This window comes from Oreochromis niloticus, linkage group LG7, assembly GCF_001858045.2.
Source record: "Oreochromis niloticus isolate F11D_XX linkage group LG7, O_niloticus_UMD_NMBU, whole genome shotgun sequence".
Lineage (NCBI taxonomy): Eukaryota > Metazoa > Chordata > Actinopteri > Cichliformes > Cichlidae > Oreochromis > Oreochromis niloticus.
Genome location: NC_031972.2, coordinates 63,456,765 through 63,528,853, shown reverse-complemented (window position 1 = coordinate 63,528,853; position 72,089 = coordinate 63,456,765). Strand labels below are relative to the sequence as shown.

Sequence of the window (72,089 nt, the reverse complement as noted above, 5' to 3'; positions counted from 1 at the left end):
TGCCAGGCTTGATCTCGGAGCTGTCGAAGCATCCTGTTCCACGAATACACACATTTTCATTACATATCTGTTTAGTACAGCGGCTGGAGTGAGTTCCTTCTGATACTGAAGTTACTGTGTGTTTTCCTGGTGTTGTTAGTGAGGTGGGGCCTTTTTAAATTAACATTGATCCAATTACACAACAGACACCCAGCAGTAGAAACACTAGTTTTAAGTACCTGGAGTATTCCTCTTTAATAGATCAGCTATTTAGGTCTGTAAGTTTTTGCACTGACATATTATTACTAAAGCATGGTCCAGTCATCTTTCAGTTGTTTCTCATGAGCACTTTACCAACCTCTTTTATTCTGACATACACCTAAAATCACCTTAAAACATTAAATTAGTACTGAGCAGTGTATTTTAAGGCACTTTGTGGAATGTATAAGGTCTTCTTCACATGTTGTGTATCTGTCACGGTCCTGGGTTGGATCGACCCAGCATTTGAGTTCCTTATGTTTTGGTTTTGAATGATTGTTCTTTATGTTTCTCTGGTGCTTTGTTGATTTTTATTATGGATCTGTGTTTCAGTTATTCTGGTATGTTTCTGCATTATGACTAAGGTTTGGGTTGTATTTTGTTATTATTGCCGGTGTAGTGCAGCGTCAAGTCTGCCTCTCTCTGTCTAGTCCGTGTCTTAGTTAAGTGTGTTCTGTTTCCTGTTTTACTTTGAAGGTTCATGTTCCTGTCTGATGTCAGTGTTCCAGCTTTGCTCTCCCTGTCTCGTTAGGTCTTATTCCTCCCAGCTGTGTTCCCCTTCTGTCTCTAATTCCTTGATGACTCCCTCTGTGTATTTAAGCCCTGTGTTTTCCTGTGCTCACTGTCGCGTGGTTAATGTCTGTTCACCCTCATGTTATCTGTGTGTTCCGTCTGCCTGTCTGCTTGCTTGGTTTATTTCTGTATCTTTAGTTTAGTTTCGGCTTCTCCAGCAATAAAGCTGTGTATTCTGAGTTCACGTCTGCCTCCGAGTCTCGCATTTGGATCCTCCTCTCCATCCGCCTGCACACAGACCCTTGACAGTATCACAGGGTTCTGAGCTTCATCAGCAGCTGTGGTCCCCGCTTTTCTTAAGTAATGTTTTTATGTAGATGACACCTCAGTCGCAGGTATGTGTTTATTTATGAAATCATTTTGGGTATTGTTTCTTCTTATTTTTGTGTCTGTTAACATCAAAGTCATTCTCTCAGATCTATGGATGATGAGCCATTTGTAGCCCCCAGTATACAAATTAAGCAAACAAGCAGTAAGATTTTTGGCTTCACATCATTGGAATAAATTACAATGTGAACATCACGCTTGTTACATTAAAGTGTAAAGTTATGGGGAGATCATTACGGTTTACCTTGTCTGTGTTTTGGTGAGTAAGTTTCAATGTTGCTAAATTAATCTGATGTTTGAGCTAAGTTCGAATGGTTAAATAAAGCTTAAATACAATAATACATAATGCATAAGATAGCTAAGTCACATGCTTTCTGTCATAATCTTGGATCCAGATGATCTCTTGCATTTTAGTCCTTACAGTTTTTGTGTGGCATCTCTCAGAAGCTGTGATCTACGCTGCTTTCATACAATACTGTGTGCATCTGAAGATTTAACAAAACCACTTCAACTCCCTCATTCAAGTTCCCCACTGTTACACTGTCAGTCACACATGCACACACACACAGTGGTGGGCTCGCAGTGTGTGAGTGACCCAGACATTTGGCATCTTTCACATCAGGGTGCAATCTCTTTCTTTCCTCTCATTTTCCTCATCAAACAGAGAGGACGGTGGGGAGAGGGAAAGAAGAGGGAGGCAGAAGGTCAACAGAAGCGGAAGAGACGGATAGGGCGTAATGATGATCCACCAAAAAAAAAAAGAAAAGCAAAATAACAAAGACAGAGGACGAGCACTGAGGGAGGTGGAAGAAGGTGGTAGAGCAATGGAGAAGAATGGGAGGAAAAGCATTCGGGCTCAGGAAGGGAAAAATATGGTTACGCATTGAAGCAGGTGACAAGAACGATATTATAAAAGACAGGAGAAATGTGGAGACGAAGACCAAGTGGGAGGTTCTTTTCCTTTATCTTTATCAAGTGCAGAAACAAAAAAAGGCATTCTGCCCAAGTGAAGTGATGCCGTGGTTTCAAATCTGGACAATCATCTTCTGCTCATGTTATGCCCTACTTTCTCCCATCAGTCCTTCTTATTGTTATCATTCATACAGTCACAAGGAAACTAAATTAGTAAATCAATAAATATAATACTCATTTCATTTTGCCAGGTAGACAGTCTCTGTGGAAATAGTCTAGTTAAAATAAGAAAAAGAGTGTGGATACTCAAATATTTCACACGCGGTGATTAGGAAAATTAATGGAAATGAATGAAATATTCCTCGTCTACCCTACTTGTTAGCATTTTGTGATAATAAACCGGTTTGGAAGTTCTAACTAATCAGCATTAGACAGTGTGGGAGCGTCAGTACAGAGCGAGAGTGCACAAAGAATCATGCTATTGTGTCAGACCCAGCATGCATCTCACTGTGGCAACCAAGGTACCCTCTGGTAGCAGTTCCAACAACAGTGACTGCTGAGAGACAAAAATCTTGGATTAGAGACCAAGAGATTAGAGGCTGGATTAGATTAAGAAAAAGGAAGTGTGCCAGCGGCACAAGTTGCATTGGAAGAAAACACAAGACTTCTGGAATAATGTCTTTTGGACAGACACAACAAAAGTGGAAATGTTTAGTCAGAATAAAAAGAGTCAGATTTGGTGAAAACCAAATAGCATATCAGCACCTCACATCAACTATACAGCACGGTAGTAGAGGGGTGATGATTTGGGCTTTGGAGAGATAGGACCTGGGTACCTTGCAGTCATCCATGAACTCATCTGTATACAAAAATATTTAAGAATCAAATATGAAGCCACTTACCCAACAACTAAAGCTGTAATTAGTAATGCAATGACTCCAAGCACAGTAGAAAATTTAAAATAAACTGAAAAAGAAAAGAATTAAGGTGGCCCAGCCAAAGTTCAGACCTCAACCTAATTAACCTGAAATAAATGGACTGGCAGAACCTTAAGAGAGTCACTGCTAATCTAGAAATTCACCTACCTGAAGTTGCTATGCAGTGAAAAATTAGAAACTCATTTCTACCAGTCATCTATATCTTCATGCCCTGAGATTGTAGACCTAGTTTATGTTATTCTTGCTCCAGCATATCAGCGGTTTACCATTTTGATCTTCCAGTTCTGCCTGCCCAGCCCCAGCCCCTGATTCACTCCTGCCCACACTGAGGTCCCCTCTACTCCCTGCATTACCAGTCTTTACCGGTTTGGTCCATCTCAGCTCACACTTCCTAATTTCTGCAGGTAATCTTCAAAGTATTTTTCCTTACTCTATTCCTGGCATTCCTTTCCTAATACAAAAAAACCCTCTTGCTTCCAGTTCTCTTCCCTCAGATAAACTTCCAGCTTAATTTTGGCAAATTCTTCTCTGTGTTCTACATCTGAGTTCTACTTCAGTCATGACACATAACTACCAGAGTGTAAACCAGACTTTTTCTGCGCTAATGCCAGCTTTAAGAAACCATTTGAGGAACTGCATTTTTGGCACTTCCTTGAGGGCTTATTCTTTTCAAGGCCAGAAGTTGAAAAATCTGTATAGATCAGGGAGAAGTATCTTGTTAATGATAGTATAATTAACGCAACATAAAAATGCTCAGCTCAGTTAAAGGAACTGGATAACACCTAATATGTAAATTCCACGCTGGTTTCCACAATGCAATGTGTTTTCTTTTGGCTGTGGAGGTGTAAATTTCTCAAATGAACACAAACACAGAAACACACAAACGGCGTTTAAGAGGACAACAATTCCCAGCTTTGAAAAGAGTTTTTTTTTTTTTTTTTTTTTTTTCACAGCTTTCTGAAGAGGCAGCCAGTATATTTGAGCTTCTTTAGTGTGGGAGATGAAATCTGGACATTCATTAACGCTGCTTCAAAGATACTGCAACAGTCACATACTCATTTTTAGAATCCTGCTTCTGCTCCGCGTACATCAGAATGTGATTATGATGCCTCGTGGCTGTAAACAGCGCACTGAACAGGGAATCAATGATGAGAAGATGAAGAGGCTGAGTTAGAGACAGACAGACAGATAGATGATAGAAGTACTGACTATAAAATACTGACTATAATCAAGCTCACTTTAACACTGTGCTCTGGAACCAGTCTTCTGCAAAAGGGCTGGACTCTGTTAAACTTGCAGAACTGCGTATCCCCAACATACAGGCACCCTGCTCGCTGCATGTACATTGGGGTTTTTCCCAGTGGAGGAAAGGATTAACCACGGTTTGTCTATAACTAACACCATGTTCAACCATAAGTTGCACCAGGCCACCCTAGGTCGCAGGTCAATTTTTGGCTTTGTGTTCAGGAGCTGAGCTGTCATGACCTAACTGTGAGTTGGATCAGATAACAGGGAATGGTGCTGGATAGGCCTGAACTTCAACAACACGGACACTGGAGGTGGAGTGAGCCATCAAGCTGAAGGAGGAGTCCTGGGATTAGTTAGCCTGTGGGACTCTGGAGACAGCTGACAGGTACTGGCAGTCCAATCACAGTGCAGCTCTAGCAGTGGCCTAAATAAAATTGGACGTGGGAAGAGTTTGCTGATGCTTTTGAACAAGACTTTTAGTAAGCTCTTTTAGTGACTGTTTCCTCAGTCGGTCACCTGACAGTTTGCCAGAGTCTGTGGATGAGTGGGATGATTCACCCATCAATAGGGGCGAGGTCAGTAAGGTAGTTAAACAACTCGTTGGTGGTCCCCGAGGCTAACGATATTTACTCTGAGTTCCTTGTTGTAGTTGCTAGGTTGTTTATGTCAGCCTTGTTAGACAACACAGCAATGCAATTTTCATCCTGGTCATGGAATGCTGGATCAAGTCTTTATCCTCTCAAGAATACCTGCATGTGTGTGGAAGTTTGCCCAATCAGTCTTCATGTGCTTTGTGGACTTGGAGAAGGTCTTTGACTGTGACCCTGGGGGATGCTTTGCAAGGATGGGATTTCTGGCCTGCTGCTATGAGCCATATAACCCCTTTACAACTGCAGTAAGGGCTTTGTCTGCATTTAAAGCAATTAATTTGATTAATTCCCAGTGAGAATCAGCAGGAAAAACAGACTCGTCTGAGCCAGCCACATTTTTCCAATCTTTTATTGTCCAATTTTCGTGAGCCCATGGGAATTGTAGCCTCAGTTTCCTGCTCTTAGCTGACAGAAGTGGCACCTGATGTGGTCTTCTGCTGCTGTAGCCCATCTGTTTTGAGTTTAAATGTGTTATGCATTTAGAGATGCTTTCCTGCGTAATTTGGCTGTAACAGCGGATTATTTGGGTTACTGTCCTGTCAGCTTGAAGCTCTCCTCTGACCTCTGGCATCAACAACATTGTGCCATTCTCAGTGAACCCCAGAGAATTTAGTGTAGGACAATCATCGTCAATCAGCAGTTTCCAAAATACCCAGATCAGCCTGTCTGGCAGCAACAATCATGCCACCTTCAAATTCACTTCAGTCATCTGTTCTTCCTCTATGTGATGCTTGGTTTGAACTTCAGCAGGTCATCTTGACCCTGTCTGCCTTGGATGATTATATGTTTGAGTTAACAAGCAGTTGAACAAGTGTACCTAATGAAGTTGCTTGTGAGTGTATATTGTCTTCCCAAAACAACAATGTGGAAGTTAATCTAAGGTGATGTGCTGACTAAATCACTCCGCACCTTTGGCAAGCTGCCGATCGTCTAGGTCAAGATGGATATGCACACTCTGCTTGCTTCTATTCTCACACATTTGCACACACATGTGCACAGCTTCAGGTGACAGAGATTAATAGCCTTACAGAGTGACAGAGTAACTTCCACTTCCTTTGTGTCACTGTCAGTCCCCAGCTGCATGCATGTCACAGTATGTGTATCTGTGTGAAGCCATTATTAGACGTATAATTGCAGAGACATTTAAAGTGTTTCCCCTCAAGGACTGCGCCAGCATCCAATAAAGTTTCCATACCACAGGAGAGATGGCAAGAGAGTGGAGAGAGTGACAGAGCAGACAGGAAGGAGAGAGAGTCTCAAACAACAAGACTCTGCTGCAGGTCTGTTGCAAGGTGCAGTTAGCTGCAGGCTGGTACTCTGCCATTGTGTTGTCTTTTTGTCTTCATATTTATATTTTTATTCTATCCCTTTTTATTTTTTTAAAAAAAATGTGGGTCCTTGAATTATGCTGTACAAGGAGAGGAGCATTGCAGTTGCATGTTATTTGTAGCAGTCCCCTGGACCAAGGAAGAAATAGAGAGAGCCTCGATGGGTGCAGTAATTTTTACTTTGAGATTCATTCAGAATCTAACAGTGCTGAGGTGCGCCAATGCACCGTGAAAACTCGCTTCGCATTCCAAGGGCTGCAAATTCTTAATTTCGCTAGAGTCCGGTATCACGCTGCTTCACGCTTCATCGAGAGCTGCCTACTGGCACATGTGCACCACAAAACCGGTCTGAGCTGGAAGTGAAGCTTGCTGCTAACTAAGCGACAGAGCCCTCTACTGGACACTACGCGTAGCTGTTCAGTCTTAGATCAATAAACAAAACTGGACCTTTACACTCCCACCAAATCATGTATAACAAACAATATTCTATACATGATTTCCAGACTTAACATATGGACATTACTACAAGAACAAACACAATTTCAAGTACATCATCAATAAACCTTCGCAAAAATACGCCTGATGTGACAGTATTGATTGAAACATCAATTAGTTATTTTCTAATAGAACTACAAGCTTTTGATCAGGTCGCTCAACTATGTGAGGTTTGTGTGCTGTTCCCTGCTTCTTTGTTAAGCTTCGATCACCAACTTGAAGCTTGACTCTGCGGACCAAACCGTCATCTTCTTCTGGTGCTTCAACCACTCGAGCCAGTTGCCACTGATTTCTGGGAAGCATGTCGTCTTTGATAATGACTATGTCATTGACCTTAAGATTTCGACGTGGTACGTGCCATTTCTGTCTCGTAGATATGTTCAGAAGGTACTCTTTTCCATCTACTCCAAAACTGCTCAGTGAGATACTGGACTCTGCGCCAACGTTTCCTTGCATATAAGTCCTCTTTCACGAACTTTCCTGGTGGAGGCAGTGCAACCTTTGATTTCATCAATATAAGGTGAGTTAGAGGTTCAGGAGACTTAGGATCATTGATTCCATCGACGCTCAGTGGTCGGCCATTAACGATAAACATCGCCTCATAGAATAGAGTTCTTAGAGAGCTGTCATCCAGCCTGCCTTGGCATTGAGCAATGGTGGCATTGAGAACATTGCGGATGGTTCGAATCTGTCGTTCCCACACACCTCCGGCATGGCTAGCAGATGGGGCATTGAAGACGAACTAACACTGTTTATTGGCAAGGAATGCTTCTAAGGCATCTGTGTCACATTGTTTAAGAGACTCCCTTAACTCATTTTTGGCTCCAATAAAGTTTGTACCCTGGTCACTGTACAACTTACAAACAGCTCCTCTTAAGCTGATGAAACATCTCAGAGCGTTGATGAAAGAGTCAGTAGAAAGATCCTCAAGCATCTCAATGTGGACTGCACGTGAGGAAAGACATGTAAAGAGGAGTCCGTATCTTTTATGCTCTTTGCGACCTTGTTTTGTGACAAATGGTCCGAAACAGTCCATTCCACAATACATGAAAGGATCTGAGATTTCAACTCGTTCCTTTGGAAGTTCAGACATGCGTTGTTCTTCTGGTGAACGTCTTAGTTTTCGACAGTGAACACATTTGCTTATTGGTTTTGCAACTCCCTTGACCCCACCAATCACCCAAAATCCGTTTGATCTGATTTCCATGAGATTTTGGCTTCTACCTTGATGACAAATCTGCATGAAAATGAGCAATGATCAACTTTGTAATGTGATGGTCTTTTGGGAGGATGATGGGGTGCTTAAGTCCCCTGACAGAGTGTTGACTTCTTCAGTCTTCCTCCAACATGGAGAAGCCCTTGATCTAGTACTGGATCTACTCTAAAGAGGGGACTTGAACTCGGAAGGTTATCTCCCACCTTCAACACTTCCATCTCTTGAGAAAAGGCCTGCTGCTGAATTAGCTTTATTATTGTGTCAGCAGCTGTTTTCCGTTCGTCTACTGTTACAAAGTTTTCATACTGAGCTTTGCTGGATCTCAATCTTTTTATCCTTGCAACCACTTTAAGGAGCATTGACCAGCTTGAAAACCTTGACAAACGGCTGAGGATATTGTCTTGTTCACTTGTTTGAGTTGTGAGAGCTTTGACTGCTTTGACTTCTGGATCCCCTACAAACAACACAGCTGAGGGGCTGGGTGCATATGAAATATCATGTTCCCACAGAAACTTTGGACCAGACAACCAACATGTTGACATGATCTCTGATGCACTGAGCCCTCTAGAGGCGTAATCTGCAGGATTCTGAGCTGTGTCAATGTAGTGCCACTGTTTGGGAACTGTAGTTTGCCTAATTAACTGAACACGGTTAGCAACAAAGACGTGGAACCATTGTGCCTCATTGTTAATATAGGCTAAGACTACTTGGGAGTCAGTCCAAAAGAACTCTTCATTAATGCACATCTGAAGCTCTGCTTTTAGCATGCTGCTCATTCTGGCTGATGTGACTGCGGCTGAGAGTTCTAATCGTGGGATACTTGTGACCTTGGTAGGTGCAACTCTTGCCTTAGCCATAACAAGACTACAGTGGACCTTCTCGTTGCTGAGGTACCTAATATAGGAGCATGCACCATATCCTAAATCACTAGCATCACAAAAGTGGTGCAGTTTCACCTTTACAATGTCTGTTAGTTCTGGTGGTGCAACCAATTTTAGTCTTTCCAAACCATCTTTCCAGTCCTCCCACCGTGAACGTAAGTTGTCAGGAAGGGGGTCATCCCATTCAGTGCCTCTGCGACACAGTTCCTGTAAGATACTTTTGCCTCTTAAGGTGAAGGGAGCTACGAACCCTAGTGGGTCGTACAGGGATGAGATCACTGACAGTATGCTCCGGCGAGTAGGAGGCTGATCCTTAGTGTTTATTTTGAAACTGAAAGTGTCATTTTTGATTGACCACTGGATGCCGAGCACATGGCCTTCAGCTGTTGTGTCAGGTTTGAGATAGAGCGGTTCTGTGGTGTCTGCTCTGTCTGAGGGTTCCAGCTGTGAAAGCGCATCGCTTTGGTTTGAGTTGAACTTGTGCAGATGTAGACCGCCAAGTCTACAAAGCGCTTGCGTTTCGGTGATGAGTTCTTGTGCCTCTTTAACTGATGGGACACTAGTTAACAGTTCATTTCAACAAACTCTATGTATTTTTTATGTATTGTCCATCCTGCCACCACAGAAATCTCAGATAGTTGCGCATGTCTGGACAAACAGAGAACTGGTGGAACATTCTCTCGATATTATTATTATGATGATGATGATAATAATAATAATAATAATAATAATAATAATAATAAACTTTATTTATAAAGCACACTTAAAAACCAAGGGTATGCCAAGGTGCTTAACAAGTAACATAAGGAAGATAATAGAAATAGGACCAAAGCAAGTACTAAGTATGCGAGCAGGTAGCTGTCACTGATACATAGGAAAGCAACAGGTACAGAGCAAACAAGAAATTAAATGAGCATAAAAGTGCATAGTATAAAATCATACAAGAAATATTAACTAGAGGGAAAGGCAAGATTGAATAAGTGGGTTTTTAGTCTTGATTTGAACAGTGCAATGGAATCGGATGCACGGAGGTCGAGAGGAAGGGTATTCCACAGTACTGGGGCAGCCAGAGCAAACGCACGGTCACCCCGGGACTTCAGCCGAGATCTGGGTTGGATCAGAAGTTGTTGAGTGGCAGATCTAAGTGTTCTAGCAGGAGTATGTGGTTTGAGAAGTTCACTAAGATAACTTTGCGCCAATTTATTAATAGTTTTGAATGTAAGGAGTAGTATTTTAAATTGAATACGGTACCTTATGGGCAGCCAATGCAAGCTAGCTAGAACAGGAGTAATAGGGCAAAATTTCCTGGTACCAGTCAAGAGGCAGGCTGCTGCATTTTGGACTGTTTGCAGTCTAAGAAGAGAAGAGGGAAGACCGTAGTACAAGGAGTTACAATAATCCAGCCTGGAGGTCACAAAAGCATGAATAAGCTTCTCCAGGTCCTCATGTGGAACATAATGCCTAGCCTTAGAAATAAGGCGCAGTTGGTGGAAGCTAGATCTCACTACAGCAGATACTTGCTTATCGAGTTTGAGCGAGCTATCCAGCAGTACACCCAAGTTACTGACATAGTCACAAGAAAAATTAGCAAAGGAACCCAGGGCAGCACAGAGTCGGGCACGAGGGATTTTACTATTGAACACCACAATCTCAGTTTTCTTATCATTTAACACAAGAGAATTACTCAGGAACCATTCTTTGACCTCCCGCATGCATTCTTGAAAGTAGTGTAGGGACACAGCAAGGTCGTCAGTAAGTTCAAAATAGATCTGTATGTCATCGGCGTAACAGTGGAAGGCGATATTGTATTTTTCAAAGATTGCGCCTAGGGGGAGCAAATACAATGAAAATAGAATAGGGCCTAAAACTGATCCTTGAGGCACTCCACAACAGACCGGAGCGGAGGAAGAGGAGAAGGTGCCTAAGTTAACTGAAAAGGATCTGTCAACGAGGTATGATTTAAACCAGTCGAGGGCAGTGCCTCTAATACCCACAGTGTGCTCAAGTCTTAGCAATAAAATGTTATGGTCCACCATATCAAAGGCCGAAGAGAGGTCGAGTAAAACTAGGACCATAGAGCGTCCAGTATCAGTGATTACAAGAATGTCATTAAGAACTCTAACCAACGCCGTTTCAGTGCTATGTAATGGCTTAAAGGCAGATTGAAATTTCTCAGCGATATGGTTCGTGTCCAAGTACACCTGGAGTTGGGAGAGAACTAGTCTCTCCAGGATCTTGGACAAGAACGAAAGCTTAGAGATCGGTCTGTAGTTTGAAAGGTCATAACAGTCAGTTTCTTTTTTTAAGAATTGGGTGGACTACAGCATGCTTAAAAGCCAAAGGAACACAGCCTGAGAGCAAGGAAAAGTTCATAAGAAATAGGATACTAGGTCCAATTACATCAAAACAGTCCTTAGCTATGCGAGATGGAAGAATGTCAAGCACAGTATTGGTGTTATTCATTTGAACAACTAGCCGCTTAAGAGACAAAAGTGACACAGGCACAGACACAGATTATGGCTACATTTTCCTTTATGAAACGACAGAGTACCCCCACCAATGAGTTGATCATATCTGGACCTGTGAGAAGAGTGTCATTTAATGAGACAACGAGAAATTTTGCTGAACAGTCAAAGACGACTCTTAGCTTGCCTGGTTTTTTCGGGTGATATACCCCATGGTGTGGGATGTACCATGCAGTCTCGCCATCAGACAAAGGAGGGGCTAATTCTGCATCACCACTGATGATAATGTCTCTCATAAAGGAACAGTAATGTTCATGATACTGTTTATCAGCCTTTAGCCTTTTCTTCAGGTGTTGCAGTCGGACTGTGGCTAGCTTCTTGTTGTTGGGAAGAGTTGGCGGATCATTGCCCTTGAAGGGAAGCGGCATCTCATAGTGCCCATCTGGTCTTTGTTTTATTGCATCACTGAGGATTTGTATGAAGCGAACATCATCCTGAGATACATACTTATCATCATAGTTTCTCTCATTAAAGTCAGTCTCTAGGACTTTGAGCACATCTGTGGCTGATGGTATGGGCATTTGTTTGACTGTGATCCTGTGCACATAATTCTGGTTACCTTCTCTGTCTAGGTGGGGACTACCAGAACCAATAATACTCCATCCTAGTAGGGTTCTTTGTGCAAAAGGTTCGTTTATTTTGCCTGTGACGATCTCTAGGGGGGCTAGTGCTGATGGGCAGTCATAACCAATCAATAAACCTACTTCACAGTTCTGCAATGGCTGTAACTTGTCAGCTAAGCCTTCAAGGTGTGGCCACTGAAGTGCAGTTTTCTTGGTAGGAATATGAGACTTGTCAACTGGGATAAAGTCACAAGAGTAGGCTTGTTCTATTCGGACCCGAGTCTCAGAGTCAAACCCACGCACCTGTAAGTTGTTGGCAAGTTTACTTGCAACAACTGTGTCGACAAAAGTCATGGTGCTAAGCTTTAACTGCACTGGTTGGGCGTCTACATTTAGTTCTGAGGCCAAATCCTCTAAAATAAAGGATGAGTCACTCTGGGTGTCAAGCAGGGCATATGTAAGTATTTCTTTCTCAGGCTCAGATGCAACTGACTGTACTATGCTGGATGTGGAAGATGTTTTCCTTGTTAGTACATGAGTCATAACATTATGCACTTCCTTGTTTGCACCTTCATCTGGGGATTTAGAATCCTCAGTTTTCCTTTCCTTAGGTTCATTCACTCTTTCTGTGTGTAGACAGGTGGGGTTACGCCGACCACACTTACTACAGGAATGACGTCCTCTGCATTCTTTGGTTACATGACCCCTTCTCAAACACCCAAAGCAGAGATGATTTTCCTGAATGAAAACTTTCTTGTCATCACTAGTTTTCGCTGCAAAAGCAGGACACTTAGCTATGCTGTGCGATTCTTCTTTGCAAAACAAACATGGGGGTTTAGGTCTAGAAGTAGATACTGGGATTGGTGGAGACTTTGGTTGGATGGTAGTACCGAGTGCCTTCGCTCTTTTAACGTGCCGCTCTTCTGATGCCCTTTCGCTCATTAGGAATGGTGAGGCAACAGGATTGCAAACTACTTTAGCTTCGTTTTGTATGAACTTTGTAAAGCGAGCGAAGTTGGGGTAGTCTTGGCTTTTGTCTAGCTCCTCCACTACAATGCGGTTCCATCTCTGTACTGTCCACTCAGGCAGTTTTCTTAGAAGCTTGTGATTTTCCTCACAATCATTAAGGATATCTAGGCCCTTGACTTGAGGGATAGCCTCTGCACAGCTTTGGAGAAAATCTGCAAACTCCCTCAGTGCTATGGGATCATTGGCAGCTATTTTAGGCCATTTTGTGAGTTTAGCCCTAAAGGCTCTTTGGATAACAAATGGGCTGCCATACCTCTTCTCTAGAACGCTCCAAATGCCTGCGTATGCCTGCTCACTGTTGCGGAAGAAATATCCCTCTACTGCCTTTCGTGCTTCACCTGCAAGATAGCTCTTTAGATATAACATTTTCTCACACACAGGTGAAGGTTTGCCACCAATTAGTGCCATAAAGGATACCTTCCAATCCATAAACTTTAGGGGGTCACCACAAAAGATGGTGGGCTCAGGTACAGGAAGCCTGTTTAGGGTAAGAGAGCTGGCAAGGGCTTGAACTAAGCTAAGTTCTTCTCGTTCTGGAGTAGTATTGTGAGGTCTAAATATCGGTGCTCGTGGATTTAAAGAGAGCTGTGGTGCGCTGTTGAGGAGATTTGCGGAATTTTCTAAGTTGTAGCAGGACACTTGATCATGGCTTTCAATGTCATTTTGAGCCCTAAGGGCTCTTACTCGTGCAGCTGCTACTTTCACTTCACTGTCTGCCTTTAACTGTTGAAGTTTAGTCTTCTCCTCCTCCAACTTTGCCTTTGTTTCCACTTCCTTTATTTTCCACTCATTTTCCATTTGGCTGATCTTGGTTTCCTGTGCCAATATTTCTTGTGTGGCCTTTGCTTGTTCCACTTTGGCTGCAAGTTCAGCTTCTGCTTCCACCTCACGACTGCCAGTAGAATCTGCCTTTGAGCGTGCGACTGAACCCTCTGGTGATACAAAAACTGAAACGTCATTCCCAAACACAGAACCATAGTGCCTCTTGTTTAACATCACTCGAACTCTTTCCTTTTCAAGGCGATCGTTAAAGAGCTGATCGATATTTTTCTGTCATTTAGCAATAACTTCACAAATGTCAGTTGTAAGCACTGCACAAGCATCCATTCGTTTAACAATGTCTGGCGTCATGGATTGGCTGCGGCGAATGGGTTCATAATGCTGTTGTACTACAGCGTGCTTGTCTCTTATGTCATGACTGGCATTATTTAGTTCTTCAGGTGAGCAGAAAGTTTTCAGCTTTGTTCTGATTTCTTTAGCTGCTTTCTTCCAAGTGTCATAAGCTTTGTTAAATGCCTTCTCATTTTTCTTTGCCTCATATTCCTGCATTTCTTTACCTTTTTCAGTTAAATGCCTTTCACGATTGCTGGTTCTCACCCCTTGTTGCTCTGAGTCGTCGGCTTCTTCAGCAGGGTTCAACATTTTGTTACTGTAATGTGTATGTTTCTCTATGCGATAACGTCTGGACTTAAACTTACGTGAGTGTTACTTTAACTTTCTGGAAACAATGCTCACATCAGACGTTTACATCACATAAATAAACAGATTAGCACCCACATATTTGACAAAATGTAACTGTAAATACTGCTGATATACCATAACGTTACTTTGAAAAAGAATAAACCCATACAATTTAAAGGTTGTGATTACTTAGTGCAATGCAGTATACCTTTAAGGCTGTAAACCACAAAAATATTTAAGGCAAGTAACTCTGAATTAGTGTGCAGACATTTTAACTTTGTTATCAACAAAGTCCTTAATTGGCATAATACCTGCACCTTTATAAAATGACCATCAGAGTTCAAAGTGGAGGTAGGCGACGAAGCAATGATGATCTTGACTGGTGTAGAAATCTCTCACAGCTGACACATGGACCCAGCTTGGCAGGCACGGGCTGCACTCATCTGGCATGGGAGCTAGCAAGTAGCCTTCACTCAGCGATCGAGTTTTCACTGTAGCAGTCCCCCGGACCAAGGAAGAAATAGAGAGAGCCTCGACGGGTGCAGTAATTTTTACTTTGAGATTCATTCAGAATCTAACAGTGCTGAGGTGCGCCAATGCACCGTGAAAACTCGCTCCGCATTCCAAGGGCTGCAAATTCTTAATTTCACTAGAGTCCGGTATCACGCTGCTTCACGCTTCATCGAGAGCTGCCTACTGGCACATGTGCGCCACAAAACCGGTCTGAGCTGGAAGTGAAGCTTGCCGCTAACTAAGCGACAGAGCCCTCTACTGGACACTACGCGTAGCTGTTCAGGCTTAGATCAATAAACAAAACTGGACCTTTACATTATTGTAGCTCCCTAAAAAATCTGAACACATCAGCAGAAAGATTAAAAAGATGAAGTCTATAGAATCTATATCATATTTTCAATTAAATTGAATTTTAAGTAAAAGAAGTACATTTATTTTAACCAAAATTACATTTCAAGAAGTTAAATCTGTTGGTAAACCAGCTAAATACTGTAAATGTAAACAGAACTGATAAGAGGAATGGGATCACACAGGACATACAACAAGCAGGCAAGCAGAAGAAACTGCAGTCTGTAACAACCCTTATTATTGTGGTATAGCACCACTAGGGGGTGTTGTCCTGCTATTGTAGTAGCTGGGTAGCTGGGGAGACTCCGTGTGTGTGTGTGTGTGTGTGTGTGTGTGTGTGTGTGTGTGTGTGTGTGTGTGTGTGTGTGTGTGTGTGTGTGTGTGTGTGTGTGAGTGAGAGAGAGAGAGAGTGCAGCAGCAGCCGTTACATGCTGCTTGTGTAGCTGTTCCAAGAGAAACCGTATCATTGTAACGACTACCTAACCCCACACATGTATGTAGCGACAGAGCAGAGCCGTGGAGACTTGGCTTGTATGGTCTTGTGTTAATTCAATTCAATTTAATTCAATTTCAATTCAATTTTATTTATATAGCGCCAAATCACAACAGCCGTCGCCTCAAGGCGCTTTATATTGTACAGTAGATCGTACAATAATAGATACAGAAAAACCCAACAATCATATAACCCCCTATGAGCAAGCACTTTGGCGACAATGGGAAGGAAAAACTCCTTTAAACAGGAAGAAACCTCCGGCAGAACCAGGCTCAGGGAGGGGCGGGGCCATCTGCTGCGACCGGTTGGGGCGAGAGAAGAAAAACAGGATAAAGACATGCTGTGGAAGAGAGACAGAGATTAATAACAGATATGATTCAATGCAGAGAGGTCTGTTAACACATAGTGAGTGAGGAAGGTGACTGGAAAGGAAAAACTCAATGCATCATGGGAGTCCCCGGCAGATCTATTGCAGCATAACTAAGGGAGGATTCAGGGTCACCTGGTCCAGCCCTAACTATATGCTTTAGCAAAAAGGAAAGTTTGAAGCCTAATCTTGAAAGTAGAGATAGTGTCTGTCTCCTGAATCCAAACTGGAAGCTGGTTCCACAGAAGAGGGGCCTGAAAACTGAAGGCTCTCCCTCCCATTCTACTTTTAAATACTCTAGGAACAACAAGTAGGCCTGCAGTGTGAGAGCGAAGTGCTCTAATAGGGTGATATGGTACTACAAGGTCATTAAGATAAGATGGGGCCTGATTATTTAAGACCTTGTATCTGAGGAGCAGGATTTTGAATTCAATTCTGGATTTAACAGGAAGCCAATGAAGGGAAGCCAATACAGGAGAAATGTGCTCTCTCTTTCTAGTCCCTGTCAGGACTCTTGCTGCAGCATTTTGGATTAACTGGAGGCTTTTCAGGGAGTTTTTAGGACTTCCTGATAATAATGAATTACAGTAGTCCAGCCTGGAAGTAATGAATGCATGAACTAGTTTTTCAGCGTCACTCTGAGACAGGATATTTCTAATTTTAGAGATGTTGCGCAAATGGAAGAAAGCAGTCTTACATATTTGTTTAATATGTGCGTTGAAGGACATGTCCTGGTCAAAAATGACTCCAAGGTTCCTCACAGTGTTACTGGAGGCCAAGGTAATGCCATCCAGAGTAAGAATCTGGTTAGATACCATATTTCTAAGATTTTCAGGGCCGAGTACAATAACCTCAGTTTGATCTGAATTAAGAAGGAGAAAGTTAGCGGCCATCCAGGTCTTTATGTCTGTAAGACATTCCTGCAGTTTAACTTATTGGTGTGTGTTACCTGGCTTCATGGATAGAGAGAGCTGCGTGTCATCTGCATAGCAGTGAAAATGTATACTACAGGGAGTGCAGAATTATTAGGCAAGTTGTATTTTTGAGGAATAATTTTATTATTGAACAACAACCATGTTCTCAATGAACCCAAAAGACACATTAATATCAAAGCTGAATGTTTTTGGAAGTAGTTTTTAGTTTGTTTTTAGTTTTAGCTATTTTAGGGGGATATCTGTGTGTGCAGGTGACTATTACTGTGCATAATTATTAGGCAACTTAACAAAAAACAAATATATACCCATTTCAATTATTTATTTTTACCAGTGAAACCAATATAACATCTCCACATTCACAAATATACATTTCTGACATTCAAAAACAAAACAAAAACAAATCAGCGACCAATATAGCCACCTTTCTTTGCAAGGACACTCAAAAGCCTGCCATCCATGGATTCTGTCAGTGTTTTGATCTGTTCACCATCAACATTGCGTGCAGCAGCAACCACAGCCTCCCAGACACTGTTCAGAGAGGTGTACTGTTTTCCCTCCTTGTAAATCTCACATTTGATGATTGACCACAGGTTCTCAATGGGGTTCAGATCAGGTGAACAAGGAGGCCATGTCATTAGTTTTTCTTCTTTTATACCCTTTCTTGCCAGCCACGCTGTGGAGTACTTGGACGCGTGTGATGGAGCATTGTCCTGCATGAAAATCATGTTTTTCTTGAAGGATGCAGACTTCTTCCTGTACCACTGCTTGAAGAAGGTGTCTTCCAGAAACTGGCAGTAGGACTGGGAGTTGAGCTTGACTCCATCCTCAACCCGAAAAGGCCCCACAAGCTCATCTTTGATGATACCAGCCCAAACCAGTACTCCACCTCCACCTTGCTGGCGTCTGAGTCGGACTGGAGCTCTCTGCCCTTTACCAATCCAGCCACGGGCCCATCCATCTGGCCCATCAAGACTCACTCTCATTTCATCAGTCCATAAAACCTTAGAAAAATCAGTCTTGAGATATTTCTTGGCCCAGTCTTGACGTTTCAGCTTGCGTGTCTTGTTCAGTGGTGGTCGTCTTTCAGCCTTTCTTACCTTGGCCATGTCTCTGAGTATTGCACACCTTGTGCTTTTGGGCACTCCAGTGATGTTGCAGCTCTAAAATATGGCCAAACTGGTGGCAAGTGGCATCTTGGCAGCTGCACGCTTGACTTTTCTCAGTTCATGGGCAGTTATTTTGCACCTTGGTTTTTCCACACGCTTCTTGCGACCCTGTTGACTATTTTGAATGAAACGCTTGATTGTTCGATGATCACGCTTCAGAAGCTTTGCAATTTTAAGACTGCTGCAGCCCTCTGCAAGATATCTCACTATTTTTGACTTTTCTGAGCCTGTCAAGTCCTTCTTTTGACCCATTTTGCCAAAGGAAAGGAAGTTGCCTAATAATTATGCACACCTGAAATAGGGTGTTGATGTCATTAGACCACACCCCTTCTCATTACAGAGATGCACAACACCTAATATGCTTAATTGGTAGTGGGCTTTCGAGCCTATACAGCTTGGAGTAAGACAACATGCATGAAGAGGATGATGTGGACAAAATACTCATTTGCCTAATAATTCTGCACTCCCTGTATGTCTTCTAATGATACTGCCTAAGGGAAGCATGTATAATGTAAACAGAATTGGTCCTAGCACTGAACCCTGTGGAACTCCATAATTGACCTTAGTGTGTGAAGAGGACTCTCCATTTACATGTACAAATCACTGCAGCGCAGTACCTGTAATACCTACAGCGTGCTCTAATCGCTCTAATAGAATATTATGTTCGACAGTATCGAACGCTGCATTAAGGTCTAGCAGGACAAGCACAGAGATGAGTCCAATGTCAGAGGCCATTAGAAGATCATTTGTAACCTTCACTAAAGCTGTTTCTGTGCTGTGATGAGCTCTGAAACCTGACTGAAACTCTTCAAATAAGCCATTCCTCTGCAGATGATGTTTGATATGAAAGGAAGGTTGGAGATTGGCCTATAATTAGCTAAGACTGCTGGGCCTAGAGATGGCTTTTTAAGTAAAGGTTTAACTACAGCCAGCTTGAAGGCCTGTGGTACATAGCCGATTATTAAAGATAGGTTGATCATATTTAAGATTGGAGCATTAATTAATGGCAGGACTTCTTTGAGCAGTTTTGTAGGAATGGGGTCTAAAAGACACAATGTCTTGGAGGAAGTAATTATTGAAGTTAACTCAGAAAGATCAATTGGAGAAAAAGAGTCTAATAGAATAGAATAGAATTCAACTTTATTGTCATTGCACATGTCACAGGTACAGGGCAACGAAATGCAGTTTGCATCCATCCAGAAGTGCTTTAGCCATGATATAGATATTACAATAAATATATATATATATATATATATATATATATATATATATATATTAGCGAAAATATAGATATGTAAGTATATTACAGAAATGGGTCTATTATGGTATGTTATAATGTACACGGTATGAAGTATGTTATGAATATGCTATAACTATAAGTATGTACAGGCTATGAACAGGATATAAATATGAAAAAAACTATACAGAATATGAAATAAAAAAACTATACAGAAATATGAGATATACATCCATCCATCCATCCATCCGCTTCCGCTTATCCTTTTCAGGGTCGCGGGGGGCGCTGGAGCCTATCCCAGCTGTCATAGGGCGAGAGGCGGGGTACACCCTGGACAGGCCGCCAGTCTGTCGCAGGGCCAACACACAGGGACAAACAACCATTCACTCGCACATTCACACCTAGTGGCAATTTGGATTTTCCAATTAACCTATCCCCACAAGTTGCATGTCTTTGGACGGTGGGAGGAAGCCGGAGTACCCGGAGAGAACCCACGCAAACACGGGGAGAACATGCAAACTCCACACAGAAAGACCCCGGCCTGATGTCGGAATTGAACTCAGGACCTTCTTGCTGTGCGGCAACAGTGCTAACCACCGTGCCACCGTGCTGCCCTTGAGGCCTATGAGATATACAGTTATACAGAAATGTGAACTATGCAAGTTATAAACAGTTGTAGGATTAAAAATTATTGTATGTACAGAATGATTATTTACACAGAACTATACAGTAGTGCAGTTAAGATAAGTGAGATATGTGGATAATTTCTACAGAGGCTATATAAAGTGCTAGTGGTTGTGAGTGGTGGTTCAGTCCATGTTATTATTGTGTGTTTGAGGGTACAGTTGTCCATTTTTTTGTGTGTGTGTGTGTGTGTGTGTGTGTGTGTGTGTGGTTGTGGGTGTGTGTATGTTCAGTCCATGAGTTTAACGTGGGTCAGATGTGAGGAGGCAGAGTTCAGGAGTCCGACAGCTGTGGGGAAGAAGCTGTTCCGGTACCTGGTGGTCTTAGTCCGGAGGCTCCTGTAGCGCCTCCCAGAGGGCAGGAGGGTGAAGAATCCATGTGATGGGTGACTGGGATCTCTGATGATTTTCCCAGCCCTTTTCAGACACCGCTTCCTGTAGATGTCCTTTATGGCAGGAAGTGGTGCTCCGGCGATGCGCTGGGCAGTTTTCACGACCCTCTGCAACGCCTTCCGGTCCGAGGCAGAGCAGTTCCCGTACCAGACTGTTATACAGTTGGTCAGGATGCTCTCGATGGTGCAGCGATAGAAGTTCACCAGGATGTCTGAGGACAGGTGGTTCTTCCTCAGAGTCCTCAAGAAGAAGAGGCGCTGGTGAGCCTTCTTGACCAGCTTGGAGCAGTTGGTCATCCAGATGAGATCCTCGGAGATGTGGACTCCCAGGAACTTGAAGCTGTTCACACGCTCCACAGCCGACCCCTTAATGTGGATGGGTGGATGTGGGTCAGCATTCCTCCTGTAGTCCACGATGAGCTCCTTGGTCTTCTCGGTGTTAAGCAGCAGGTTGTTTGTGTCGCACCACTCAGCCAGACGATCCACCTCCTCCCCTGCAGGCGGTCTCATCGTTGTCACTGATGAGGCCAATCACCGTGGTGTCATCTGCAAACTTAATGATGGTGTTGGAACCATCAGCAGGTCTGCAGTCATGGGTGAAGAGGGAGTAGAGGAAAGGGCTCATCACACAGCCTTGTGGTACACCGGTGTTCATTGTGATTGTAGATGAGCAGCGGTTATCCAGCCGGACATGTTGGGGGCGGTTGGTCAGGAAGTCCAGTAACCATTTGCAGATGAGGGAACTGATGCCCAGGTCTGTCAGTTTCCTGATGAGTTGTGAGGGGTGGATTGTATTGAATGCTGAACTGAAGTCTATAAACAGCATTCTGGCGTAGGTGTTGTTGTTGTCCAGGTGTGAGAGGACAGAGTGCAGTGCGATGGAGACTGCCTCCTCTGTGCTCCTGTTCTGGCGGTATGCGAATTGGTGGGGGTCCAGGGTGGGGGGGAGACAGGATTTGAAGTGTGCTAAGACCAGCTGCTCTAAGCACTTAATTCAATTCAATTTTATTTATATAGCGCCAAATCACAACAAAAGTCACCTCAAGGCGCTTTATATTGTACAGTAGATAGCACAATAATAAATACAGAGAAAACCCAACAATCATATGACCCCCTATGAGCAAGCACTTTGGCGACAGAGGGAAGGAAAAACTCCCTTTTAACAGGAAGAAACCTCCGGCAGAACCAGGCTCAGGGAGGGGCGGGGCCATCTGCTGCGACCAGTTGGGGTGAGAGAAGGAAAACAGGATAAAGACATGCTGTGGAAGAGAGACAGATTAATAACAGATACTTAGTGATGATGGGGGTGAGTGCTACTGGGCGGTAGTCATTGAGGCTAGATGGGTTGGAGTTTTTGGGTATCGGGACGATGGAGGTGGATTTGAAGCAGGCCGGTACCACAGCGTGGGCCAAGGACAGATTGAATATGTCTGTGAGCACTCCTGCAAGCTACCCAGAACACGCTCTGAGAGCACGCCCGGGGATGCCATCAGGACCTGCAGCCTTGTGGACATTGATCCTGCTCAGCACCGCTCCTACATCGGTGGGGGAGAGAGTCAGAGGTTGGTGGTCTGGCGTCATGTCTGTTTTGATTGTGGTTGTGGGGTTCCCTCGCTCAAAACGAGCATAAAAGTTGTTGAGCTCGTTGAGGAAGGAGACATCAGAGGATGCGGGGGAGGGTTTGGTGGTCCTGTAGTCTGTAATGGTCTGGAGTCCTTGCCACATGCGTCGGGGGTTGGAGTTGGAGAAGTGTTCTTCAACCTTCTTTTTGTAATGGTGTTTGGCTTTTTTGATGCCCTTCTTTAGATTAGCCCTGGCTGTACTGTAGGCATGTGCATCTCCTGGCCTAAAGGCGGTGTTGCGGGCCTTCAGGAGGAGACGAACATCCCGGTTCATCCAAGGCTTCTGGTTGGGGTACATGGTGATCCGTTTCTGGGTGGTGACACTGTCTGTGGTTTTGGAGATGTAATCCAGTACAGATGAGGCATACTGGTCCAGGTCTGTGTGGGTGAACATATTCCAGTCTGTTTTAAAATCTGTCCTGGAGCACTGCGTCTGTCCCCTCTGGCCACACTTTAATTGTCCTCACAGCAGGTTTCACACGTTGGATGAGTGGTGAATACCTAGGTGTGAGGAACAGGGAGAGATGGTCCGATTGTCCAATGTGGGGGAGGGGTGTTGCTTTGTAGGCTCCAGCCAAGTTGGAATACACATGGTCTAAAGTCTTGTCTCCTCTGGTGTGGCAGGAGACATGTTGGTGGAATCTGGGGAGGACTGTCTTTAAGTTGGTGTGGTTGAAGTCGCCAGCAACAATAAAAGCAGCCTCGGGGTGTTTATTCTGGTGTTTGTTAATGGCTGCAGAAAGTTTTTTTCATGGCCAACCTAGCATTAGCGTCAGGGGGGATATACACTGCAGTGAGTATGATAGAAGTGAGTTCTCTGGGGAGATAATAAGGTCTGCATTTGACCATTAAAAACTCCGCATTAGGTGAGCAGTGACTCTCAGTAGTAGTGGAGTTCATGTGTCACACAGTGGAAATTTGTATTTATCTTGTATATTGTTTTTATTCTGATTTTTAGTGGTTAATTATGAGTGTCATTTTATTTGCATGGTTTTATTCTATTTCTATTGCATGGTTTTTAGTGTTTTATGTGACATGGTTTTTATCCACTGTGGACTGGCTACACCTGGGACAAATTAGCTGATAGGTACCACCTGCTGAGGCATGGGTGTGTCCAGAGGTGGCCTATCAGCTGTGTAAAGACCTTTTAAAAGCAGGGCTAGCTGAGCACTGAGAGAGGCCTCAGACTGGAAGGTTAGTGCTAGATGGCCAGCGTGACACAGCGACCCGGTGACCCAGTCCTGACCTCATTGAACGGCAACAGTAGGAGACAATGCGTGTGACTGGCAGCAGGGCAGAGGTTTACCTCTGCCTGCATTTGTGAGTAGGGTCTCTACTGTTTACTGGGTGCAGCTGGATTGGGAGAGGGTCGCCATGGCCATGAGCCGGGCCGCTTCTGGGACCATTGTTCTGGCCCCTATTTGTTATGTTACAGGACACCGACGCAAGGGGAGCTGTGGCGGTGGTCGCATAATGGATTCGGGTGCAGAACGCAAGCCGGGCTGGGAAGTGATGGGCCAGCGGAAGGACAAGAAGATGGGAGGCTCTTTCTTGTCTGCCGAAGACGAGGCTGGCGTGGACTCAGCTCTAAAGAAGGAATTCCCGGCCTGCTGATGGACCCATAATGAACATGTGGCATAATTATAGCAGGGGGGCTTTTAATGAATGTAGTAGTTTTAGAATTGTTTTATTTAGTTTTAGTAGATAACATTTTATTTCATACATTTTAAGGGTGTTTTTATTTGTGCTCCCTGGCCTAGTAATAAACTGTTTCTGATGAGACCTGCTGCATCTCTGTGCCCGTGGTATCTGACTCGCTTGCTCCCCCTTGTATTTTAAAGAATCTTTCTTTTTAGCGTAAAAAGTCCGCCCGTGTTACACATGCACCAAGCATTGTTAATATAAATGCACAAACCTCCACCTCTGGTCTTGCCGGAGTCATCTGCTAGCCTGTCGGCTCGGTGTGTGTGGCGTCCTGCTAACTCAATAGCATTGTCCGGGCAGCTGTTGTTCAACCATGTTTCGGTGAAAAACATGACATTTGAGTTCATAATCCGTCTGTTGTTAGTGATGGAGAGCCGTATCTCATCCATTTTGTTTGCCAGAGAATGGACATTGGCGAGGAAAATACTGGGTAAAGGCAACCGGTGTGGTGTTAGCTTTAGCTTAGCCCGTAGCCCTCCACGCCTACCTCGCCTTTGTTTATGTTCTTGGCGCTGTCTGCGTGCACTTCCGCCCGGCCGGGGAGAGTGGGCAGCCTCCGGTGTTCTGGAGATCTCTGGGATGAGTCGGAGATTTGCGATAAAACTGTTGGAGTTATGAGTCCAGATGTCCAGAAGCTCTTGTCTGCTGTAGGTCAGCAATGCACAGCAATTCTGGATGAATAATCCGGTTAAAAGTAGATAAAATACCGCTAAATAGCAGATTCTGGAGAGACACTGAGCCTCGCGTTGTTCACGCGCCGCCATCTTGGTCTGAAAAATATATCAATGGTACTGAAAGTAGCTGTAGATAATATTACATCTGTGAGATGATTATTGGTAATATTTTCTCTAATGATTAAAATTTTATTTGTGAAGAAGTTCATGAAGTCATTACTAGTTAACATTAAAGGGATTGTTGGCTCAGTAGAGCTCTGACTGTTTGTCAGCCTGGCTACAGTGCTGAAGAGAAACCTGGGGTTGTTCTTATTTTCTTCAATCAGTGACGAATAGTAAGATGTTCTGGCTTTGCGGAGGGCTTTCTTATAAATCAGCAAACTATTTCTCCAGGCTAAATGATGATCTTCTAAATTTGTGGCACGCCATTTCCTCTCCAGCTTACGAGTTATCTGCTTTAGGCTACGTGTTTGAGAATTATACCACAGAGTCAGGTGCTTCTGATTTGAGGCCTTAGTTTTCACCGGAGCTACAGTAGTACATAGTGAGGAAGTCAAATTATTAACAAGATAATCGACCTCTGTTGGAGTAGCGTTCAGTTAGCTGCTCTGCTCTATGTTGGTACAGGGCATTGAAGATGATAACAGTGGGTGGATTATATTCTTAAACTTAGTTACAGCACTTTCAGAAAGACATCTACTGTGATAAAGTCTACTCTCCACTGCTGTGCAATCAATTATTGTAAATGTAAATGTTATCAGGAAATGATCAGACAGCAGAGGGTTTTCAGGAAACACTGTTAAATGTTCAGTTTCTATGCCATATGTTAAAACAAGATCTAGAGTGTGATTAAAGTGGTGGGTGGGTTCTTTTACATTTTGAGAGAAGCCAATTGAGTCTAATAACAGATTAAATGCGATGTTGAGGCTGTCATTCTTAGCATCTACATGGATGTTAAAATCACCCACAATAATTATTTTATCTGAGCTGAGCACTAAATCAGATAAAAAGTCTGAGAAATCAGAGAGAAACTCTGTGTAAGGCCCAGGTGGACGATAGATAATAACAAGTAAGACTGGTTTCTGAGTTTTACAGCTGGGGTGGACGAGGCTAAGCATCAGGCTTTCAAATGAATTAAAAGTCTGTCTTGGTCTTTCGTTAATTAATAGGCTGGTGTGAAAAATTGCTGCCACACCGCCCCCTCGGCCTGTGCTTCGAGGTTTCTGGTAGTTAGAATGACTCGGGGGTGTTGATTCATTTAAACTAACATACTCATCCTGCTGCAACCAGGTTTCTGTAAGGCAGAGTAAAATCGATTTGTTGATCAATTATTAAGTCATGTACTAACAGAGACTTGGAGGAGAGAGACCTAATATTTAATAATCCACATTTCACTGTTTTACTCTTTGGTTCAGATGTGGATACTGTATTGTTCTTTCTTTGTGATTCTTTATGTTTAAGTTGTTTGTTGCTGGTTTTTAGTTTGTTTTTTGTCTGTTTGGGAGCTGACAAAGTCTCAATGGAGATGGGTTTTGGGGGGGGGTAGCAGGAGGAGAGAAGCTGCAGAGAGGCGTGTAAGACTGCAATTCTGCTTCCTGGTCCCAACTCTGGATAGTCATATTTTGGGGGGTTTAATAAATTGGTCCATATTTCTAGAAGTGAGAGCTGCTCCATCCAAAGTGGGATGGATGTCGTCTCTCCTAACAAGACCAGGTTTCCTCCAGAAGGTTTGCCAATTATCTATGAAGCCCACATCGTTTCTGGGACACCACTCAGACAGCCAGCAATTTAAGGAGAACAGGCGGCTAAACATGTCACTCCTGGTCTGATTGGGGAGGGGACCAGAGAAAACTACAGTCCGACATTGTTTTGGCAAAGTTACACACTGATTCAATATTGATTTTTTTTTTTAGTGACCTCCGATTGGCGTAACCGGGTGTCATTACTGCCGACGTGAATTATGATCTTACTGTATTTACGTTTACCCTTAGCCAGCAGTTTTAAATTTCCCTCAATGTCGCCTGCTCTGGCCCCTGGAAGACAATTTACTATGGTTGCCGGTGTCTCTAGCTTCACATGTCTGAGAACAGAATCACCAATTACCAGAGTTTGACCCCCGGCGGGTGTGTCGCCGAGTGGGGAAAAACGGTTAGACACATGAACAGGTTGGTGGTGTACCTGGGGCTTCTGTTTAGGACTATGCTTCCTCCTCACCGTCACCCAGCCGCCCTCTTTCCCCAGCTGCTTGGGGTCTGCCGGGGAACAGCTAGCGGGGCCTACGCTATCTTCGGCTGCACCAGCTACAGGGGCCTGGCTAGCTACGGGTGAATGAAGGGTGCGAAGCTGAGTCTCCAATTCAGTAATCCTGGCCTCCAGAGCTGCAAATATGCTACATTTGTTACAGGTATCATTACTGCTAAAGGAGGCTGAGGAGTAGCTAAACATCTGACACAATGAGCAGGAAAGTGTAGGAGGGACAGGTGAAGAGGCCATGGTGCTAGCAAGTTGGCTACAAGCTAAGCTAAGTTAGCGAAACAGTAAAGACACAGTGAGTGAATACTTTGGCTATAAATTAGGTAGTGAGTACACAGAGTGTGCTTCGGATGAAGCAGGTGAAGATTATACTATGAAAAAAGAATGTATCTGACAGTTTTAATTAAATTGCTAAGCAGATAAGCTACTCAGCCCGCTAGGCCTGCTAGCCGCTCCTTCCTCGCCAGACTGCCGTTACTGTTAAGTTGTTCGGTGTAAAACACTAAAAGCGCAACTTTTAGTCCAGCTTAATGGTAAAATTATTACATATTCAGTGAACCTGTCAGCTAGCATATGTTATTTGGCGAACTGAAGAAAAAGCTGAAAGTTTTATTTGTGTTTCTTTCTTTTTTTTCGCCAACCAGCAAAGACTCTGCAAAACATTGAGTGCTTTAAGGCAACAGCTCCATAAAAAACAATGCTGAAGAGCTTGGCTCTGCATTTATGAACCATCACTTTAATGCATTTTTACTGTTTAGAGGTAAATATGAAATTGCAGCAGTGTGAAGGTTAAGAGATGGAGAGGAAAAGTGAAGGCAGAGGAGATGAGGAAAGGTGATTACTGGTGCAGTGAATCTCAGAGGATAAAGGGTTTTTATTAAAAACAGATGAGAAGAATGCATGAGAACTACTCTACCTCACTTTGCTCCTCTTCACTCTTCAGTATCGCTCTACCTTCTCTCTCTCCCCCTCTTACACCCACCTCTGGGATTTACATGTCATATTGAGACCGGATAGACTGTACCTGAGAAGTTTACTCAACTAAACAGCTCAAAGTACAGCTTGTCCATTTGGATGAGATGGTGTGAGAGCAGGAAACACGCAATGCCTCCATCTGTCTGTCTGCCTCTGCTTTCTCTCTTGCAGTCTTGTTTTTTTTATTTTGGTTTCTTTTTTCATGGTTGATTTTGACTTTTTCTTTTTTGTTCCTTAACATTCTTCTTTGTGCTCTCCCTCACATCCTTTCCATAGTTAGGCCTTCTCCCTCCTGAGATTTGATAAAATAAGTGAGTCCTTACATTGAGGCTATGATTATTCATCCCTATTATAAAGCAATCATTATTATTATTCCATAGCTGATCCATTCAAAAATTGCAGCGAAGAGTCGTAGCAGCAGATAACCGCCCCTCCCTGAGCCTGGTGTTGCTGGAGGTTTCTTCCCCTCAAAGGGGAGTTTTTCCTTCCCACTAATGTCTGTGAAGGTTCTCAGTCATCCAGGTCATCGTAGTCGAAGGAGTTTGCAAAGAAAAGCGTCTGGACTTCTTTAAGTTGCTTGAAGACGTTTCACCTCTCATCCGAGAAGCTTCTTCAGTTCTAAGGTCAAATGGCCGAGAAGCTTCTTCAGTTCTAAGGTCAAATGGCCGAGAGTCTCTCGGCCATTTGACCTTAGAACTGAAGAAGCTTCTCGGATGAGAGGTGAAACGTCTTCAAGCAACTTAAAGAAGTCCAGACGCTTTTCTTTGCAAACTCCTTCGACTTCCCACTAATGCCAAGTGCTTGCTCATAGAGGGCCATTTGACTGTTGTGCTTTTCTCTGTATAATTGTATTAGCATAACTAAAGTATATCAAAATTAGTACACTGCAAAAACGATAACTAGTAATTGTTGATTTGAGAAAAGTTTTCAAATTAAACTGACTTAGAAATAAAACTTTCCATTTACAACCTAAAATAGCTTGTCTGCCCAACAAATTTCTTCCATTGTTGTCCTAACTAAGATTTTCTAGCGAGCATAACAAAGATTATCAACTTTTGAGTAGATTTTTTGAGTCGAGTTGGGAACCGGTGGGAAACCCCGTAGGTGACTGGCACACGTCGTGGTCTGAATAAGTTTGAACTAGACCAAACGAGTCTGAGCAGACTGTGTGATAGTGGTTTGTCGATGTGTTCTGAACTGAAAACCTGCTAAGAAACTGAACAAATGTGGCCAAAGTTGGATGAAAATTACAATTTTTCGACCATTACGGATTTTACCTGGTCTGAAGTTGGAGTGTATTATTTGACCATTTTTTGGACAGGTGCGGGAGCTGCCGGCCATTTGCCCTAGCAGGTAAGCTAACGACATCTGTTATTAGGATTTTCTACAAGCGCTAGGCTGCATCCTCCTGAGGACCCAGGAGGGTGGAACGAGTAAAGCACTGAAAAAAAAGCCAAACAATAACATATTTAAGTCATCTAAGGGACTTATATATCATGTTTAAGCTAGCGAAGGACCGCGCGGGGGGGGGGGGGGGGGTGGTTGAAAATGATATGCCAGGAGTTCGCTGTTCTCGCTGCTCTAGCGAGCCTTGAATCCCCAGCTAGCTATCGAAGCTGGTGGTAACAGACGTCTCCGAAAACGTAGAAGCATTTTTGCAAAAATGTGTTGTCTTAATAAACTGAGCAGATATTTGAAATTTACACAGCTACATTCTCGCCTGAAAATATCTTAAAAGTTTACTTTGTGACCCAGAAAGAGTAATAAGAGTAATATTAAAACTAAGTGGCTGCCGCCATTGTTTGAAACTAGAATCGGCTGGGCCGCGCTATGAATTCTGGCATAGGGTGGGCCACGAAGGATACACCTGACCCATCCTGCAAAGCTGTGGAAAGTATTGTATTGTTTTGAGAGCCTTTTTGTTGGTGTAGTATTGATTTTATGTACAATTCCACGGGTAGACGCGATCTGTATGGTCCGACTTTGCACATGCGCAGTAAGGATCGGGGAGTCCGATCCGTAACTTTCTCGTTTTTTTTCTACATTATATTGAAATGTTTCATTATTGCAAACATTTTCTCTCAGGCGGAGAGAGGTCGTGGAGTGTCAGCCTATGGTATCTGAGGTCCAGGAGAGATGACCTGCGCTGTTTTCCTCTGAGGAGGTAAGACTGTCCTAATTTATTTATAATTTAATTATTATTCAAATTGGGCATGATTTATACTTATATTGAAGCAGTACGGTATTTGCTGGGGTAATGCATTGGCCAACTTTATTATCTTGTGCTACCACTCCAGTCAAGGCCCTTGCCAGTGTTATATTGAAATCCTTACCCTGAACATTTCTGCCAGTACAAGAGTCCCCATGCTAAATCGAAATTGTGAAACAGAAAGGCAATCTCATAATTTTGACTTAGCATGTATTTTTTTTTCTTTTTGTGCTAGAAATAGGACTTCTATAGTCTGAGATTGTTAGGGAAAGAATACTAAGGCAGGTCACAGAATCTGATTGGTCACAGATTTTGGTGCAACTTAGAACATAATATGTATTTTCATATTGATACTGGGTTTTGTGGGGGGTGTTTCTATTCCTGTGCAAAAGATGTATTCATGAGAGATTTTTGAAGTAGGTTTTGCTGTTGATAACACAGTCAGGCATATAACATGGTGCAGACTGTCCAAGACAGCTACCCAGGAATTTTCTGTGCTGAATAAATGACAATATTTTGGTGAATGTATTGTTTAGATATCTGAAAATTTCATCGGATCACAAGCAAAGACCTCCTGGGGACCTTCAATGCATCCTTTGACAAAGTTGTGCCTGGCCTGCTGAAACTGTACTGGTCTAAGAAGGGAGCTTTTGGTGAGGAGATGGAAGACCTCCTGGATAAACTTGATGAACAGGTGAGTGAAGTGCTCCTTTATCTGACATTTTTAGAAGAGAGTATACTTTTCTCTTAACAGAAACTGAAAAAGATGTTGGCTTCAAACAAAACACATCAGTGGATATGTCAGTAAAAATGAATGTCATGAGTCATTGCTTTGTTCTTATTTGGCAGTATTTTATTTAATTTGTAAAACGAAAGTAAAATTGTTAATATGGTGTTGTTGTTGGGGTTTTTTTGGGGGGGGGGGTTGTACATTTTGCGTGTTGCTGGGTCTGACCAGTGCTTTACTTTCATTACTATGAGAGTTCTGATTTTGCATTGTGTATAGTACACCATGTTACTTCACTAATTGAAATTCTTGTTTTCCACTGAATACTCTTTAGACATCCAACACTGTGTCCAACGGGCACTGAGAGGCCTGCCCATTTTCCTCAAGAGAAGATGCAACAGAGGTTTTCCTGAAGTGCTTAGTAAGTACAAAAAAGTAATGCAAGTAAAACTAATTGCTATGAGATGTTTTTAAAGGATGAGTTTATCCAAAATGGAAATGTACACTTTCTCAGTGCAGTCCAGATAATTTTATAGTGGGGATTGCAGTTGTCATAACTCTCACTCCTTTTTTGCTGCTGAGCAGCAGCTGGGCATTGTTAGTGGTTGTTCCATAGCAGAAAATATTTTTGTACAAAACTCACAAGGTGGCATTAACTAAAAGAAAATAAGCTTTTTCTTCTTAAAATCTCCATGGGTCAAACGACCAGCATGGTATAGAGGTTAAAGTTAAAATCTTTAGAAATTTGCTTTGTCTTTAGTTTTTCTTAGCTTTCAATAATTCATATTTTACTTTTCTTCAGGACACTGACATTTTGGAACCAGTGTTGAACGGTGCATCAGTTGCCATCCTCACCATCCTACAAGATGACGATGCTGATACGTCTGTGTGAGAACATGCAGTTGTGTTGGAAGGGGACATTGTGCTACATAACATTCCAGATCTCTCTACTGCCCTGGCACACCTCTTTGGCCTTCTGTATGCCCTCAACATTGATTATCCAAAGCAGATGAGTTTTACCTTTGAAGCAATTCAGGCCATCTTATTTTGGCCTGGTCGGACAATATGAAGGTGAAGTGGATAAATCATTATTCAAAATGTAAATTTTAGTCAGATGAATCTGTATTGTTGACAATATATGGTGAAAATTTGTCTTGTAGTATTTTAAAAGATTTGTTATAGTGTTAGTTTCCTCTTCATTGATGGTAACATTTCTAATAACTTTTAACTTCCATAGTTCATCATAGTAAGCCTGTGTAAAATGTCAATGTCTGGGTGCATAGGCAATCGTTTGTAGCACTACCCTATTTAATGTGCAATAGTTATGTTCAGCTTTTACAAGACGGTCAGGGTGTGTGTGCATGAATTATTAAGTTGCTGGACACTTTTCTTTTTTGGTTCTGGACTCTGGAATTTTAACGTCTCTGCTGGGGTGCTCAAAGCACCCAAAAGAAACTGGCAACATGTTTTTGTTTGTTTGTTATTTCTTTTCTTTCTTTTTGTTTTTTTTAACAGAAATTCACCCTACTACCCATGACATTCTGAAATGTACTGAAAAGACTGTTGAACAAAATAAGCTTTTAGATAACATTGAATTGTGCTTTGTTTTATTCTATATCTATTTATTAAGTGTTTTTTCAAGTATAATAACAACATACATTTTCCTTTGTTTATATAGGTAAATTTTCAACTCACTGGAGTAAGAATTGTATGATTACTCAACAAGAATATCTGTGTTTGGTGAAGGCAGAAATACATGGCATTGAAACCAGAATTTCTTCGTTAGACTTCCAGGATTATCCTAATTAGGTGAACAAGAAGATCCAAGTTGGCAGAACTTGTAAATCTTAGTTGAGTCAACAACAGTTGGCAAAAGTTGAGAAAACTCAAAAATCTCTTGCATCATGTTGCCTTGAAATTTTACGTTTTCTCAACATTTTCTTTTTTACAGTGTATAATTCTTAGTATAGTTGTCTGTGAAGGTTCTCAGTCATCCAGGTCATCGTAGTCAAAGGAGTTTGCAAAGAAAAGCGTCTTGACTTCTTTAAGTTGCTTGAAGACGTTTCACCTCTCATCCGAGAAGCTTCTTCAGTTCTAAGGTCAAATGGCCGAGAGTCCCAGATTTAAAGATCACCCAGGATGTGAGTGGGCATTAAGGCACCAACTGTCTGCCATCTATAATCCAGTTTTGAGTTCCCTCCCCAGACGCCTTAATGCCCACTCACATCCTGGGCCATCTGACCTCAGGAATTCACATGACAAGGTGGGGCCAGGTTTCACAATGAGCTCACCCGAAACCCTGGCTGATTAGGTCCCACACCCGCTTTCACACCTTGGCTCATGTGATTAGATCACCAGGGGGTCCTTTGTCCCTCTTTGGGGGGATACTCCCACTGGGTTTAAATCTGGGACTCTCGGCCATTTGACCTTAGAACTGAAGAAGCTTCTCGGATGAGGTGAAACGTCTTCAAGCAACTTAAAGAAGTCCAGACGCTTTTCTTTGCAAACTCCTTTGACTCTTAGTATAGTTAGCAGACATATCAGCTGCTCTCAACGAGTTTCTCAACCACACAGGTCCGCCTGGAAAATTTTTCCAACAGTCTGATAAATGTTCTCTACATCTTTTGCATCATATTATTTGAGTTTATTCCTCTTAAACTCTTATCCAAACAGGACAATTGTTTAAGACTTACTGTATCATATATATATATAACACTAATAGTTAATATTTTATTATTTTTAGATTGTGGCATTTTAGTAATTTAACTGTAAAAGAAAAGTCCTGGAGACGGTTCAGTACCTCTCTCCAGTTGGTCACTACATGTTGTGGTTATTTGTGCATGGTAGAAAACAAACACAAATGCACTGTAAGAAGTTTTGTTCCACAAGAAAGCAACTCCAACACCACAATTACATTTTCAAAAGCAGCCATTATAAATAAGCCAATATGTTGGTGAATATGCTGATTTGCATTGTAGATACATGAGGATTTGTCTCACGCTGCCTGTGGCGACGGGTTATGTGTAGTGAGGAAAAGGGCCATTATTATCATTCATTCACATTCCTGGATTATCATAACTACTCAGGTCTATTAGACTGCGTGGTGCATGTGTTTAAAATTTTTCTCTTTTGTTTCTTGTCTTTGTTCATTCATCCTGGTGTTTTAATGAGGCATCCATAGACGGAGGTTTACTGGAACTCAACAAAATAATGGTAAACATATCATTCCTCATGAATGATGCTGTTTCCTTCCAAGATAATGACGCATTCAGTGTTTAATGTTGTCCAGGTCTCCCACTGAAAAATGTATAAAAAAAAAAAAAAAAAAAGCTGAAGTGAGCCGACTCATTTATCTAATCTGATTTATCGGATTTTTCTATGAGTGCGTTATTACAGACATATCAAGATAAACGCAGATCGCTCACAGATGAGGTCAAAAGATGGAAACGAGCTTTCAGAAATTATAACTTAATTGCCTCGGACTGTGTCTGCCAGATTGTCCATCTATCAGCAGTGATGCAGCAGATATCCCTGTCATCACTGTTTTTTTGTTTCTGAGCAGCTTTTTATGACATGCTGCTGCTGCTGGAGTGGTGGAGATGTGATAGCATGTTGTCCCAACACTCCCGCTGCCTCGTTTTTCCATCAAAAAAACTCATCTGAACACGAATACAGGGTACCATTTCAAACAGACCAGAGAAAATGTAAAAAATATTCCAGACCAGCTATCCTCTTGTCTGAAGGTTGAACTGCTTGAAAATTATTTATGAATATATATTTTTCATATTGCAAATTTTAATTTAATGCGTTATTAAAACTTTATTCATTACATAAGCATTCTCTGCGTTAAGAAGGTGGAATATAAGTTTGGATAATTAACTTCTTTTTGGTCACGTCAGTAAGCTTATGTATAATAAGTGTGCGCACTAGCCTGCAGGAGCGCGCTCATGTGCACATATGTTTACAGCAACTCAGTGTAAGTAAGTGTGGCACTTGTAATGTTTGAATTTAAATGTGAGTAAACTTACAGTACTGCATACTGTCAAGTTAATAAGTATTTGGACAATGACACAGCTTTTATTTAAATGAGATATTATTTAAATAATATCTATACACTGTCCTCCATGTTCAGAGGCTACTTTCATTTTTTTCCCCTCATTCTTTCACTTTCCCACAATTCCTGCCACCAGTGAAACAAGATGTTTCTGCTTGGAATGGTGAGATTCCCAAAGACGCTGTGGAAACATTAGTGCCACAGTTACAAGGCTAAATGTTGGTGCATCAATATCTCCAGGGTAGTGTGTTTTGGAATAATAACCTCACCAAGCATCTCCTGGTGGAAAGTGGATCCTCTTTGTAGTTTGTCTGTATCAGCCCGTCTTTCTTTCTGCGGTTGCTGGGTGATAATTGTGTTCACAAAAGACATTTAAGCTGGCAATGAAAATATCACATCCAAATATCACACTGACCCTCAGCAGCTCTGTCATCACCCGCTGGACAACATCCTCTTTGTTCTTCACACACAGAGGACGAGACATGGGTGCAGGACAGAAGACAAGAACTAAATGAAAGGAAAAGCTAAAGGTTGGGGGGGGGGGGGGGGGGGGGGGGGGTTAAGAGAATAGAGTGATGGGGAGACATGTGAAGACTCAGATGATGGTGTAAGGAAGGCAGCGCATCAATAAGTTTTTTTTTTTTTTGTTTTTGTTTTTTTTTTTATCATTATTGTTCCTCTGACAGATCCAGAGCATTGCTATAATCATTAAAAGCTCATTTGTATTTTCCCAAACTTCACCTCCTCACTATTGATTAGATGTCTTACTTGTGTTCCAGTGATTAGAGTCACAGTTAGCATTTGTGAGCCTGTTGACCTTCTGCGTATAATTGTCATGATCAGTAAAGCTCACTTTTTTGGCCCTCACCTTGTGTCACCTTTTGTGACATGATACATGCGTGTTCCTGCAGAGACAGCAGGTCCCTCTTGTGTTCATCAAAAAAAGGATGGTATTAAAGAAATAAAGATAATGTGTAATTAATTGTTTTTAAATGACACTTCTCATTTAGAAGAAAGTGTTCCAAAGAATTAAAAACAAGTTAGTAACGTTGATGTGCATTCACTTTGTTGTACCACGAACTAATTCTGAGCATCGTTTGAGCACCGTTATTATTCCTGCTTGTAGTCTCCAGCTTATATGTCTGCATCTTGTTCCAGGTACAGGAGCTGCTGCTGTAACAGTCAACAAGGTGGTGGACACTGGGGAAAGTGAGCCATTGAGCTAAAGACGTCCTATCAACCTTGTGGGGCTCAGCTTTTAAAAGCAGAGGGGGCTTTGATGGTTGGCGATGCAGAAACTCAGGTGTGGGAGGGGTTTTTTGAGGCCATGGAGCATAATTTCTAGTCAGCCATGAAGAAACACTTCAGACAGGTCAGGAGGGATATCTGTTCTGCATATAGCAGAAATGTAGTGCTGCTAACCTGAGGATGCAGATGTAGAAGGATCTCTTAACAGTCTTTGGTAACAGGGCTACTCATCTGTCTCAGGGTTAAGGGGGCAGGGTCCCAAGGGGTGGACAAGAAGAATTTGCCATTTACACAAAACTCAGGTTCAAGATATTGGAGGTTGAACTAGCTCGTTAGCTTTTTAAGAAGATTTGAGTGTGCATGAGCATTTGCAGGGTGGTGTGGTGGTTAGCACTGTTGGCACTGTTAATACAGCAAGAAGTCCCTGGGTTTAAACCAAGACCTTTCTTTGTGTGGTTTGTATGTCCTCCTCATGTCTACCCTGGATTCTCACTTCCTCCCACAGTCCAAAAACATCCAAAGACTTAAGTGAACTCTAAATTGTCCATAGGTGCTAATTTAAGCATGAGGTGATGTGAAGATAGTGAGATATTCCTGTGTTCCTTGGTTTTGCAAAGGGTTATAGGTAATGCAAGTTTGTTCTTCATAGATAATATGTGGCACGAGTAGACTGACAGTTTAGTGCATCTGTTCCATTATATCTACATTAGCTTGTCAACTGATAAAAAATGTACAGCATATAAAACACACTAAGTGAAAATTTGGTAACAGTAATCATGATGTTCTTGATTTAATTATTGTCATATTTTGAGGTATTCGTGGATTTTCCACTTAGAGCTGAATGCTATTTTCACTTTGGATTAGTTTTGTTCATGCAAACTACCTGCAAATTTACATACATACATATTAGCCTCATTTGTAACATATGTGAAATGATAATAACTAAATCTTAGCATGAGGGCGTGGCGGTCATACTGTGTAACTACCGTTCTAAAGCGAATACCACGTATATGATTTACTTAACCACTGATTGATGAATTACCCAAGGACAAAATGTTGATCATGATGTAACTGATTGCAAGAGTGATTTCACGGAGGGCTGCTGAAGAACAAATAGTTTTTTGTTTGCCAAATGAGCATACTTTTTTCTTTGTGTTTCTGCATTTGATCTGTTTTGATTCCTTGACAGCTGGATTGAATGTGATGACAGCTCGGGGCCCGCAATGCTCTGTGTGTGTCATCTGTAATTGGTAACGCTTGATTTTCCTGTTTCAGAGGCAGAAAACCAGAGCAACAATCTGTCTGTGCACAGGCAAACAGTCAAGCCATCAACATGAGTTTTTTTTAAGATGTAAGGAGTAAGAAGAGGGAATATTGCAACTAATACATCAAATCTAGACTCAATGAAGTCAGCATGAGACAGGAATTCTCTGTCTTGATTACTAACACTTACACACAAGTGTATGAGCTAATTAAGGGAGAGCTAGAGTGGAGGAAAATCAGACAGGCAGGTATGCCAATGGGATGAAGAAGACTTTAGACTTCATAAAGAAAAGCGAGCAAATTGACCTCCTGAATGAAGGAACTGTTTCATTACACGTCCCCTGGGTGTGCAGGGTAATAAGGTTAAAGCTAGGGGCACACACTACAGGATTAAAAGACACTGAGGCAGGATGGAAATGAAGTCACTGTAGCACTGCAAAGGCTGTGTTGTAAAACACCCACAAAACAGATCCCGCACTGCCTCTAGTTTGAATTTAGCTCACCAGAACGACAGAAAATGAGATTACATGTTGTAGACAAGACTCTTTCACCACAAGTAGGACTGTAAAACTACGGCATAAATTATGCTGTCAGTAAGTCTCCTTCTTGTTGACTTTAAGCATAGAAGCTGCAGAGGGGAGCTCTCACTGCCATACTGTCAGAATGTTACATATCTACCTTATGGAGCATTATTCCATATTTACAATGAAATTATTTGATTTATTGGTATTTATTTAGGTTTTAAAACACAATAACAAAGAGATGCAAATCAAAACTGAACTCATAGTTTTTTAATTCTCTGATTTATTCCTTCTAAAAAGTGCTGGGATTTACATTAGGTTTGAAAATCTCACACTGTCTGTGCAGTAGTGAACGATAATGATATCATGCAGTTTTTTAGTTTACCTATATGCAGACATGTATACATGAAAAAATAAGAAGAAAACCCACTTTTTTGGACACAGGAGCTAGGGGTACTGGTGTGTCAAAACACAGGCAGCTGCAGCCAGCTGCTGTCTGCTTGGATTTACTTGTTAATCAGAGTAATGAGACTGGACCAGTCAGCTATGTTTGTGCTGTGGGCTCCTTATTAATGGAATTATCTGACAAATAATATGGCTAACCCCCCAGATTGAGGCTTTTTTCCCCTCTACATTCTCACTGGTGCTACTTTGCTCCTTCATACTCAGAACTGCTTGCTGACCTGTTTAACTTTGCCCTCTCGCCTGTTTCCAGTAACTCCTCCAGGAAAAAGTGGGTTAATGTGTCCTCTTTGACTTTCCAGAGTTCAAATCTGCTCTCACTCAAATAGCTAACCAGCTAACTCCTGTCAAAGGAATTCTCACCTGCAACATACCTGCCTGCTTACGCTCCACCACTCTCTTCTCATTTCCACTGAGCTTCTCCAGACAATCATCCCTCCTCAGACTGTTGGTAAATATAATCAAGTAAGATTTAAACTCCACTTTCTCCAGTAATTAAGATTAATCCTTTGGCAAAATCTAAATCTTGTTTCTTCTCCAACAGACCATCCCTACTGCATACTTGTGCTCAGATACACTTTCATGCACAATTATGGGCTGCCTGTTCTAGTGTTCATAACTTTGAAGTTCCTGTAAATAAACCTGTTTAAACATTTGTTAGCCTTCTGTCACAGGGTCCTATAACTCTAGCTTTCAATCCTCACAATGTCAGTGGTTTGGTTTGCTGTAGCTCAGGAGGTAGAGCAGGTCATCTACTGATTGAAAGGTTAGTGGTTCAGTCCCTGGCTCCCCCAGTCTGCATGCCAAGTATCCTTGGCAAGATATTAAACCCAAGTTGCTCTCTGAAGCATTCATCGGAGTATGAATGTTAGTTAGTGTAGAGGCTAAGCCTACACTTGAAGCCACTGAGGTGGTCGTTAACGGGGGGGGGGGGTGACGCGATGTCACTGGTATGTATGAATTAAGTAAACAGTCCAAGAAATCCAGCTGTACTTCTCTTGTCCTTTTTGTTCTTTATTCCAATGCCATCTTGACATAACAGCGCAGCGGTCAAACTGTTTGCCTTCTCACAATTAACGACACACCTGACGCTGATTACGTGCGTCTACCTTAAATACCTTTACATGAGCAAAACAGAAAAAGGTGACCTCTAGCGGCCACATAAGGCATTAACCCAAAAATGGCTCCTACACCCCGGCCCCTAATTGCAATGGCTATCAGACATGGCAATTCTAATCACAAAGAAAATAAGGAGCCACTAATACAGTCTACTTTAGACATGTTTATTTAGGTGAATGTATATAAGTAATAGAGCACTTAAACACTTTTAGATTACAGTCTCATGTAACAAGCAAAGTTCAGTTACAGGTCTTTCTAGAATATTAGTCTTTGTTTTTAAATGTACAGATCGTACAAGTCCATTGTTGTCATGCATGGTTTCCAGAACTCTTCCAAGTAGCCAGGAACCACGTGGTGCAGAGGAATCCATTATAATGACTATATCTCCAGGTTTTAGATTCTTCTTCTTTTGGTTCCATTTTTGTCTCTCCTGTAACAAAGGCAGGTATTCGAGTATCCATCGTTTCCAAAAAAGATCTGAGATGTACTGAGTCTGTTCCCATCTTCTCTTCAGATACATATCCAGAGCTCTTTCCACCAGAAGTTTGTCTCTGTCAAGATTTAATTCTTTCAAGTCTTTAGCCCTTTGCTCCTCTGAGATACTTTGCAACAGAGTGCGATTGTTACTAACCCACTTGGTCAGTGTAAATCCTCCCCTTTGACAAAATGCTGAAAGATCTTTGACCAAATCAACAGCATCTGAGGTGGAGGCCACACTCTTTAAACAGTCGTCCACATAGAAGTTCTCTTTTATTGTTTCACATACCTTGTCTAGGAATTCAGTTTGGTTGTCCTCAGCAGTTTTTCTCATAGTGAAACTGGCACAGCTCAGGGAAGATACTGCACCGAACAGTCATTCGAAACTCAATTATGTCCTTGCTCAGATCTCTATCTGGCCACCACAAAAAACGCAGAAAGTCTCTGTTCTCTTTGGCAACTTTAACTTGATAAAACATTGCCTTTATGTCACCCATAAATGCGACTCAATCCTGTCGAAATCTAAGCAAAACCCCAAGCAATGTACTTGTGAGATTAGGACCCTGTAAGAGCTGCTTGTTTAATGATGTCCCCTGGAATGATGCCCCACAGTCAAATACAAGTCTTATAGATCATTTTCTGGGATGATAAACTGCGTGATGAGGAATGTACCACTTCTTACCATTTTCGCAAGACAACTGCTGCGAAGGTATTTGCTCTGCATATCCATTACTTAGCACCTCGTCCATAAAGTTTTTATATCCTTTATGCAACTGTTCATTGTTGAAAAGTTGTTGTTTTAGACTTTGCAATCTTTGTTTAACTATGGAGAAATTGTTTGGCATCTTTATGTTATCCTTTTTAAAAGGTAACTTCAAACAGTAGTGTCCATCTTCCATTGTTGCAGGCGTTTCCATGATCTTCATGAACTTAAGGTCCTCCCTTGACAAACCCTTTTCCTCTGTAACCTTTTCGTTAAAGTCGTAGTTATATTGACTTTTCAATATTTCCTCCAGCTTACAAACAGATATCCTATGTACAACTGTTGGTGGGTGCTCGCTGTCCAAGTTGCTTTTACCATCTTCCATGGGCCCATTTATGACCCAACCCAATGCTGTTCTTATAGCATATGGGCCATTCCCCTGGCTATGAATGACCTCCCATGGTTCTAATAACTTGGGAGCGTTGCATCCAATCAACAGGTCCACATTGGCCATTATGTGGGGAATTTGAACCTTTGACAGATATGGCCACCTGATCAGATCTTCTTCCTTTACAAAGTTATCCGTGGTGACAGGCATCCTTTCCTGTGTTAGGATTTCTGGAAGTTCATAGAAAGCATTGCTGCCTAAACCAGAAACTTCAAGACCAGTAAGTGAGTGGGCAGAGACAACCTTTTCTTGACCCGTCGTTTGTAACAGGAAGTGCGTTCTTTTGCCCACAAGATTTAGCTTTTGCATGAGGTGCTCTGAACAGAAGCTAGCTGAACTGCCAGGATCTAAAAAAGCATATGTCTGTATGACATGACTACCTTTAACAGACTTTATTTGAACTGGCAGAATGGAAAGCAAACCGCTGTCTCTTCCGGCCCCTGTATGACCACAAGTTTTCACAGGAGTTACATTCTTTGAAGAGGAGGGCTCTCCACAAGATTCTGGACTTAAACCATTGTTATCAATATGGAGGACAGTGGGATGACCTTTACTACACGTCCTACATGTCAAATGCTTAGCACAGTCCTTGCTTACGTGCCCAGCACCTAAGCAACCAAAACACAGCCCTTTCTCCTTTAGAAAAAGCATTTTGTCTCTGTGCTTCTTCCGCTGAAACTGTTGACACTCCTCCAGTGTGTGTCGTTGAGTACAGCAGACACAAGATGGCCTTACTGTGAAGTCATGGCTTGTTGTGGTAATCAGCCTTTCCGTGCTGTAGGTTTTATTCGGGTTCATGGGTGTGACTGTAGCAGCAAAGCTGTTCCCTTTAATTTGTTTGATTGGTTGTGATTTCGGTCTGTTGTCAGCCTTTGAGACAGGGATTGTTGACGTTACATTCTGAATGTCCCCAAATAAAGGATCCGAAAGAATTTTCACCTGCTTTTCAATAAATGCAACCAAGTCTTGAAACCGAGCTCTATGTTTAGAAGTTTCTAATATATCATATGCAAAGTCTCTCCATTTCTCTCTCATTTTATATGGCAACTTGCACAAAATGATTTTCATGTTCACTGGCATGTCCAGTTCCTGCATATACTGCAATGTTTTCATGACATTACAACTCCCACGTAAGAAAAGAGAATATGCTTGCAATGATTTCACGTCTTCATTCTTAATTGCAGGCCAAGATAATGCCTTTTCAATGTAAGCAGTTGCAATTTTATATTCATTTCCAAAGTGTTCTTTGAGCAGTTGCTTTGCTTGTGTATAGCCTTGTCCTCCAGCCATATGTTGACAACTGCGTACCAGCTCCCTCGGCTGTCCTGTTGTAAACTGCTCCAAATAATACAAGCAGTCCTTCATATTGGCCTTTTCTTCTACTCCTTGTTCAAACGCATTAATGAAAGAGATGTACTGAAGAGGATCACCATCGAATACAGGTATTTTCCTGGATGGTAATGACGATGAACGCTGATGCTGAACAAGGGTTGCAGTTATTTCATTTTGTCTTTGTAAAATGGTACAAATGTCCTCCGACTGTCTTTCTCCCGCTGTAGGAATCGGCCTGGGCTGTGGAGGATCCACATCGTGAAATTGCGTTGTGATGACCGTTTGAGCTTGTGGCTCACTTTCCATTTCCGTTTCTGGCAGGATCATTGCAGATATGTTGCTTTCAGTCTGTACCATTTGCATTGCAGGTTTATCTTCATTGACTGGTGTACTGGGCTTGACTGCGGCTGAAGCAGCCGTTTTCCTGATTTCCCTTTCATAATATGAATTCATAGCATTGGACGATATGTTAGATATACTTTGAACTTCAGCAGCTTGGAGAACAGCTAACTTTGCAGAAGAGGCAGAAAGCAAAGCTTCGAGCTCAAGCTGTTCACGTTTCCTCCTTAGCTTTAGTTCTTGCTCCTCCAAAGCATGCTTCTCCTTTTAGGACTGCCATACGAGCGAGTAATGCTGCTTTTTCTGCTTTTGCTTTTATTTTGGCAGAAGAAGTTGTGCTCACTTTACCACTAGATGAGCTTTTAGTGACTGAAGATTTACCAACAACATTTGAAACACTGTCCTCTGGCTTAACATCATCATCAACACCATGTTCACCCTTTAAATGTAAATGTTCGCAACCTGATAACCATTCTTTCACTTCATGAGTGAACTCATCATAATGCATTGTTTTCGCTTTAAACCATGTTTCATGCTTTTCTTTTTCATCATCTGGTAACAAACACATCAATGAACCATGAACTGTTTTTGCTTCATTACACAAACCAACAAAATCATTAAATGATGCTTGAACCATAGAAGTTTCTTTTTTTTTTTTCCATTGAGACCCTTATACTCTCTTTTAAATTATTAGCTTTATTTAATTTAGCTTTTCTATCACGTTGCAGTCTGTCCAGTTTCTCTGCAAGTGCCTTAGCAGTCAATTTCACCACTCGTTTTTCCTTTTCTGGATGCGCCCCAGTCTTGCTGGCGTTGCTACTTTGCACAGCTGACTCTGCAGCAGGCTCAGGGAGCCTGTCAGCAGCTTTATTTGTGTCCATAGTTCAAATGTCCCAAAACGCAAATATTTACCAAGTATTGAGAGTTTATGCGCACATGCGAAAGTTTGTTTATAAATCAGATTTATTATGTTTGACCACCAATGCATTGGAATTACGTCTTCTTAAATAAGTGTGCACACTTTTTATAAATGGCCATTTCTTAGTAGCGCTACTCATACCTTACGTTGGGCGCCGTGCTGATTCCGATGAAGAATTCTGAGTCCTCTCCAATTTCCACGGAACAGCCACCAGGAATCCCACGTCGTCAGCTGACAGACCGATACTCCAGCTGTCCGCTCCTCGTGAACCCTCCACGGTAAAACGTTTCCAAACGGCATTCAGCTCTCCACGGCGATCGATCACTCAGACTTTAATTGTCCTGTTTGCGCCGAGCCCCCAAAACACCGCGGCGCAGTTGGCACAAACTTTTCCCCATAGCAAAGCTAGTTTGTGACTCTAATTGTAGAGGCTAAGCCTACGCTTGAAGCCACTGAGGTGGTCGTTAACGGGGGTGACGCGATGTCACTGGTATGTATGAATTAAGTAAACAGTCCAAGAAATCCAGCTGTACTTCTCTTGTCCTTTTTGTTCTTTATTCCAATGCCATCTTGACATAACAGCGCAGCGGTCACAAACTGTTTGCCTTCTCACACTTAACGACACACCTGACGCTGATTACGTGCGTCTACCTTAAATACCTTTACATGAGCAAAACAGAAAAAGGTGACCTCTAGCGGCCACATAAGGCATTAACCCCAAAATGGCTCCTACAGTTAGGAAGCACTAAAAAGCAGAAAGTGAATGTGGTATGTTGAATAGAGTGCTTTGAGTACTCTGGGAGAGTAGAAAAGTGCTATATAAGAATCAGTCCATTTACAATCCTGTGACAGTAGAGATGGTGCTGCATTCAGTTTGAACTTTTCTTTATGCCACACTGTATCACTGTTATTTCAACTTGAAAACTACCATTAACTAAATAAAAAGGAAATAAAAAGGACTTGGAGGACCTGATTCTACAGGAGCCTCGCAAAAATGTTATAAATGAGCCTACTGAATATTAAACACATGTCTGACCAGCTACATCAGATGTTCAGGATTAGGGTTATTTCAGCTGGTTGAATTGCAGTTATGCACAAGCGCTGCTGTCTACAAAATCCCACAGTCATTCATGGTTTGTTGGTTTTGCAAGTGATGATGCAGCTGCTGTGATGTTGATGGAGAGAAGCAGCCACACTCCTGAGTGGAAAGATTAACTTTAACCTGACCGTCATTCACTATATTATTAACAAATTAGACTCTGCAGCCCATGATGCTGCAGTTACATCACAGAACAAAGTCGTTTTCAAATATTTATTGACTCTTAAACTCCAAAAGTCTGCTGATGATCTCAGTTAATGGGACAAGGGTCATCTCCTCCCCTTTCTTAGATTTGTGGGACAATGAGCTGTAGATGATGCTCTGCTGGAAAAGACTGAATCTACTGTGGTGGAATATTTATTCATTCTTTCTTTAAACCTACATCATTTTGTACTGTTACATTTTTAAATGATTTCACAATAAATATTGATATTAAATAGTACAACTGGCCAAATAGCATTAAGTGGTGGAAGGACATAATTCTAGCATCTTCAGCCATTTGACTTGTTGTGTTTGTGTAAATACTGTGGTTATATTTTTATTCTCTGACTTTGATTCAAGTTCATAAATTGACTACATCTGTTTTTTATTAAAACGAGTTACGACTATGCTACTTTTATCACATGAACAAGAAGAATGTTTTGGGGGGATTTGACAGGTAAATGCTGTCAGTTCAAGCACACATTGTGGGTCAGTCAGTGTGGCCACAGCCTCTGTGGTTGCCTGACAGGCAGAGATATCATCCATTAGTCCAAAAATGGACTAAACAGCACATAAAAGAGTCTCTGACACGACCACAGTGACTTAATGATTGTTATTTTTTCTGCAGAGTATGAATTAATTGCTACCAAAAAAAGGCTGAAGGCTGAATTGTAGAGTGTGAGATTTTAAAGCTTAGCTTAAAGGAGTGATACACATTAACTTTGTTAGGAACAAAGGAATACAGGAGATGAATGATGATTACGTAGTATATTAGGACTCATGCCTATTGAAAAAAACAAGGACTGCAGTACTGCAGCATGCTGAAAAGACGAGCGCCTCAGTAGAAGCCTGGACGCAGCACCAGGGTTGATAGTCATCATTTAAATTGTCACAGATTAGTGGGCTTTGTGATTAAGCAGACAATGTGAAAATATCACAGGTGGGAAAACAGAAATGTACAGTCAGCTCTAATGAGTATCAGTTAACCTGAGTGAATCACATTTGACTTGTTGCTGAAAACCAACCTCACACTGACAACAGTATTCCTGATTACCAGCAGTGATATTAATCTGCAATCTCAGCAAAAAATATGGATAATTATGAACACGTTCAGCAACTAGTGTAAAAATACATTTGGTTAATAATACAAAAGTAAAAAGTGATACTATATAATATCTTCTTTTCCTTGATGAAAGTCCAATAACAACCAGTAGTACTGCTTTGAATTCTTCATTGACTGGATCTGTACAGTAACTTTAGTTCACCTTCTAGTTTTGGTGTGTTACAGAATGATTTTGCATCTTTGACACCAGTCTGAAATCCTGGGCCATGAACAATACAACCGAGGTTTTTCACTAAACCAGTGGACAGCCTCTGCACAGGGTGCAGCGCTGAAAGGGAATTTTTGATGTGTTTTCTTTGCCAAAGCAAAGGTTACATTAAAAAGAAAAAAAACTGTCTCCCATAGAAGACTGTTTGAGAAAGTGAGAGCTTTTTCACTTGGTCGAGGTCATCAGTCACTCCTGAATCTTTTATAGCAGACTTGCATGGCCTACTGCTCACCAGCACCATCTCTCTCTCTCTCTCACACACACACACACTGAAGATGGACAGACACACACACCTGCCCACACACTGACTGCTGGACATGGGCAGTCAGTATAGACGGGCATACACGCACAATAGCATGCTGGCTGGGCAGGAAAGGTTCACCACACACACACACACACACACACACACACACACACACACACACACACACAGTATGCACCCAGAGTGAATTATGCTGGTTTGAAGGGCAGAGGGTCAGGGTTGAGAGGTGACCAGCATCCAGGTGTGCCTCTCCAATTATCTGCTACTGCTGCCTCTCCTAAGTACACACACAAGCAGACACACAAAAACACACCCTCCCTTCTCATCTCCCCCACTACACAATTAAAGCACCTTCCTGCTCCAGCACCTGGTCTCCAACTGTAGAGAAGAGAGGGAGGGGGGGAATAGGATAGAGAATAGGAAGATATACTGCATTTGATATCCTGTTTGTACCCCATCTCCTGTTATCTGCGTCGCAGCCTGTGTCTTTTGTTTCTTCTTTTCTCATTTGAAGTGAGATGGCAACATGCGAGAGTCGACCCGCATGTGTCTCTGGTCCTATTTGGCATTCCAGCGACTGCTATTTGACTTTGAAAATATGAAATCCATGTAGCACCGGGGGGATGGGGCAACAGAGGAGGAGGAGGGAAGAAGAAGAAGATTGAGAAAGAGGGATGTGAACACACTGATGTGTTTGTCTGAAGAAGAGAGCAAGGACAGCGGCTGGAATAAATGTGTAAGAGGAAAGAGAAAGAAGGGTGAAGGTGAGTGGGGGGATAGATACTGTTAAACAAACAGGGAAGTAATAACAGGAGCTGAATGTGAGAACTTTGTGTGGAATGAAAAGAAGTCTGTGGACGGAAGCAGTTCAAATCACAGAAGGGCGAGGAGTAAAACAGTGAGACAAAAACAGAAAACTGGGAAAAGACTAAGACACAGAAGCCATGGCCAGAGGTTAAGACTGTACGCATATTTCCTGTAGTAGCGTAAAACGTACTCCTCACTGGGCAGCTGGACTCCAAGTCTAGAGGAGCCTGAGCTGAGGGAGCCCTTACTGACCTCCAGTAAAATGTTGGACTTTTTTCTGTTTGAGGCTAGTTTTTAGTCAAATACAGTCAAAATCTGTCACAGAGGAGGCTCAGTCAACACCAGTGCTCTGTGAACATAAATATGCAGAAATATTAACCTCTGACAACTTCTTTAAATTAACCAAGAAGCTGATGTGCAGCTGGGTCCATCATTGTTTGCAGAACGTGTACATGACTACAGTGGATGTTCAGTCATAGTGTGCAGACTTTCATAAGTATGGAATTAACTGTTAAGGAATTAGGGTCATCTTTGTGTATAATCCACCACCCCGGTTAGGTCTTCCTGAACACAGACCCTCACTTTAGATTGAATTTACACATTATGTGTCTTAAATGAGTAAAATAAATTAGTGAAAAATTGAAGGGAAATGTTAGGAGATTGCAGCCAACTAAGGTCTGTTTTTCTTACTCCTCCCAAATCAAGTGCATAATCATAATGGGCGTGGCCACCGTAGGACAACTAGCTCATCTGTAATGAGTGCAGGCTGTTTACCCCAAAGAAGAACTAGGATGTTCTTTTAGACTAGGATGCAGTCTAGGACAGGAATGATCCTTCATATCTTGAGTTTAAAATTTGCATCCATCTCACGTGAATGGTTACAATTTCTCTGCTTCTCTGCTTTTGGAGCACTCTGTATGTGGCAGGTCTCAGGCCACATACAAAAGGCAGAAATGCCATCTCAGCCACTGTTTTCTAGATACTGGGGCAACCCGCTCCTATGTGTTTTCAAAGGATTAACTCTTAAGCTAATGAGAACGCATCAATTTGGGTTTTTTTATTAAATAAACTAAAATGTAATGGCACTGATTCTTCAGGTCGTCATACTGTACTCATTCTTATATTTTCTTATGTGAACGAGAGTGGTGGAAAGTCCAAAATCTCAAACAGGTAATCAAATGGGCTTGGATCTGTTGACCACAAGGATCATAGCCTGTGATTTACGTTGTTTCCATCCTAATCGAAACTTGCAGTGAATCCTCACACTTCTGGCATCCTGGAAGAAGCCAGTTCCTTCGTGACAGAAAGGCGATGATTCAGAACAACTTTCTATTGATTTGGAGTGACTCTTCTGTCTTAGACAACAAGTGTAACAAAAAAGAAAGAAAAAATGCCAGTCAGAGCATAACAGAACCACCGGATCCAAGCATTAGCTGTAATGAGACACTTTTGACATTTTTGAAATGAGTTTAGCAAGTTGTTGCAAAGGTGTAGATGCATCTGTCTCTCTGAGGCCTATTTGTGAGCTTTGCTTGTACCAAACATTACTGCGACTAGTCACTTTAGTCTTCTGGCACGGAAAGATATATGATATCAAAAAAGCCTGAAATATAAATGCATTCAAAAGCTATTTTAAAGAGATTGAGGTCTGATTACTCCGAGTGCCTCTGGAGTTTTTTCCTGGTTAAAAAGCCTGTGTAATCTCCAAACCCCCCAACATAATTAAGCGTTCTGTCGCAACAGACACTCAAAATCTGATCTGTCATCGTGATCTTATTAAATGCTACGTGTTCCTGTCTGCTCTTATTTTAAAGCCCACATACATTCCTCAGGAAAGAAAATGCAAGCAAAATATCTTTTTTCTTTCAGCTCTTTGGATTGTCACAAAGCACGCCAAGGAGTAAATCTTCTTTCCCTGTTGAGTGAAATTGAACATGCTAGAAGATAATTTGGGGAGAAGCTGTTCTGGACTATAATCATTTACTAAACTGTCAGTGTGCTACTGTCACATCCCCAGCAGGAGGCCTGATAAGTGTTAAAGACGCTCATGTTGCACAGTGCACTCGTCTGGGGGCCTTAATTTTAGTCCCCCTCCTACATCTCAACATTTTCAGATTTACATGCTGATCTGTAGCTTCACCACATGGAGATACATGAAAACCTTTTTAACCATTTTATGTTGCCTACATATACACATTGTGTATACACATTGTGTATATGTAAGTTCTACATATACACAATGTGTATATGTAAGTTCTGTTTTTTCAGTACTTCTCCAAAATCTTCATAGTAGAAATGTGTTCCCAACCTTTTTTTTTCAAAGATTTTAAAGATTAGTTGTTTTAATTGTCACTTCGCTACATGTACAGGGCATACAGGAGAATCGTAGTGCTGTTTCTCTCTCATATTAGTATAAAAAATAAAAAATGACAAGGAAATATGTATATATAAATCAAACCTATGTAAAATAGTGGTAGCTCATGTTATAAATGAAATAAATAAATAGAGCAGCTTGTGAAATGTACAAGGGGAGAACCCCCAAAAAGTTCATTCTGTTCATCTGGACGTAGGGTTTTCAGTGGGAGAAACATTTCGTCACTCATCCAAGTGACTTCTTCAGTCTCAGCTGACTGCAGGTTTCCCCAATCTTATAAACAGTACATTTGCATAATGACTGAAACCAGCCCACTGAAGGAACAATGGGCTGGGAGGTCACCTTCATCATAATTATTCAAATTCTCATGACCATTGATCAACAACCACTGATCATATTTCTAAAGATGGCGGTGCACACTGTTGCAGCGGCTTACGGCTCTCCGTCTCAGTACTCCTTTTTTTTGTTTAGTTTGCTTAGTTTGTATGTCCTTCTTATTTTTTTCTGCACTATCGGCTCTACTTTCAAAGTTTGCTACACCCGCCAGAGCCTCATAGACATCGGTGACCAGCATCAAACATCTGTTTCACTGGACTTTCTTCGCACGCACAACATCCCAGATCACATAGCGAGACCACCGGGCTCCCCGTGGATTGTTATTGGGACTAGGCGGAGGCGCAGACGGAGGGAGAGGAAGCAAAAGTGGGGCCGTAGGTCCGGCATTATGCTGAGGCTAAAAAACAAACCACACAAGCCACCTCTGCCGAGCCTCTATCTCTCCAACGCCAGATCCCTCATGCAAAAAACGGACGACCTGGAATTACAACTAGTGGGAAATCGCTATGTTCGTGACTGCTGTGCCTTGATCATCACCTGGCTTCACCCGGGAATACCCGATGCTAGCGTGCAGCTAGCAGGCCGCACTCTGCTCCGCTGGGACAGGACAAAAGACTCCGATAAGAGGAAGGGGGCGGGGGCTCTGTATTTACGTGCATGAAAGGTGGTGCAACAACGGGACAATTATAAACAGTCACTGCTCCCCGAACCTCGAGTACATGTCGGTAAGATGCCGGCCTTTTTTTCTACCGAGAGAGCTAACAGTAGTGATCATCACGGCTGTGTACATTCCACCCGATGCCAACGTAAACACGGCGCTCTCTATCCTGCTGAACACCATTAACGAACAGCAGCGGGTCCACCCGGACGGTGTTCACATAATTACAGGTGACTTTAATAAGGCCAACATAAAGACTGTACTCCCAAAGTTCTATCAGCATGTCAAATGTCCCACCAGAGGAGAAAACACTCTAGATCATGTTTACTCCAACATCAAGCATGCATATAGAGCCATACCCCTCCCCCACCTCGGTCAGTCCGACCACCTCTCCCTCCTGCTCTCCCCAGCCTACACCCCCCTCAGGTGCAGTGCCAGGCCCACCACAAAGACTGTTACAACCTGGCCGGAAAATGCTCTCCACAAACTACAAGACTGCTTCACAGAGACAGACTGGGACATATTTGAACACCAGGACCTAGAAACTTTCACAGGATCAGTACTGGACTACATCAAGTTCTGTACTGCAAATGTGACTGTGGACAAAAGCATTCGGGTTTTTCCAAACCAAAAACCCTGGATGACCAGCGAGGTCCGCTCACTCCTCAAAGCCCGCGATGCCGCCTTCAGGTCAGGTGACAGAGCTCTGTACAGGGCTGCTCGAGCTGACCTGAAAAGGGGGATTAAAAAAGCCAAGTCAGACCACAAAAGGAACATCGAGTCCCACCTGTCCAGCAACAACACACAGGAGGTGTGGCAGGGAATGCAAGACATCATCAACCACAGAGGCAGCACTGCGAAAACAGAAAACCCGAGTGTGCAGCTGGCAGAGGAAATAAACAGCTTCTTCGCCCGCTTTGAAACACCACAACAGCAGCACTCATCTGCCTCAGCCCTGCTTCCATCCTCATCCTCACCTGGTTCCTGCACCGCTCCACTCACTGTAACGGAGCACGATGTCAGACGTGTGCTCCTAGCAGTGAACCCCAGGAAGGCGGCCGGTCCAGACGGACTACCTGGCAAGGTACTAAGAGCATGCGCACACCAGCTCACCCTCATCTTCACCAGACTCTTCAACCTCTCACTGGATCAGGCAGCCATCCCATCCTGTCTAAAATCAGCCACAATCATCCCAGTGCCGAAGAAGTCTCCCATCTCCAGCCTGAATGATTACCGCCCTGTGGCCCTCACGCCGGTAATCATGAAATGCTTTGAGAGACTAGTCCTTCAGCACATCAAGGATTACCTCCCCCCAGAATTCGACCCCCACCAGTTTGCATACCGCGCAAACAGATCCACAGAAGACGCCATCGCCACAGCCCTCCACGCTGTGCTGAGTCACCTAGAGCAGCGGCAGAGCTACGTCCGAATGCTCTTTATGGACTACAGCTCAGCCTTTAATACAATCATCCCGGACATCCTCATCACCAAACTGGTCACTCTTGGCCTCCCTCCTCTCACATGTGCCTGGATAAAGGATTTCCTCACAAACCGGCCCCAGACTGTAAGACTCCGCCCTCATCTCTCCTCCACTCGCACACTGAGCACCGGCTCCCCACAGGGCTGTGTGCTGAGTCCCCTCCTGTATTCTCTCTACACCCACGACTGCAGTTCGACCCACAACAACACTCTCATCATCAAGTTTGCTGATGACACCACGGTAGTCAGACTCATCTCAAAGGGAGACGAGGCAGAGTACAGAGAGGAAGTCCTGAAGCTGGCAGCCTGGTGTTCAGAAAACAACCTGACACTGAACACTAAGAAAACCAAAGAGCTCATTGTTGACTTCAGGAGACACAGCACCGACTTGGCTCCCCTCTACATCAACGGGGAGTGTGTGGAGAGGGTCCACACCTTCCGGTTCCTTGGTGTCCTCATCTCTGCTGACATCTCCTGGACAGACAACATCTCAGCGGTCGTCAAGAAGGCCCAACAGCTGCTGCACTTCCTGAGAGTCCTCAGGAAGTACAAGCTGAACTCCAACCTGCTGCTGACCTTCTACCGCTCGTCCATTGAGAGCCTGCTAACCTACTGCATCACGGTATGGTACGGCAGCTGCACCAAGGCGGATAGAGTGAGGCTTCAGAGTCTGGTCAAGACAGCACAAAAGATCATCGGCTGCCCTCTCCCCTCCCTGATGGACATTTATTCCTCCCACTGCCTCAGCAGAGCAGCAAACATTATCAAGGACAGCTCCCACCCTGGTTTCAACATGTTCAGCCTGCTTCCCTCAGGGAAGCGCTGCAGGTGCATCAGCACAAAGACCCACAGACTCAAAAACAGTTTCTTCCCCAAAGCGATAACCACCCCGAACTCACACATGTACCGATAACACAGCCCCCCCCCCGCGCAATTTTTTTTCTTCCCACTTCCTCTATGGACCACCACGGTGCAATACCAATTCTATGTGCAATAACTCAACTGTATATACACAACACTATTTATTACATATTACTTTTTTTTCTTTCTTTAAAATACGGCTTGTATATTGTACATTTTATATATATATATCTTTTTCCCTATGTTAATACTGTCCATATGTACATAGCACTGCAGAATTGTACCCCCCCAGCATGTTTACACTGAGTAGGAGATGCTCTGTATCTCATTGTACAACTGTATAGTGACAATAAAGGCATTCTATTCTATTCTATTCTATTCTATTCTATTCTATCAAGGCCCACTGATCAATGGCCATGAGTACCATTCACAGAGGGTTGGGGAATGGCTGCAATCACAGCATTGTAAGATGGTGACAGATGTACCCTTAGGCCCCCTCCTCGATTCAGAGATGGTCTTTCCCTTTTCACGTAAATGGCCTCCTTGACTCTGCGCTCAAACCAGCGTTCCTCCCTGTCCAGGATGTGTACATCCTCATCATTGAAAGAGTGTCCACTGGCCTGTAGGTGTAAATAGACTGCAGAGTCCTGGCCTGACGCGGTAGATCTTCTGTGTTGTGCCATCCTTTTCACCAGAGGTTGTTTGGTTTCCCTGATGTATAAATCCTGGCAATCCTCCTGGCACTTAACAGCGTACACTATGTTACTCTGTTTGTGTCGGGGGGACCCGATCCTTGGGGTGGATCACTACAGGTTTTCTCTTAGGCAGCGGTTGTCCTTCTCTCCTGGATCAGCTGGAGCTTTCTATTGACGCCTTCCCAGCTTTGACAAAAGTCCAGCTGGGATAACCACATTTTCTCAGGGCCTTCTTGATGTGATGTTCTTCTGCCTTCCTGGCTGCTGTGTCAGTGGGGATGGTGTTCGCTCTGTGTTGTGGCATCCTGATGACACCCAGTTTGTGCTCCAGTGGATGATGAGAGTCAAACCTTAAATAATGATTGGTGTGCATAGGTTTATGGTACATATCAGCTTTTAGATGTCCTACATTACTGATGGAAATCTCACAGTCTAAGAAGGCTAACCTGCCACTTTTCATATCCTCCCTGGTGACTTTGATGTGTCGGTCCACCGAGTTAATGTGGTCCGTGAATTGTGGTACGTCCTGAGATTTGATTTTCACCCAGGTGTCATCCAATGACTTGGTGGTGTTCCAGGATAGGATATCAAAGCCCTCCTTTCACTTCTTCCATGTACAAATTGGCCATGATGGGTGAAACTGGGGAGCCCATGGCACACCCATGTTTTTGCCTGTAGAACTAACCCTTGTATGTGAAGTAGGTGGAATTAAGACACAGTTCCAAAAGCAAACACACTTGGTCAATGCTGAGAGTGCTTCTGTTGCTGAGGTTGGGGTCATCCTGTAATCTCTTATGAACTACCTCCAACGCTTCCGTGACTGGGATGCAAGTGAAGAGAGATGTAACATCGTACAAGACCATGGTTTCATCTGCCTCCATCATGACATCTCTCACCTTCTCAACAAAATCCAAAGTGTTCTGGATGTGGTGTTTAGAGCTGCCTACCAGCAGGTTGAGGATCGAAGCCAGAAACTTAGAGATGTTATAGGTGACCGAATTGATCATGCAGACAATCAGTCTTAAAGGTGCACCCTGTTTATGTATCTTCAGTAAACCATACAGACTTGGTGTAGATTCCCCTGGGTACGGCCTGTGGTATGAGGTCCGGTCGATAGCATTGTCTTGTTCTACCTGCTTCAGACAGTCTATCACCTTCTTCCTGGGTCTCGTTTCAGGGGTTCATAAGTATTTTCGTCACTGAGCAGTGACAAAATATTCTCATGATAGTCTTTCTGGTTTAGCAATACTGTGCACCTACCCTTGTCTGCCGGAAGGATGATAATGCTGTTGTCATTACTAAGTGATGTGAGTGCCTTCCTCTCCTCCATGGTGATGTTGGATGCTGGGGGCTTTGCATTGCTGAGACAGGCCGACACTTTCATCCGTAGTTGCTCTTCCACTTCTGCAATATTGTTGTTTCGAATTGCTGTTTCTGTGGCTGTGATCAGTTCCACTAGCGGCATTTGTCTCGGCGTGACAGCAAAATTCAACCCTTTAGCAAGGATGCTTTTCTCTGTTTGGGTGAGCTGTCTGTCAGACAAATTTTTCACCCACTTGTCCACATCCTCCGTGTCGCATCCTTCTCTCTTCTGGCTTCTTAGGACACTCTCCATATTTTGCTGTGGTTTACAACAAGTAGGTCAAACTTCCTTTGTTGCCTGGTCTTAGACTTCTTGTGCTGTGCTAGACGAGCCTTCTTAGTGAAGTCAAACATGTTTTTAAGAGTATTCTCATCTAGAAGCATTGTAAGTCTCTGTCGGATCCGCTCCTCTTGAGATTTTAGCATGTCGATGGTAAAATCTTTTTTGTTGCCCAGAAGCCTTTAACTGAAGAGCTCATTTGCAGGCTTTTAGGAGTAATCCTGTTTTGTCGGCATCTGAGGCTGAATCTCAGGTGGTTCCTGTAATCCGCCATCTTACGTGCTGTTTGCTCATACTGACGTACAAGCTTTAGGCAGTCCTTGCCAAAGTGGGTTAAAACGTCTTGATGCATTCTCAATCATCCAGGTAAGTAAATCCCCAAAAAGTTGATTCTGTTCATCTTGATGCATTGAGAATGCATCAAGACAAGGGGAGAAGTGCAAATGACCAACAGCTGCCGGTATGACAGCGGTGCAAATGACTCTTTCCTTGCAACTTGCTGTTTGTTTGGTGATGAGGTGGGTTTTGTGGTTTTAATTTCCTTTGTGCGCTAGGTTGGTGGGTTTAATGTCTTTTTTTTAACTGTCCCTGAAGTTCAGTTGAGAACAAAATCTACTCCAGCTTTTTCTGACTTTGTGTTATTTCACTCTTCTCTTGGGGAGAGGAAAATACTTCCTGCTAGTTCCTGTTACCTTAGTTAACGCCATGCCTTCTACCACAAAGACACTGGTAAAGAACACGGCCACGCCCTCAGTGCAGTGTCCACATCTGCATTTTGCACTCTGTGCATTGACTCTTGGATGCAGCGCCCAGTGAATTCCTCTCTTTCCCAGCAGATTGTCCCATTACTTCCTCAAAGCACATTAGCATACAAAACCTTAAGCTATGCTTTCCCTTACTGCCTCTCCTTTCATATATGAGCAGTTTGTAGTGCAGATGTAGCTGTGTGTGTAGGTGTGATTGGAGTGCAGATCAGCCTCCTGAAGTGGAGCAATTCTTGTCGCTTTAAGTTATTAATAACAAACCTTAATCTTGGTGCCATATGTGCGAGCACATATTTATTTGTCTTTATTTGTCTGCCATCTGCAGCGTTGGTGAGCATGTACTGTAGGTGTGTGTGTGTGTCTCACTGGCCCCCGGATGTACATAACATCATTAACAATGGAACCGTCGTCTCAGTAAAGTGAAGTGGTCCATCTCAGTCAGCTTAGCTTCTCACCTGCCCCCGCCACCTGCTAGACACACATGTGCAGGACAGCTCAGCTCATAGAGCGAGATATGAAAATGAGAGTGAAAATGACTATATTTCTACATGCATCTGTTAAACATTAAGTAGCCATTGCTCACTACACTGCAGTGTTTTGTAAATTACAAAAAAAAAATGAAGTGGTTACAGACAAGTTTAAATTTCACAGATGTCTCTGATTACTACAGCAGCACATGTGATTTTATTTTCTGTGAGTTTTTTCAGTCTTTGTGTAATGCACATAATAGTCAGTGTAAAAATCATATTCATAACTTTGTAATTTCTTCCCTACCAGTTGTTCAGTGAAGAATAGTGTACAACAGAAACAAAGTCTGCAGGGGTTTAATGAGCTTAATATTGGGACTAGGAAAAAGACTTGAATCAAATGTGGATTTCATATTCCACATTTCATTCAAGAATTCAGGAAAATAAAACTTCCGGGTTGCAAACATCAAGCCACTATTGATGCAAAAAAGATGCGCATGTGAAAAATGCACACTATTGCACAAGTACTGATTTTTGATCACTTAGTGTTATTTGTGGTCTGAGTGAAGATCTCATAGATTTCTGACAAAATGGTTTGTTCTTGTCACGGTTTGCCAGGGCAAACCATGGGATTGTGGGAAGGAGGACCCAAAATGCAGGAGTCTGCAATGCAAACAGTGCGTTTATTTACAGTGTGGTTAACAACAGATGCACACAAAATCCCCTTTGCTCCCTAGACTCCCGTGTGTGTTCCCCTCCGTCCGTGTTCATGCTCCCCGCTCTCGTGTTTCTGCACACCCTGTGCGTGTGTCCTTTTTCTTCACGTTCCTCCTGCAGGAAAACAATAGAAGCAGCCGTTAAACACTGACCCTGTGCGCACACATGATCCGCACTTCCTAATACTACACACACTGACTTGGAGTTTAACTTAATGATCCCACGCCAGTGGGAGCTCCAACACTCTCCTAAATAGCTCCCCACGACGAGCCCTGATCAGTAGCAGGTGTGTGGCAGGGACTTCAGGTGTGGCCAGTCCTCCAGCAGGGCCACACCCATCAGGCCTGCAGGTGGCTGTCCTCCATCCTACAGCCACACCCGCAGACACACACATATACACACCCACACCCTGCCTATACAGATAACGTGTGGAACACAGATAAGACAGCATCACAGAAGGCACAGCAAATAATAATAATAATAGCAATAATAGTTCACGCTGCTCACGGACCCTGAGTCCCAGAGCCGGGTCCATGACAGTTCTATAAACCAATTCCAGTTAGTTGGGATGCTGTGTAACACGCTCTGTAAATAAAAAAAAAAAATCTAATTTTTACAACATAGACATAGAAAAGTGTTTAAACTAGGACATTTTACTAAGTCGGTAAAATATCAACTCATTTGGAATTTGATGGCAGCAACACATCTACACAAATGTGATGGGGCAACAAAATGCTGGAAAATTAAGCGGCACAAAAAAGAAACAGCTGGAGGAACATTTTACAACTAATAGCTAGGTTTCATTTGACGTAGACGTGACGTCGACGTAAAGCGCGAAATTTGACTGGCGGTCGGAAGTGAAAAAGATAAGCGCAAAATCACAGACAGACAGTACGCAAAATGCCTATGTCCTGTTGTGTTTACGGATGCTCCAGTAGGTCGACCAGAAAAACCGATAAACGGTATTTTAGGGTACCAAAAATAGCCCAACGAAGAGGAGAAAAATGGAAAATTCTAACCGAAAAACGTAGGAAAAAATGGATTTTAAATTTACGTTTACAGTCGGGAGGAGCAGAGTCTGCCAATGCCCGTGTCTGCAGCGACCACTTCGTCAGAGGTAATGTTATGTTTGCAAACGAACTTATTAGCATTAGGTTGTCGTTAAATTCTCGTTTACTTAGTGCTTTTAAGTTAGTAGTCTAATATTGACTTGATTGGGACTATAGGCTGCCCAAGTGCTTTGGATGACGAAGAGTCGGAGGACTGGGCTCCGACGGTCAATCTCGGCTACGAACGAAAACCCAGATCGGAATCAGTTCTCAAACGAGAGAAAAGAATGAAGCTTAAGGCAGAACAGCATCGATGTGCAGAGGCGATTTTGGATATGCAACAGACGGCTGAGAGCCCGGATTTGAGCCTAGTGACAGTGGAGAACCCCGAACTGCAGCTTCCAGCTGAGAATCCACAACCAGAAGACTTCAGTGTGAATGAGACATTCACTTATCCAGGTAAGATATTGTGCTGAGATGTAAAACAAACAAGAATCATGTCAAAGAGAAAAAGATGCCATTATCTGTAATGATTATGGTCCAAGTTACATATTACATGTTTGTGATTTTTTAATCACAGAGTAAATCCATACCATTTTATTCAGAAAAAAAGAAAAAGTGGCACTTATTACCGTCAGGCACACACCACAGGTTTTTGTATGTGTATGTGTATGTTCTCATTGCAATAACATCCTACTTAATTAGGCTACTAACCCTGCCATACAATTGCAATGAGCTGCAATCACTTCTCCATCCTCCTTTGCAATTACCCAAGTCTTCAGAGGTGTCTCGTTAGACCTCTGGGAATGGTTTACCTTGAAACAAACAACTGTCACTCTAACGAAGTCCTAAGGATGTGGCATGTTTGTTGACGTTAAAGCCGCTACCGCTAACTGTTAGCGTGTTTAAGATAAAGCAATATAAGAACAAACACTCACCCTTGCAAACACCAAACTGTATCCATCACGGAGACGTTTTGTTCCAAGGTTGTGGACCCACCCGCTGACAAAAAAATTGTACGCCTCCAGACTCTTGAAAGCTTTCATTTGCTGCCTAGTGTAGTAAGAAGTCTGGAGGACCAAGTAGTTGGTGATATCCACAGCCTCGATAGTAGGCAAATCCTTTACTTCTGTGGTGTATTCGGACATTTTCAAAGAATACGGATCACGTCCGATATATTTTTTAACTATCTGTTTATATCTCTCCCGAGAAACGGGGTCTAAAGTTGCACAATAGCTGCTCTCCTGACTCTCCACAGTGTCCTCCATGTTTACTTCCGCCCTCCACTCAAAAATCGCGCTGCCTCCGCACGTCATCAGAACCACGTGACCGCAACCCAACTATTAGGTTAAGTGGCAACAGTTCTGTAACATGACTGTGTATAAAAAGAGCATCTCAGAGAGGCAGAGTTTCTCCAAAGTAAAGACGGACAGAGGTTCACCAAAAATCTTTCTACATCAGCGTGGAATCATTTCTCTCGCTGGGCCAACATCTTCATTTTAGGTTTTGTAGCGTTTCTAGTAGATAAAGGCAAATGGCTTAATTGAGAAATGAGCTGCGGTTTGGGGAAGACCTCGATGGGGACTGGCGGCGGCTCCCGGACCTGGCAGATTCCCACGTACTAATGAGAAGAGGAGAGTGAGGGTGGGGCACGAAAACTAGAACGAACAGCAACTGGGGAGGTCATATATAGATAAGATGCGGAAGGGGCGTGTTTGGAGGCGTGGCCTCGCTCCTGAAATTCAGATAATTTATCTCCAATTCAAAATAATGTAATGTAGTTTGGTACAGTGATAATAATGTTGGATCTCTCTTCACCTACAGTACATATTTTCAAAAGGTTCTGGAGAAATGTAAGGGACATGAATCCAGAAACACTGCTGTTTGTGGGCCAAAGCTCATTTAGAATGGAGATGAGGAAAACTGTGGAAAACTGTCAGATGAATCCTAATTTGAAATACCTTTTTTAAAAACATAGTGTGTCCTCCAGACCAATGTGGAGAAGGACAATCTGCTTTCTTGTCAGCAATCAGTTTAAAAGACTGCATCTGTCACGGTTCTGGGTCAGTTTCGACCCAGTATTTTGAATTCCTTATGTTTTGGTTTATTTTGCATGTTTGAGTGTTTTGGGGTTGTCTGGGGTTTTGATTATTTGTGATATATTATATTACTGTGATTCTGGTTTAGGGTTTTTGTTCGCAGGTTTTATGTTCTCATGTTTTGTGTGGGTTTAGTTCCATGTGTCATTTTCTGTCTGTCTCTCAGTGTCGGGTCTCCGTCTTTGTGTAGTGTTCTTGTTTCCTGTTTTATTGTGAAGGTCTGCGTCTCATGTGAGTGTGTTCAGTTTTACCTCTGTCTCGTCTTGTTGATTACTCCCAGCTGTGTCTTCCACCTGTGTGTAATCTCCCTGTGTTTCTTGGTGTGTATTTAAATCGTGTCCTCTGTTATTGTAGTTGCTGGTCCATCTGTGTATCCACCCTGCTTCATCTGTGTGTTTCCCTGCTGTCAACCGTCATCTGTTTCCGCCTGCTCTCATTCATGTTCAGGTTCAGGTTCATGTTCTGTAGTCAGTTTGTTCCCAGTTTAGTTTAGTCTCTGCTCCGTTCGCCATTTTGTCCATTTCATTTTGTGTTTAATAAACCACCCTCACACCTGTACAAGTGCCTGCGTTTGGATCCTCCTTTATTTTCCACACGGCTCATCTCACTCGCCGTGACAGCATCTCTGGTACATGGCAGTGGATTAGAACCTATCAAATTGGCAGTGTTCAAATCTGGAAAGGCACCATCAATGCTAAAAGCCATATACAGGTTTTAGAACAACAGCCTGGAAATGTCTTTTTTAGGGAAGGTCTTCCATATTTCAGCAAGACAACACTAAACTACATACTGCCTCTGTTATAACACCATGGCACTGTCCCAACATTTTTGAAATGTGTTGCTGCCATCAAATTCAAAGTAAGGGAATATTTTTGTGAAATAGTAAAATGGCTCCAAACTTTTTTTTTTGCATGGGGTTGTAAAAATAAAATCTGATACCAGAAGTTATGCCTTTTTGTTTTTACACAACTTTGAATCAGATGGTTAAAACAAAGTCAAGAATCTTCAAAAGCCACATGAGCACAGCTTTCATACATTCTTCTTGGTATTAGTACGTCCACAAGTAGACACATAGTAAGGGTTATAAGTCATAAATTCTTAATATGTACGGAAAAAACAGACAGCCACAACACACATGTGTGGCACTATGTTAAAGCTAGAGACATGAAAATAGTAGCCCCTCCATTTTATTTTATACTCAAAGACACTTTCTTTTAGTAAGGCCACTGCAATGTCAGTTTTACTGTTATATAAGTTCCGCCAGCAGAGGGCGCTCAGTCCTGTACGCATCGGTAGCTGACGCTACACTAGAAGAAGTAGTGTCAGTGGTGAAGAGGCAGCGTACGGCCCGCGCGTCGAAAGAATTGATTAATCAGACATTTTTCTGTCTTTACAGGTAAGCTGAGCGGTTGATAATATAAAACAGATGTTATAAAAGTGACAGACAGCAGTGGCGATTAATAATAAATGTTTTGTTTGTGGCGAATGTTAAGCTAAAGATCTAATTTCCAAGTTGGTCCAGTTGTTAGCCTGTGCCGATCCAAGTGTTAGACTGTACCGAAAGTTTGTGAGTTCATTGCAGGTGTATTTTGGGGTTAAAGCCACAAGATATATATTTTGCACAGTAAGAGAAAATGTGAATTGATGTATGTTTAGTTCATTAAAAGTGAATGCTGTAAAAATATGTTAAGAAAAACATTTATTTGAAAGAGATCTAGTTTAATAAATACAGTTAAGAAGACAGGTTCATAAATAGATTAAAACATTAGTAAAAACAAGATAAAACTGTAATCAGAGTTCACTGTGTTATTCATGCGTATAGTAAAATGTATTTTTGTGATTTAAGCAGTTTATAAAAGTGGTGCACGTGAATATGAAACTGTATAAGTTACTTGAATAAAGTAATGTTGTCAACACTAGAAGAAGTAGTGTCAGTGGTGAAGAGGCAGCGTACGGCCCGCGCTCCGAAAGAACTGATTAATCAGACATTTTTCTGTCTTTACAGTTTTCTGTAAAAAATAAATATGTTGCACGGGAGATGAGTTGGCCCATCATTTCAGTGGTGTAACACATGCACACCACAGAGCTCTGTAGGTCTTTACTTAATGAGTTTCAAAAGCTGTTCTCCCCTACTGTGCTGAACAGGGAGAGAAAGATGGACGCATTAGAGAGGAGATGAGGAAGGAGGGGAGTAAAATGGGGAGGGAGGGAAGGGCAGACAGAAAAGAGGTGTAGATGAGGAAAATTGACGTAGGTGACACAGAGAGAGGGATGGATGAGTCTGAATGAGTTATCACCTTATTTGTATTTGTTGGTCTTTGTGTTGTGCTATTGTGTACTGTTAAAATGATTCTTTCCATTCAGTTTGAACTTCTCACACAAATCTGGATCTAAAAGGGAAGTTCAACATGTACCGTACTCATGTTGCTTTTATTTATTTAAAATAAAAAAATACGCATTGTTGAAAACATGCAATTTCCATCTGGGCTCACACACCCTTCACAGGTAAAAGCCAGGTGAGCCAAAGCTAACCAGAAATCCCAGTTCACTTCTAATTTGAGACCATTTTAAAGAAAAATTTCTCTGTAGTGTGACTAAACACTGCCACCGTGTCACTGGAGCTGGACAATATTTTCAACAGAACATAAATTAAACATATATTGGGAAACATAATAACTCCTCAGGCACAAACCTGCTTGAACTCACATATAAACATAAAGATCAGTGTCTGATCAATGGGAGACACATTTCAGGTACTTTAAGTGCTCTGAGATTACCATCCCATTGCTAATTGACACATCAAGCTACCATGCAACATCTGACCATTAAAAGTAACTTTGATGTTCATAGCACGGAGTCAGACTTGCTGAAGCATAAAGACTTTTATAGTTAGGATAATGAACAAAAAATACCTTCCATGGCACTAAAAATGATCCAAATGTTTCTTTATGTGGCTTTAACATGTAAGTTAAGATTAACATGAGAAAGTTAACTTTTATAACAACTAATGATGAGTATATGCTGTTACAGTAGATGTCAATTACTCAAAATCGCGAGGTTATAAAATCATTAAACTCACATGGATTTATATTTCCCCTATTCATAAGTAATGCAATTTTTCACATTTGGTAAATGGACTGATTCTTATGTAACCCTTTTCTACTCTTCCAGAGCACTTGAATACAATATTCACACATCCACAAGCACTTTCTTCTGTGCTTTTTAGTGCTTCCTAACTAACATTCACCCACATCTGCACTCGGATGGATGCTCCAGAGAGCAACATGGGGTTAGTATCCTGCCCAAGGGTACTTGGCATGCAGACTAGGGGAGCCAATTTCAATCAGTAGATGACCTGCTCTACCTCCTGAGCTACAGCCACCCTATTTCACATTATAATGACATTTCAAGTCATTATGGAGATGAAATAAAGAATAAACAAATCTTGTACGTATCAAGTGATGCGTTAAAAATAAATCAGTAAAATAAATACATATTTTGAAACACACTTTAGTATCATAAACATGTATTTTTTATTAAGTATTTTTTGTTAACCAAGATAAATCACAACAGCGCTTTTCATGGTTAGACGTAGAAAAGAAAACAAAGCATTTACCCGGGCTGCTGAGCACATGGAGCATAAAAGCCTTCGATGCTCTCCTGACTCGATAACTGCAAAGAACCAAACCTCTACCACTAACATCAGCACAAAAACTCTACACCTGGAGTTTGTAAGTGTAATATGTAGGTGACCTAGTGCTTCTGTCCCATATTTTGCATTGTGACTATTTATTGTGATGTGAACACACCTTATATATTACCCCTACTAATGCTTAGTCAGAGGTGCTCAGTGATGGTAGTTGAAGGTGTGTTTGTTTGCTTTCTTGCTGCTGCAATTTTGCTCTTCCAGAAACATCTCTAGCAACGGACTATTGTGTAGCACACCCAGCCTCTTTCCACTTAACTTCCCTCTCCTCAATGCTGCATTTTGTGTGAAAAGCACGTTGGCACACCCGTGGCAGTCTTGACATGCATAAATGTTCATGTTGCCAGTGTGTGTCATTACCTCTGTCCCTCTCCTTCTTTCTCTCTTTCTTTTTTTGTTGTTTTTGCAACTGCCCTCTGTTTTCTCTGTCTTCCTTTTGCTCTGCATGTACCAACAGACAAACACACACAGACACACTTACGACCCCCCCATGTCCCATGTGCTGGTCCTGGCTACAGCTCCAATTACCTGGTGGCTGCAGCAGTAGGCTCCTAAATAGATTGTAGCACCGAATAGGCATGTCTGCAAAGGATCGCTCAGTGGGAGACGAGGAGGAAGTGGTGGGGGAGGAGGAGCAGAGCGAGGGAGAGGAGGAAGAAGAGATTGCTGGGCTAGAAAGAAGCCGGAGGACGAAAAAGCAAGGGGAGAGAAAGCAGGAAAGTTGGGCTACAAACGAGGCGAAAGAGAGAAGAAAAAGAGGTTCTGTAAGCATTTGGACTGAACAGGGAGGAAATGTCCCTCATTGCACAAAGTAAAGATCAAGAAAAGAAGGCACATTTATCTCCACTTTGCTAAATCCACTTGACATGTCATACAAATTTAAAGCCATAACTTGCAGGTAAATGTTACATAGTTGATTTGTGAATCCGTTTCTCTCAGGTGTCCAATAGCATGATTAATCTCTCTGTATTTTCTGTCATCGTCATCATTCCCACTCTGTATTTTGCTCTCCCATCTTTTACCGTAATACCTCTTTTCTCCTCTCATCCCTCCCATCTTGTTTCAGCTTGTGAGGAGGAGAAGGATAAGAGGAGAGAATGAGGAGGAGACAGAGGAAAAGGAAAGCTAGCAGAATAAGGGCCACGAGTGGGTGAGAATGAAAGGAAGCTGTCATTTCCTACAGAGCTTAAGAAATGATCTTACTGAGCCTAATGCACGATACAATTTGTGTGATTTATACTAAATACAAATAAAAGCAAATTTGCATTATTGGTCTATTTTTGTATCCAAAAACAAAACTGCCACATTAAAGCAAAAAACATCATGAAAACCTGCTGGATACATTCAACAGTCTTAATAAAACTGCAGCAAAAGCTTTTTATTTTTATTTAAATCTCTATCTTTAGTACTGTGTTTCAAAAATTAATGGCCACTGTTACTACAATCAGAAAGAGAGAAGCTGTCCTGTCTCTTTATGTTGGCTCGAAATCGCATAAAAATAGAAAATTATTCATTATTGACACAACATTTGAACAGCAATACTGTCCCATTAAGCAAAATCAGCCTTGTGTAGCTTATCATTACACAAATGCAGGAACACGTTACTTTGAATCTTTAACATCACACAATCACATTGATAATTATATTGTGAGATGCACTTCACACACGTACACACACACACACACAGTTCTTTATTGCCAGATGCCACGTTTATTTTTAGTTTTCATTTATTGTGACAGGCCGGGGAGCCGTCCGGCCGAACCTACCTACTGAACCAGATCTGGAGCACCCTTTCGGGTGAGATCGGTCAAGGGGCTGGTCAGCTGCGCAAACCCTGGCACGAAATGGCGGTAGTAACCTGCCAGCCCCAGAAACCGTCTCACCTCCTTTTTAGTCTTGGGGCGCGGGCAGGATGCAATAGCTGCTGTCTTCTCCACCTGTGGGCGCACCTGCCCGCCCCCCAAGTGGTACCCCAGATACTGTACCTCCCTCCGTCCAACCGCACACTTCTTCGGGTTGGCCGTGAGCCCCGCCCTCCTCAGGGACTCCAGGACCGCGGTCACCCGCTGCACATGCTCCGCCCAGGTGTCGCTGTGGATGATCACGTCATCCAGGTAGGCGGCAGCATATGCAGCGTGCGGACCCAGCACCCGGTCCATGAGGCGCTGAAAGGTGGCAGGGGCTCCGAACAAGCCGAACGGAAGCGTAACGAATTGGTACAAACCATACGGAGTGGAGAAGGCCGTTTTTTCCTTGGACTCGGCAGACAAGGGAATCTGCCAGTAGCCCTTGGTTAAAGGGCTACTGGGGTCGTCCACCCGGGGCATGGGATAAGCATCAAAGTGTGACACTTCATTCACCTTGCGATAGTCGACACAGAACCGTATAGACCCATCCTTCTTCACCACAAGAACTATGGGGCTACACCAGGGCGCTGTGCGACTCTTCTATCACTCCCATTTTCAGCATTTCAGCCAATTCCCTCTGAACAATTTGCCGTTTATGCTCAGGAAGACTGTAGGGCCGTGAACGCACCGTCACGCCAGGCTGCGTTTCAAAATGATGCTCAATGAGAGACGTTCGGCCGGGCAGGGGGGAGAACAGGAGTGACATGTTTAGCCGCATGTTCTCCTTAAATTGCTGGCTGTCTGAGTGGTGTCCCAGAAACGATGTGGGCTTCATAGATAATTGGCAAACCTTCTGGAGGAAACCTGGTCTTGTTAGGAGAGACGACATCCATCCCACTTTGGATGGAGCAGCTCTCACTTCTAGAAATATGGACCAATTTATTAAACCCCCCAAAATATGACTATCCAGAGTTGGGACCAGGAAGCAGAATTGCAGTCTTACACGCCTCTCTGCAGCTTCTCTCCTCCTGCTACCCCCCCCAAAACCCATCTCCATTGAGACTTTGTCAGCTCCCAAACAGACAAAAAACAAACTAAAAACCAGCAACAAACAACTTAAACATAAAGAATCACAAAGAAAGAACAATACAGTATCCACATCTGAACCAAAGAGTAAAACAGTGAAATGTGGATTATTAAATATTAGGTCTCTCTCCTCCAAGTCTCTGTTAGTACATGACTTAATAATTGATCAACAAATCGATTTTACTCTGCCTTACAGAAACCTGGTTGCAGCAGGATGAGTATGTTAGTTTAAATGAATCAACACCCCCGAGTCATTCTAACTACCAGAAACCTCGAAGCACAGGCCGAGGGGCGGTGTGGCAGCAATTTTTCACACCAGCCTATTAATTAACGAAAGACCAAGACAGACTTTTAATTCATTTGAAAGCCTGATGCTTAGCCTCGTCCACCCCAGCTGTAAAACTCAGAAACCAGTCTTACTTGTTATTATCTATCGTCCACCTGGGCCTTACACAGAGTTTCTCTCTGATTTCTCAGACTTTTTATCTGATTTAGTGCTCAGCTCAGATAAAATAATTATTGTGGGTGATTTTAACATCCATGTAGATGCTAAGAATGACAGCCTCAACATCGCATTTAATCTGTTATTAGACTCAATTGGCTTCTCTCAAAATGTAAAAGAACCCACCCACCACTTTAATCACACTCTAGATCTTGTTTTAACATATGGCATAGAAACTGAACATTTAACAGTGTTTCCTGAAAACCCTCTGCTGTCTGATCATTTCCTGATAACATTTACATTTACAATAATTGATTACACAGCAATGGAGAGTAGACTTTATCACAGTAGATGTCTTTCTGAAAGTGCTGTAACTAAGTTTAAGAATATAATCCACCCACTGTTATCTTCTTCAATGCCCTGTACCAACATAGAGCAGAGCAGCTATCTGAACGCTACTCCAACAGAGGTTGATTATCTTGTTAATAATTTTACCTTCTCACTACGTACGACTCTGGATACTGTAGCTCCGGTGAAAACTAAGGCCTCAAATCCAAAGTCCCTGACTCCGTGGTATAATTCTCAAACACGTAGCCTAAAGCAGATAACCCGTAAGCTGGAGAGGAAATGGCGTGTCACAAATTTAGAGGATCATCATTTAGCCTGGAGAAAGAGTTTGCTGCTTTATAAGAAAGCCCTCCGCAAAGCCAGAACATCTTACTATTCGTCACTGATTGAAGAAAATAAGAACAACCCCAGGTTTCTCTTCAGCACTGTAGCCAGGCTGACAAAAAGTCAGAGCTCTACTGAGCCAACCATCCCTTTAACGTTAACTAGTAATGACTTCATGAACTTCTTCACAAATAAAATTTTTATCATTAGAGAAAAAATTACCAATAATCATCCCACAGATGTAATATTATCTACAGCTACTTTTAGTACCATCGATGTTAAGTTAGACTCTTTTTCTCCAATTGATCTTTCTGAGTTAACTTCAATAATTAATTCCTCCAAACCATCAACGTGTCTTTTAGACCCTATTCCTACAAAACTGCTCAAAGAAGTCCTGCCATTAATTAATTCTTCGATCTTAAGTATGATCAACCTATCTCTAATAATCGGCTATGTACCACAGGCCTTCAAGCTGGCTGTAGTTAAACCTTTACTCAAAAAGTCTTAGCTAATTACAGGCCAATCTCCAACCTTCCTTTTATATCAAAAATCCTTGAAAGAGTAGTTGTCAAACAGCTAACAGATCATCTGCAGAGGAATGGCTTATTTGAAGAGTTTCAGTCAGGTTTCAGAGCTCATCACAGCACAGAAACAGCTTTAGTGAAGGTTACAAATGATCTTCTTATGGCCTCTGACAGTGGACTCATCTCTGTGCTTGTCCTGCTAGACCTCAGTGCTGCGTTCGATACTGTCGACCATAATATCCTATTAGAGCGATTAGAGCACGCTGTAGGTATTACAGGTACTGCACTGCAGTGGTTTGTATCATATCTATCTAATAGACTCCAATTTGTTCAAGTAAATGGAGAGTCCTCTTCACACACTAAGGTCAATTATGGTGTTCCACAGGGTTCAGTGCTAGGACCAATTCTATTTACATTATACATGCTTCCCCTAGGCAGCATCATTAGAAGACATAGCATAAATTTTCACTGCTATGCAGATGACACGCAGCTCTATCTATCCATGAAGCCAGGTAACACACACCAATTAGTTAAACTGCAGGAATGTCTTAAAGACATAAAGACCTGGATGGCCGCTAACTTTCTGCTTTTTAATTCAGATAAAACTGAGGTTATTGTACTCGGCCCTGAAAATCTTAGAAATATGGTATCTAAGCAGATTCTTACTCTGGATGGCATTACCTTGGCCTCCAGTAACACTGTGAGAAACCTTGGAGTCATTTTTGACCAGGACATGTCCTTTAACGCACATATTAAACAAATATGTAAGACTGCTTTCTTCCATTTGCGCAACATCTCTAAAATTAGAAATATCCTGTCTCAGAGTGATGCTGAAAAACTAGTTCATGCATTTATTACTTCCAGGCTGGACTACTGTAATTCTTTATTATCAGGATGTCCTAAAAACTCCCTGAAAAGTCTTCAGCTAATCCAAAATGCTGCAGCAAGAGTCCTGACAGGGACTAGGAAGAGAGAACATATTTCTCCTGTTTTGGCTTCTCTTCATTGGCTTCCTGTTAAATCCAGAATTGAATTCAAAATCCTGCTCCTCACATACAAGGTCTTAAATAATCAGGCCCCATCTTATCTTAATGACCTTGTGGTACCATATCACCCTATTAGAGCACTTCGCTCTCGCTCTGCAGGCCTACTTGTTGTTCCTAGAGTATTTAAAAGTAGAATGGGAGGCAGAGCCTTCAGTTTTCAGGCCCCTCTTCTGTGGAACCAGCTTCCAGTTTGGATTTGGGAGACAGACACTATCTCTACTTTCAAGATTAGGCTTAAAACTTTCCTTTTTGCTAAAGCATATAGTTAGGGCTGGACCAGGTGACCCTGAATCCTCCCTTAGTTATGCTGCAATAGACGTAGGCTGCCGGGGATTCCCATGATGCATTGAGTTTTTCCTTTCCAGCCACTCACTATGTGTTAATAGACCTCTCTGCATTGAATCACATCTGTTATTAATTTCTGTCTCTCTTCCACAGCATGTCTTTATCCTGTTTTCCTTCTTCACCCCAACCGGTCGCAGCAGATGGCCGCCCCCCCCTGAGCCTGGTTCTGCCGGAGGTTTCTTCCTGTTAAAAGGGAGTTTTTCCTTCCCACTGTCGCCAAAGTGCTTGCTCATAGGGGGTCATATGATATGATTGTTGGGGTTTTCTCTGTATTTATTATTGTGCGATCTATTGTACAATATAAAGCGCCTTGAGGCGACTTTTGTTGTGATTTGGCGCTATATAAATAAAATTGAATTGAATTGAATAGAACACATCAGCAAAACGCTGTTGTAACGCGACAACGTCCGCTCTCTGGGCCTGTGTGAGATGGTCATCACAAGGGAGGGAGGCGGGGATGATGGAATTTGGTACCTCCGGCCCCAACTCATCTCTCTCCTTAACCAGGCTCACCAGAGAAGCAGTTTCAGCCTCTCTCCACGCTTTAAGGAGATTGAGGTGATAAATCTGCGGCGCTCCTCCCCTGTTTGACCGAGTGACCTCATAGTCAACGTCCCCAATTCGCTGTGTGACCACAAAGGGTCCTTGCCACTTGGCGAGCAACTTTGAGCTGGAAGAAGGGAGTAATACAAGCACTTTGTCTCCCGATGAAAATTGCCTGAGTCTAGCCCCTCTGTCATACAGGCATTGCTGACGCTGCTGAGCCTGGAGCAAATTCTCCCGTGACAACCTCCCCAAAGTGTGGAGTTTCGCTCTCAGGTCCAACACGTACTGAATCTCATTCTTGGCGGGGCTCGGACCTTCCTCCCCGCTTTCTTTAATCAGGTCGAGCACCCCACGCGGCTTCCTGCCGAACAGCAGTTCAAAGGGAGAAAATCCCATGGAGGCCTGGGGCACCTCCCGCACTGCAAATAACAGAGGGTCTAGGCAGCGATCCCAATTGCTTTCATCCTCGGTAATGAACTTACGAATCATGGACTTTAAAGTCTTATTCAGCCGCTCCACCAGCCCGTCCGTCTGAGGGTGGTAGACGCTGGTCCGAATAAATTTAATGCCCAGTAATTCGTACAGTTCCCGCAGTGTGCGAGACATGAACGAAGTGCCCTGGTCAGTCAGTATCTCTTTCGGGATTCCAACTCGGGAGATGACCTGAAACAGTGCCTGCGCCACACTCTTTGCAGAGATGTTGCGCAGCGGGACTGCTTCCGGGTATCGCGTTGCATAATCCACCAGGACTAATACAAAGCGATAGCCGCGTGCACTCCGGTAAAATGGCCCGATGAGGTCCATGCCAATGCACTCAAACGGGACCTCCATGAGTGGGAGCGGGCGCAAAGGCGCTTTTGGTATGGCCGGCTGATTAACAAGTTGGCAGTCCGGGCAGGACGCGCACCAGCGGCGCACATCCGCTCGGATGCCCGGCCAATAAAATCGGGCCGTTATTCGCTCCAGAGTTTTTTCATATCCCAAATGCCCTGCCATGGGGTTATAATGAGCCACCTGGAAAATCATTTCCCGGCGGCCCGGCAGCACCAACAACTGGGCGTGTGTCTCCTCCGTGCGAGTGTCACGACTCACTCGATATAACCTATCTTTTAATAAAATTAAGCGCAGGTAGGTCCGCACGGCTTCAGGGAGCACCACGTGACCATCAATCTCAATCACCTGGTCAAAGGCTGAGCGTAGGGTGTCATCACAAGACTGCTCCAGTGGGAAATCACCCGTGGGGGGAATTTCCGGAGCCGGCGGGGCCTCCCGTGAAGGACCCACCGTCTCCCCCTCCCCGGAGTCAGTGTCGGACGACTCCGTGTCAACGCTGAGTGCTGCGCAGACACTACATGCTACTAAAGGTCGTGATCACATCCCCGCATACGGCCCTAACAGATGATGAAACCCCGGCCAATTCGTGCCCAGAATTAGGGGATGCAACAGGTGCGGGCTAACCACAGCCGTC

The 72,089-nt window shown here is 42.8% G+C and overlaps 1 long non-coding RNA gene across 1 annotated transcript; it reads left to right on the top strand.

Moving 5' to 3' along the window:
• The first annotated feature begins 28,653 nt into the window (after positions 1-28,653).
• LOC109202966 (uncharacterized) lies at positions 28,654-32,086 on the top strand. Its single transcript, XR_002062971.2, has 5 exons — positions 28,654-29,098; positions 29,831-29,909; positions 30,491-30,648; positions 31,016-31,102; positions 31,484-32,086. It is a non-coding gene; the product is annotated as an uncharacterized LOC109202966 (long non-coding RNA).
• Positions 32,087-72,089: the final 40,003 nt, after the last annotated feature.